The following is a 72089-nucleotide window of genomic DNA, read 5'->3' on the forward strand; positions in this document are numbered from 1 at the left end:
TCTATGGAGTAGCCATTCTTTTATTCCTTTACATTCTTAATAAACTTGCGCTTTCACCTCATGGACTTCCTTGAATTTTTTCTTGCACGAGATCCAAGAACTCTCTCTTGGGGTCAGGGTTGGGATCCCTTTCTGGTAACAGTTTTACATCAGAGAAAGAAATAGAATCTGTAAGATAGATGATTCATGGATGATAGGTAGATAGATAGATTTATATATTGCAAAGAACTAACTTATACAATTACGAGGACTAGGAAAATCAAAATCTGTAGAGAGACTATTAGGAAGGGCAGGTTGGCAACTCTTGGGCAGGAGCTGTCCACAGGCACAGGCAGAAATCCTTCTTCAGGGTAACCTGAGTTTTGATCTTAAGACCTTTCAACTGATTAAGCCCACTCTGATTCTCCAGGGTAACCTTCTTCTGTACTTCAAATCCACTAGTTGTGGATGTTCATCACAGGTACAATATACCTTAGCAGCAACAGCAAGGTTAACATTTGAATGACAGGGACCATATATGGACTAAATGTGTTTGCCCCCAAATTCATATGTTGAAATCCTGATGCCAATGTGATAGTTGTTGGAGGTGGTGGCTTTGGGAGGTAATTAGGTCACGAAGATAGAGCCTTCATTCATGAGATTAGATCCCTTGCAAGAAGAGGCCAGAGATCTAGCTAGCTTTCTTTTCACCATGTTACAATTCCAGGAGAAGTCAGCAGCACTGTTTAGAAAAGGGTGCTTATTAGAACCTGGCCATTTTGGCACCCTGTTCTTGGACTTCCAGCCTCCAGAACTGTGTGAAATAAGCTTGTATTATTTAGAAACCACACAGTCTATGGTAATTTTTATAGCAGCCAAACTAAGACAATAGCTTAGCCAATTAGACACATAAAACTGGCCAACTGGAACAGGAGTTGGAGTGACAGTTGGAATTCAGGAGGACCACTAAGAGCAAGAACTTCTCACGTCGTGTCATCATAATTTAAAAGTTGATAGATTTGGTATCCAGATTTCTGATGACTCTTTCAAATGAGAATGTCTGCTTTCATTTTAATCTTCATCCCAAAGTGGTGACAACTGACTCAGCTTAAGAACCAACCCTGCACTGAGGCCAACTGTCTGATGCCGGAATAGGTTTGATTTGGCACCTGGGTAACACTTTTCGGCATGGAGAGGGTGTGTGTGTATGGACAACAGCAGAAAGTAAAATTAGAAAGCAGGCCGAGTCACCTAGTTGAAGGAGAACAATGTCTTGCTCAAGAGCTTCCTGAACTTCTCAGCAGGGCTTTTAACTAAATTAGGGGTGAGGCAATTGCTAAGAATACCTGTAATCAACTTGTTTAGGTTCAGGGTCTGAGACTGATCTGCATGACTTATTTCAGCCCTGGAGTTTGTGTCGGGATTATTCCAAAGTAGCATCATGCACCAAGTTCTCACATGATCTTGTTCCTAATAACAGTAATCACTTATCCTTGACAGCATATGATGGGAAACTTTTTACCTAACCAAGTGTGAAAGAGAAAATCATTACATGTCTACTGATTGTTGTCATATACTATTTTATTTAACAGAAACGTATTTTCCATGAATGATTTAATACAAGGAGACATAAAATATGCATGTGTTTAGAAACCCAATTACTCAGCTGAAAAACTCTGTCTTATTATGGCTTCATTTCCTTGCCTACTCCACACTTGCCATTTGAACGTCCTGAAAGGTGATTTTTGTACCTGACAAGCAGCGGATACCCTTTACAAAATTCATGTGTGTCAAATGCCTTGTCACATTGAGAAGAAGTGGACTATTTATTCAGGGTCTCATGGGAAATTTAACTCAGGCTTATCATAAAATCAGGCTTAAATTTGTGTTCAAAGGCATGGTTAAATTCTGTTCAGAAGGCCAGGTGCAGTGGCTCACGCCTGTAATCCCAGCATTTTGGGAGGCTGAGGTGGGTGGATCACAAGGTCAGGAGATCAAGACTATCCTGGTTAACATGGTGAAACCCCATCTCTACTAAAAATTTAAAAAAAAAAATTAGCTGGGCATGGTGGCAGGTGCTTGTAGTCCCAGCTACTAGGGAGGCTGAGGCAGGAGAATGGCATGAACCTGGGAGGCAGAGCTTGCAGTGAGCTGAGATTGCACCACTGCATTCCAGCCTGGGCAACAGAGTGAGACTCCATCTCAAAAAAAAAAAAAAATATATGTTCAGAATACATACTATTTATTGAATATGTGCCATGTATTAGGCACTGTGGAACTCAGTGGTTAAAAACATAGGCAGAACCCCAGTGTTCACACACCTCACATCTGGGTGGGAATACAATTCAACAATGGAGTGGTGAATATTTTCATAAGATGTACAAGCAATCCTGACATATTGTATCAGGGCTGTAAGTCAAGATGTCTGAGGTTAGAGAAGCCTTCTTTAGAAATTTATGTCTAAGCTGAAGTCTAAAGTCCATAGGAAGTAGATCCAGTAAAGGAAATAAAGAGAAGTCTTCAGACAGAGAGAACGGTAGATGTAGCAGACACGGCTGGTACGACAACTGTTCACCACTTACATTGCTTCTGCCAACTTCCAGCTAGGAGAACCTGCACCTCAGTGTTTGAAGATGCCCCTCCCTCTTTATTTGCTGAAAGCTGCAAGGCAGCCCTAAGAACAGGACAGTGGAAGTCACACTCCTGCCTTCAGGTAGCACTCAACACATGAATATTTTCCAACCCCTTCAGTCTTGAATCAAGTGTGGCCTTATGACCAGCCAAGGCAGTAGTCATGCCACTGTGCCATTTGTGAGTCCAGCTTTCAAAGGCTTTGTGTGCTTCTGTTTTCTGTCTTGAACATCTGCCTCAGCATGAGAATATGCCTTAACTGGCCTGCTTAGGATGAGAGACCACATGAAGAAGAGCTCATCTTTCCAACTGAATTCATCCTAAATTAGCCCACAGCGAGCCAGGCAGGTGAGAAAGCCACAGACAAAATTAGAAAAAAAGAAAAAAACACAAAATACATTAAGGTGAGAAACACTTCGCCAACTCCAGTAAGAAAAACTTCCCAGTTAACCCATATTCTTGTGATTACAAGTAATAATAAATTAAACAATAATATTTAATTATGATGAATAATAATAAATAATCATTGTTCACAGTTTATTGAATGCTGGGGTTGTTTTACAGCATTATTATGGCAATAGCTAACTGATACAAACCATGCCATGGTTTTCACTGGTCTGACTGAAGACTTGATGACTAGAAGTCATTTTATTGCATTTTGTGTAGTTTTTCACTATTTTTCTGGTATTTTTCATCGTTCATAGTTCACCCCCTCCTCTTTTTCCTCTCTCTATAAATAATATTCTATTCATTCTTTAGTCAATAGGAGAAAGTACTTGGAAAATTACAATATGATTGATTATCTCTTTAATTATTAACCACATATGTGTCTTCTGAATCTATTTAGCAAAAGCGAAACTTCACTTCTTTGGGGAGAAAATATTCACTCCCAATATTACAGGAAGTATGTTAATGCAGGCAGAAGAATGCACTGCAACTTCTTATAACATGTAATACCCCAGTCTTAAATATTCCTATCTGTTTATCAAAGCCAACTATATGTAGGCATCATTCTTTGTCATAATAACACATATATCCATAACTCTTAAATTTTTTTCTAAACAAGTGTTCAACATTTCAGACTTTGCTTCATTGGCCACAATTAAACTCTCCATTGTTGAACCTCCCTAACATTTAAATAACTATTATTTTTCCCCATAGCTCAGTTGATAGCCCAGAGCCCTAACCCTGGGGATGTTTATCACCCACTGGAACAAATTAAGTGGCTAGAATTTATCAGTAAACGATATTGATTTATATTTGCCTTCATCCAGAGAAAATCTGAACCCAGACTGCAAAATCTCACTCCTGTTTTACACTTCACTACACCTTTTAAGCTAGTGCCATGGATGAAATTCAGGTTTCTTCCTGAACTACTGTTTGGGTCTTATTTTTTTCCTTTTGGTTTCATTCTGTATCAAAGAAGAAACTGAGTTTCTGTGGATTATAAACAATGGAAGAGCTAACTCTCATTAAATACCCAGTTCATTTTAATCAGTTGTTGCAAGCGTATCCTGCTTGATGATCCCATCTGAGTAACCGAGGAATACTTTTTAAGAGGAAGGAAGAAGCTCGAGATGGTTTCAATATGCACTTTTCAGTGAGTCCAGAAATGAGACCAGGTGAGGTCCTCATGCTCACCAATGTCCGATGCCAAGGGACTCAAGTGGGTGGGCCGTAAACACCATCTGGTTTGACTTTGATTTCTCTCTATTTGATTGTCTACAGAGGTCCCAGAGGTGGACAAACTGGCAGCTGATTCTATACGAGGTTCACAGAGAGAAAATAAATCTCTGCCTTGTTCCATAATTGCTCTTGTACAAAATAAAACCATCAACTTGGATCATTCATCCCAGAATAAAGAAATGTTTCATTTGAAATTTATATGTGCAGAATCTCTTCCATTAGGATGAATCTGAGTTTGTCATTAACATTTTCATTAACATCAATGTTTTCTTTCTTTTAAAAGAGCTTTATTTTTCTATTTCATGCAAAACCCTCCACTGGGCAATGGAATCACAAAAGAGAAATGGGTAGTAGTCTCTTCTCAAAGGAGCTATAAGGCTTGTGTGTGTTCTGTTGATGATGTTGAGTTTCATGGAATTTTCTTATCATGCATGAGAACATCCATATTTCATCAGGAAAGTAGATCATTCCTATGTCAATAATTATACAGCTTTCATGTATATTTTATACTCCTCCTTGTGCTGCCATTACCTGTGAAAAGATCACAAACCCTTGCCCTTCTGAATTCAGCAATGACTGAACATATGACTTGCCTTGGGCAATGTAACATGAGCCTAAATATCGTGTGCCACTCGCATGAAGAAGTTTTAGAGGCCAGCTTGTGTTTGCCAAGTTCTCTTTCCCACTGCTAGGATGACCAACAAAGTTCTAGACAGGTGACACTTCATTAGCTGTGTCCCAATGAGAAGATGTAGAGCAAGCCACAGCCAACTTACAATGAATGGACATGCAGAATGAAACAGAATTCAACATTTTGACGGCAGCCATTGGTATCTTAAGGTATTGGTTTCTACAGCATAACCTGGCATATCCTGACTGACACAATAGTTGAATTAAAAAAGAAGATAACCAAAACCCTGCCATCCATAAGAGAACACAGTTTGCCTTGTGTCTTTTATATTCCTAAAGCCCTTTTAACTCCCTAAACCTTCTGATTTTCCTCTTTCTAATACTTTATTAATAACTGTATACATTTATGATTTTTTTCTGAAAATAAAATTATATCAAAATAAAAGTATGATTATAGGTGAAGATGGGCCACATGTAGAGGGGTAGATACATAAAAAGATGTGCACATAGAATGATGCTATGCTCATTTCTGTATTCCCGGGCCCCACTCACACATCTCACACCTGTTGGCCCTCAGTAAATTCTTATGAATTTAAATAAGCAGGAAGGGCTGCTTATGCATTCATGAGTGTGGACTTGCTCCAGGGGAAGGAAAACATCCATGTACTTCCTTTCTGGCACATGGCCTGCTGACCCTAAACATTTATTTCTGATTGATGAATATTTATGAAAACTGCCACTTCAATTAAAATATAAATGCCTCCAGCTACATTAATTGGAATGAAGGAAAAAAGACTCATTTGCATTCTAGAAGATAACAAATGAGGGGCAGAGGTTGTCTTTGTTCAGAGTACAGAAAATAATTCAAGAGTTACCACTAGAGAGAGGGAACACAACTTGAATGCATTTCTGAATCAACAATCCTTGAAAAGAGGGTTGCCATCTTGACTTTCTGGCCCAAATCACCAGGGGATAAGAGTATGTTTCAATTTAACATCCCTTACATAGATTGCTAAGCTGCCACATGCCAAACACATGCCAAAGTGAAATGGGAGAAGTTCCCTTATCCCCCTTGCAGGACGTGTCAAAGGATATGAATACAATGAATAGAGTGAAGAAAAAAAAAACTATGGCATGGGACAAAGGGCCCAAATAACACATTTTCACAGAAGACGTACAAATGGACAACAGGTATATGCAAAGGTAGTCAACATCAACATCGCTAATCAGGGAAATGCAAATCCAAACCACAGTGAGATACCTCCTCACACTGGCTAGAATGGCTATTATCAAAAAGACAAGAGGTAACAAATATTGGTTAAATAAAATAACCAAAATATTGGTTAAATAAAATTTAACCAACAGGAATGAGGGTGAGGGAACCCTGTGCACTGTTGTTGAGAACATAAATTGTTATGACCATTGTGGAAAATGGCTTGGAAACTTCTCAAAAAATAAAAATATACAATTACCATATTATCCAACAACCCCACGTCTGAAATCTACTCCATGTGCTGTGCTATTTTTTAACACCTTGCTTTGTCATTTTTCCAGCTGTGTTACTCTGGAAGATCACTTTATTTTTTCAAGTATGTTTTATTATTTGTATAGTAGGAGTAATAGTGCAACACACAAATTATTATTGTGCAGATAAGAAGAAATAACTTATGAAATATGTGTGCTTAACTTATTTAATTCTCACAGTAACCCTACGAAGTACTTTCCTAGTCTTATTCCAATGTTATAAATGAGAAGACTAAAGGACAGAATAAATTTTATAAGGTTCTAGCACAACTGAATTAAGGTATCATAATGTTAACTCACAGGAGTCTGTCTCCAAACTGCATGTTCTAAACCACTAAGCTTTACATATTTGTTTTCAACTTTCTTATTTTATTTTATTTTTAGCTAGTCTCTGTGGCTTGTTTACACAAAAGCTATTCAGCACTCCCAATTTTCTTTCACCTTGTAAGAACTCTTCATACTAGAGTCTAAAGATTCCTACATTAAACACATCCCTTTTTCCTGTAGCAAAACTATGTTATAAATTCTTAGCCAATGTGATCTAAGAAAACCATTTCAGAGAGTCTCAGAGAATTTCTTTTTCTTCTGTGTAAAGATGCAGAGGTAGAGGACAAATATCTGTAGTCATTCATTGTTTTTGTGATTTTTGACACTGTTGAGTGAAAATTTGATGATCAAACTGTTGAAGGCATCCTTTTGTCAGAATAAGCTATGTAATGCTGCAGTAACAAATAACACCTAATCTAACATTAAGCAGCATACAAGGTTGTTGTTTTTTTCTGTTACATTTGTTGTGGGACAACTAGAATTTGTGCTTATTTTAGGCAAACAGAAATATGGGCCAACAGAGTAGTGTTATTTTGAACACTGTTTGTTGCTGTGCCAATGGGAAGGAAACTCTGAGGGTCTCGACCTTACATTTAACTGGTCTTGGCCATACACGGCATTTGTCCTTTCTGTTCTGTATTCTCTAGAACAAATTACTCATGTGGAACCACCTGACCATAAAGGCACTAGAAAGTTCAATTCTGCCATGTGCTAGAAAATGATTTGGTAAAACTAAGCGATTATTAATAGGGAAGATACAGTGGACAAACTTAGCATGCCAGAAGAGAAAAATGAGATCACACCATTGAAGCATTGAATCAACTCCAGATAGACTGATTCCATATATTCTATTAGGATAAAAGCTTATTGTTGAAGTAGATCTAGTTGAATATCCTGAAACTTGCATCTAAAAGCCATCTCACAAACACAGCTTCACGTCAATGGAGTTGGCTGCCTTCCTGTTTTGATACGCCACTCTCTCTGAATTTAAATGATCTTTCACTTCAGTTATGATTTCTTGTTTATTTATGTAAGCCAATTTGTATGAAGGCATCTGTTCTCCTTCAAAGAATACACACACTTGACTCCAAAAACCTGAATGAGTAATACTAAGGATCTAAACCCATGTGGCCCAGCCCATAGTCTAATATGAGAAGCAAATAAGAGATTCTAAAATTCCTCAAGCAATTTATTGGATAGAGGAGAAAAGTAACTTGAGTTTTTCTGGTAAGCATGCCTTTGAATTCCATTAAATGAAAGATATTAAGAGAAAAATGCATCATATCTAAATGTAGACATTACTTTGCTACTCTCTTTTGCCTGTTGTAGTATTAGTAGCTGAATTTCTATATGAGGATTAAGATACTCCTAAGTATTACTACAACATAAATTGAATAGGGTATGTAGCTAATTTTTAAGATGGAGCCAAGTATGTAGGTGTTTAGGGTCCTTAAGGGGAGATAGATGACAGATAGATAGATAGATAGATAGATAGATAGATAGATAGATAGATAGATAATTTAATTATTATCTTATTAACTTACCTCTTATTTGTCTTCAGATTTCCTTCCTTCCTTCCTTCCTTCCTTTCTTTCTTTTTCTTTCTTATCCAGTTTTCTCACCACTACTTATCAAAGAGAATATTTTCCCTAGTGTGTATTCATGTTACCCTTGTCAATAATTAGTTCATATATTTATATCAATATATTATAATGCATATGTACAAAGTAATATATTTATGCTTTATTATAATACATATATACTTTTTCTTTTTCTTTTTGTCCTTACAGAGTCACGTATCTGCCCTCAGCCATTCTTTATTCTCTTTTGAATCTCAGCAGGCTACTCTGTGGAAATGCATCATAATCAACTTACCTCTTATTTGTCTTCAGATTAGAAAGGAATCACTTGCAGGAAACCAGGAGTAGATAGGAGAGCAAGATCCATGCATTTGTCCTTCCTTCGGACATCTCATTGCTGGATTACTACAACTGATGGAACCTCACAGCAGCAATGAGCCTCTCTATGCACACTTCTTGGCTGCCTCTGGCTTTGATGCATGGGTATAGTAAGAACTCCCACCACAATTGGATTTAAGGAACTGTAATATCCTGTGCGGTTTGCTTTATAATCTGTCCACATATTTGTAGATGGTCCCTTTATTAATCTATCTTTCACTTATCTTCATTTGCATGTGCCATATGTTTCCTGCTGAGCCCCTGAATTATAGGATTAATAAGAGAATTTCCTTGCCTTTATATGTGCAAGTGATTTGCTATTATTCAGACAATAACAAAGATTTTGAAAATTGTCTGAGGAACATGGACATTGTATATTTGGTTCAATTTTCTGAAAAGACAATATTGTAGCTTTAGTTTTCATGCTCACTTGTGTTTATTAAAGGAGCTCTATAAAAGTTCCATTGAGAACCACAAAGGCATTTCTCTTCACTCTTGATATAACCTTGACAAAGCCCAGTGCAATTTCTTATTTCCACCTTGTCCTAGAAACTCTAAATCTTCCTGCCCCTGTCAACAAATCAGTTTTATAAAGATGAGAAATGTGCATTCAAGTTCTTTTAAAGGTTCTGTGTCAAAGAGTTCCACATTTTGCAATCATTTTAGACATCTTTGCAGTTGCAAAAGTCACCATTTGTAAGAGGTTAAAGAATATTTTCAAGCGATAAAAAGCTTTCATCTAAATTATTGAGTCAAAGGTTATTACCTCCATAGATTAAAGTCAAAGCATACAAGATATGGAGGATGTTGGGGTAATTCTACAGCAAGGCCTGTGGTACATCACCAAACAGTTTCTAAAGACAATATTTAAACCCCCAACTTTCTAACAAGACCTGTTCCAGACTAACATTCAGAATCTTTCCAGACCATTAAATCAGAACTGGATTCAAGTGAGAAGTATTTCTCTAATTGTTCCATGATTTGCAGTAGATTCATTTATTTTTTAATGTGAACAAGTTGCTGACTCTTCTCTGACCAATTTACATCTGCTGCAAAACTCACTTCTCACCAACTGTTTTTTTCTGCAACGATGTTTCTCCATCCCAATGCCCTGATCATGCATCAGAATTTAAAGAAATGAAGGTATCCCAAAGCATCAGAGATGTAGGACAAACGGGACCTTATATTTGAAATTAAGTTCATTTGTAGAAAATTGCATGAGCTACATGCTTTGTACATTGAATTCATGGTCTGAAAACTTTTACAAATTTTCTCTATAGTATATTCTTAAGGGTTTGGTGCATAAATTTATGTCTATCTCTTTATAAACACACATATGCATACATATATAAAAATAAAAACATGCGTATAAATAAAATAGGAGGAGAGGAAACAAAAGCTATGAAAGGCTGTGAGCATAGACATTTAAAGATAAACTGAGGAGGCTAGTACCCAATCTCGTTTCCCTGCATGGACTACATTATAATTGCCCAAACTAAGAGCAGCCCCCGATAAATGCAGAGCCTGCTCAAACACAACCAGTTACTCAATGCTGGAACAAACAATGGGCAAACCAAAAAGACAATTGATCATATATATTATTTGCATCACATCTATAAATCCTTTAGAGATGTTATAAATATTTCATTGCAAGTCCTGTATCAAATGTAACAGATAAAGAAGAAAGAACATGGTCACTTTTTCCCCCTGAAGCTGGAGGTCCTGATTTTATGTTCAAAGGAAGTAATTGTTTGCAGTTTTCTTCATCGAGATCTTAGCATATCCCATGTTGCTCTTGCAGGCCTGGTGGCAGAGGGCATATTTAATGAAGGTGTCAGTTTTCCAGGGGAAAGAAACAATGAAAAGCCAGCACTGCTCCCAATAGTAGTGCAGTTGAACACGTCTGCTCAGGGAATTCCCACTGTATAAAGAAAGGAAATAAAAGGGGAATGCTTCCTGAGTGTTCAGGAATGTCAGTTGAAGGAGCTGCATGAAAAACTCACTGCTGCTGAATGTTGTATTGAAAACATTTAAATTCTAATGTCTGGAAAAGAAAACGCCATGTTGAGCAATTGCCAAGAGACAGGAGAATCGCTTGAACCAGGGAGGAGAAGGTGGCAGTGAGCTGAGATCACAGCACTACCCTCTGCACTCCAGCCTGGGTGACAGAGTGAGACTCTGTCTCAAAAAAAAAAAAAAAAAAGAATGAACATATTACGTTTTATACATTACTTATGATTATTACTGAAATCAACTTTATCTTGGGGAATTCACAATGACTCTTGTAAATATTAATAACTAATTAATAGGTTGAAATATGAGCAACAAGTAAAACAGCCTGCACATTGTCACAGGGAGGTGAGTAGATGGGAGAACCAGGCTGTGAACCAACTTACTTAGCAAATGTTACCTATTATGACCTATGAGTGTTACATAACATGACCTACAAATGTTACATGCTATGACCTACAAATATTACATACCATGACATGAAAATGTCACATGTTATGATCTACAAATATTATATGCTATGACCTACAAATGTTATATACAATAACATACAAGTGTTACACACTATGACCTACAATGTTACATATTATGACATGCAAATGTTACCTACTATGACCTTGGAAAATCTACACACTCATCAACCCCTCTAGTTTGCTCAGTAGTTTGTAAACAGTGAAGAAGAGAATCTGTGAAAATCTCTCCTCAAATGTCTCCAAAGCCATGGGATTTTAGGCAGAAGATATCAATGATTTATTCTCCGAAAATTATTATCTCCCAATAATCGTTATAGTCAGTGAGCCTGTCTCTTTGTGAGTCGGGGCTGTGGGCTGTCTACCCTCAGCCCATTCGGCACAGAAGAAAGACAGCAGTCACAATCAGAGAAATGACTCCCTGCCGTTCATTGATGCACCTATCTATCCATTCATTCTAAGCAGCATTGCTGAGCACTGAATACATTTAGGTTTTGTTTCAAGTAGTGAAGAGAGATGATTGATACACTGGCCCATCCTCAGCAACCTCACAGTTTGTTGGCAAGACAGCTTAAAGCAAAGAAAGTTATGGTACTACACTACATGCATGATGCAATTACTTGCACTATGCTCAGTGTGAAAACAGAGGGGCAGTGGATCCAGGGGAAAGAGCAATGGACCTTGAGAAACACCAGCTGGTTGGGTGATACAAGCCCAAGCTCTGCAGCCAAGTCCCAGCTCCAGCATGGAGCAGCTCTGGGACCTGGGGCAAGTCACCACCCTCTCTGTGCATCAATTTCCTTACTTGTAAAACAGGTATGTAAGCAGTAGTTTACCTCTTTGGGTTAAATGAGGGAATTTGTGTAAAGCAGAGTCTAGTGCATGTTTAGTGGGGGTCAATAGGTGTTATTATGTTGAGTCCTACCTGGGGATTCAGGCAGTAAAAATGGATCGGTGATCCTTAAGGGGGTACAGCAGGGGGTATACTGTGGAGGAGCACATATTTTTATTTTGGTAAAGCAATTCACTACTAAAAATAATTGAATACTGGTATAAAATTAGACCTTATTTTTCATATGCAAACTAAATAAAGCAGACTCTAAACAAGGGTTAGTAAATTTTGCTGTAGAGTTGAATAGCAAATAATTTAAGTTTCTTGGGTTATACAGCTTCTTCTTCTTCTTTGTCATCGTCATCGTCGTCGTCGTCATCTTCTTCTTTCCTTCTTCTTCTTCCTCTTCTTCTCCTTCTCCTCCTCCTTCTCATCTTCCTCCTCTGCCTCCTTCCTCCTCCTCTTTCTCCCCTTCTTTTTCTCCTCCTCCTCTTTCTTTTCCTCCTCTTCCTCTCCTCCTCCCCTTCTTTCTCCTCCCGTTTCTTCTCCTATACAAGTTTATAAAAATGTAAAACTGATTATTAGTTCAAAGGCCGAACAAAAACAGGCTATCAGCTGGATTTGACCTCCAAACTGAATTCGCTTGTGGGCAGAGTTTGCTGATCCCTTTTCCATATAGTATTAAAGTCTGGTGGCTATCTGAAGATAGAGTAACAATTCTCAGTGAAGAGAGCTTGGAAATAGGGGAAATCACTACCCTAGGGTATCTAGGGGAGGCAGAGCAGAATCTCAAGGTATGAGAATGGTCATTTTGTTTATTCACTAAAGAATGAAAGATACTGTTTTTTGAAAATGAGAAATGCCATCCTTAAAACCATTGGGATCAAGAAAGTTCTTAATGCAAAGGATGAAGATTTCAGGCATCGCTGCTCAACAAAGGTCCCAAGTTTGGGACCAGAGGAATCTATACATGAGGATGAGGTTGATCTACAAGCCAGGGCTTTCAGTCCTGAGGGGAAATGGACACATGGCCACTTCATTCTGCCTCAAGCAAAGATGTCCAGGTAATATGAGGTTAAGCTTTGCTAAAACTCCAGGATGCATCTTTGGTTTCCTGTGTGACAGGACGAAGAATCTTCGGACTGCACATGAATGGAGAGAAGCTGTTTGTAAGTAATGAGGGCACCCCTCCCACCACCATGTTGAATTCAAATAAATCACTGTCTGTGCTTGTCTTTGTTAAGTGGTGGCGCTTGAGAAACAACAGTGCAGAATCAGAAGACCATGCCTACTCAACGATGGCATCACAGAAAACATGCCAGAAAGGAGGAGAGACTGGGCATGCCTGCATCTGGCTGCCTTTGGCTTTCTTCATAACTCTTGGAGGTGGCATAGACCAAAGGGGCCCTTGGATGTTGCCTGTGAAATGCAATAACTGTTATTCATAAAATGACATCAGTGATTGGCACCAATGTTAAAATAAAAAACATAAATTTGACATATGCACAATACCCACTAACATAATCTGCCCGAGCCCAGAAAGATTCTCTTTGCTTTCTTTTTTGTGGTCGAACTAATTGTTCTCAACATCAGTTGTACAATTAAATCAACTCAGGACATTTAAAATAGTACTGTTTCCTAGAGTCCACCCTGAGAGACACTAATTCAATGTTCTAGACATCAGTACCTTTTCAAAAGCCTCTATAAAACCAGATGCTGAGAAGGGTATGAAAAAGGGAAATTGGAGAGAGGTTGATGAAAGGGTAGAATACATAGAAGAAGCAAGGCCCAGTGTTTGATAGGTCAGTAGCATAACCATAGCTAATAATAATTTATTCTATATCTCAAAATAGCTAAAAGAGAAGAATTGGAATGTTTCTGACACAAAGAAAATATACATATTTGAAGTTACGGATATCCCAGTTACCCTGATTTCACTATTACACATAGTATCCATGTATAAAAATATTACATGTATCTCAAAAATATGTACAATAGCTGAGTACAATGGCTCACTATAATTTCTATAATCCCAGCACTTTGGGAGGCCAAGATGAGAGAACTGCCTAAGCCCAGGAGTTTGAGGCTGCAGTGAGTTGGGACTGTGCCAATGCATTCCAACATGGAAGACAGAACAAGACTCTCTGTGAAAGAAATAAAGAAATTAAAAGAGAAAGAAAGAAAGTAACAGAGAAAGAAGGAAAGAAAGAAAGAAAGAAAGAAAGAAAGAAAGAAAGAAAGAAAGAAAGAAAGAAAAGAAAGAAAGAAAGAAAGAAAGAAAGAAAGAAAGAAAGAAAAGAAAGAAAGAAAGAAAGAAAGAAAGAAAGAAAGAAAGAAAGAAAGAAAGAAAGAAAGAAAGAAAGAAAGAAAGAAAGAAAGAAAGAAAGAAAGAAAGAAAGAAAGGAAAGAAGGAAGGAAGGAAGGAAGGAAGGAAGGAAGGAAGGAAGGAAGGAAGGAAGGGAAAGAAAGAAAGGAGGGAGGGAAGGAGGGAGGGAGGGAAAGAAGGAAGGAAAGAAAGAAGGAAGGAGAAAGGGAAGGGAAAGAAGAAAAAAATGTACAAATGTATATCATAAGAAAGACCTTATTTTAAAAACTCTACTGAAAATTCATTGACCAGAAATAGTCACATGACCTCACCCAGCTGGCACCAGCAATCCTCAGCCCATGAGGTGAAGAGTCCATGTGTTCGGTGAACAGCACCCATGAGAGCAATGCTATCCTGTGCACAAGCAGAAGAAAGAGGAATCTATGAAAGAGAGAGTTCAGGGAAGGGGGAGTTAGGAAGCAAACAGGCTGCTATCATGCAGTGCAAGTATGGTATAAACTCTATTACTCGCTGAGTGGGAACCACACAACATCCGCTTGCATAGACGTAGGACCAGCAGGCATCTGAGTCGTTTCTATTGCTTCTTTGGAAATGCCTTTGCTTCTAACGCAGAAACAGGCCTACACCTCCTTAATTACACATGTGGAAATATGTTCCACAGAGAAGAGGTAGATTGTTTTACTGCTTCTTCCTAACTAGTTGACCCAGCCAATGCCTGCAGAGGCTTCGGTAGTTTTCACGTGTTGACGGCATCCACAAAGCTGGGGGCTCACTCATCAGGTTCTCTGGAAGGGATCCCTTCAAGTGGACCTGCTAATCTGCATAAACGTTCATCTTAAGGCATGCATACTAAGCTCACCCCATCTAATATGTCTCCTTGCATTTGGACTAACGTGTATTGGAGTTAAAACATCAGAAAACACTTAGACTTATTTCCAAAGATGTGTGAGTCTCTGAGGTGCAGGACAGAAATTTGTTTTTTGTTTTGTTTTGTTTATAACCACTTTATCCAGACAGAAGGCTAGGATGGTTTGTAGCCTCCAGTGTTATTCTCTTTTCATTTAGTAAATGGCGGCTATAGGTACTTTTAAATTGTGTGCATATATTTCTCGGAATGGCTGCATTTCATTCATTGCCCCCAGAGATGCTAAAGCCTCATGCTGGAATAGAGATCCAAGATTCATCAAAACTGGCCACCAGGCACAGGCTAAGATGAAATAAAGTAAAAAATCCTGAAGCACCTTGGGAGTCATTTTCAAAAATATAAATGAAGTAACCAGTATCAGTTAGAATAGCTGTGAGAAACAGTTTATTCAAATGAGTGACTAAAGAGATTTTAGTGAAGGGACAATTAACAATGATCCTGTTAGTGTAACCGGAATAAAAACAAGATTGGGAAGCACCAAGGAGAAGCCCCTACTATTCTTTGTGCCGAGGTGGGAAATGGAAGACAGCTGGTTCTAGAACCTGGAGAAATCCAGGAGACAGCCTCCTTCATGGACAAGGTTGTGTCCTCATGTTGAGGAGCATAAACAGCAATGCTGGGCAGCAACACCACTGGGACAGAGTCAGGAGGATCACACTCAGAGCTCTCTCCTGCCACCCTCTGACCTTCTGGGAGTTTCTCCCATGGTCTGATCACAACTGGCAGCAAACTGCAGCCCTCCATCTCCCAGGGTGCAGAGCAGGATGTAGGATTAACAAAAATACATCTTTGAGGGGCCAGCAGAAAATATCCAGGCATAAATCAAAGACCAACATACTTGTTTTAGAAAACAGAAGCCTCTGATGATGAGTGTTATTGAACTTTTGTTCATAATTGTGGAAAGCACTATGGTGATTTCTCAAAGAACTAAAAACAGAACTACCATTCGACCCAGCAATCCAATTATTGGGTAGTAAGGAATATAAATTGTTCTACCATAAAGAAACATACACACGTAGGTTCACTGAAGTATAATTCACAATAGCAAAGACATGGAATCAACCTCAATGCCCATCAACAATAGACTAGATAAAGAAAACATGGTACATATATACCATGGAATATTATGCAGCAGTAAAAAAAAAAATGAGATCATCTCCTTTGCAGGAACATGGACGGAGCTGGAGGCCATTATCCTCAGCAAAAGAACGCAGAAACAGAAAAACAAATACTGCATGTTCTCACTTACACATGGGAGCTAAATAACGAGAACCAATAGACACAAAGCAGGGAACAGCCAACACTGGGACCTACTTAAAGGAGGAAGATGGAAGGAGAGAGAGGATCAAGAAAAATAACTATTGGCTACCATGCTTATTACCTGAGAGATGAAATGGTCTGTACCCCAAACCCCTATGACATGAGTTTGCCTGTATTAACAAACCTGCATGTGTACCCGTGAACCTAAAATCAAAGTTTAAAACAAACAAACAAAAAGAAAACAAATGCATTTCTATGACAAGCTGCAAATTTCTGATCTCTTCTTTTACTCATACTGAATCTTTTCAGCTTCTACTGGGCAGTGAGCCTGCAAATATAACAAGAGAAAATGAGTGGGAATGAGTCAGCCAGGAAAAAGGAGGTAAGCAGGGTCTGCTAGAAACATCACTAAATGCATGCTAATGCGTGGTATGAGGGTCTTAACTTGTGGATCCAGGGAATTTGTTCCACAGGCAGATTAGCATGAGAGGCCATTGAATCTGGTGTTTTTGCAAGTTTAGTAGTTTAGAGATAGAATTACACTGTTTTACTACATTGATTATTTCATAGTTAACTTCTTAATAAGGGGAAATGCCAACCTACGGAGTGTCAGTGACGACACACTCGTTGTAATGCCTCACTGCTGAGAATTTGAAAAAGGAGGTGAAGGAAGAAAAGAACACGATCCATTCCTGTTAAGAGCTCCAGTTGGTGTGAAGGCAGTGAGTGTGGTGCTAGTGAGGGGAGCCAGGTAGGTCACCACAGGGTGACCTGTGGACAGACCTCAGGTCAGGGCTGAAGACATATGTGCTTTCAGAAGTCAGATGGGTGGATGAACTGGAAAGGATTAAGGCAATAGGGAATGGTGGGAGTTTTCTTCAACTGGAGAATTTTACCCTGTCTAAAAATCGTATAAACCCATATATTTTCTTCAAATCTTGCACAGCCTAATAAATATTTTCAGAGAAAATTTAGCAGCCAGTATTGATTTTTATGTTGCTGTGATTGTCACTGTTGTTGTTTCTTCATCTTAGAGACATCAAGGGCATAGACAAAATCATAGAGAAGCAATGACCTTCTAATCCTCAATGGAGTTAAATTCCCCCAAATCCTCAGGGACTGGAACTCAGCTGAAGCTTCAGGAGCTCATAACCTCCTAAGATGTAAATGATACAGATGGCATCACTAACGTGAGGGAGAGCTCAGCTCAGCGGAACCCAGCGTATGAGACAACAGGAAACTACATCACAGAGCACGAGGGCACCGTGTCCCCCCACAACAGTGGGTCGGCGATGGACAACGCGGTGCAGACTGAGGGGTCAGTGCGTGCTTCATGGAAGAGGTGGGACATGAGATAGAAAAGGATGTTGGAGCTGAGAGGAGGCTGCTCCTCGGGCTCTAGATCTAGGTTTTCAACGTCCTAAAGGACATTTCAAAAGTAACAGACCTCAGGGGGGCCTGATTTCTCTCACGAAGCTCTTCTTACTTTAGGAAATCTAGTTGTGGTTATCAGTAACCGCCTTCCCAGGATCAAGGACCAAAAGCATTCTAGTCGTTTGACATATTTTCCTCCCTTTCTTGTTCCACAGGCAATGGATCTTTAAAACTTGTTAATTCAGGTTATTATCAAAAAGCCAAAAACTAGGAAGCACCAGGCAGCAAGGATGTGGAGGAAAAAAACACTTGTGTGCTGTGGGTGAAAATGCAAATTAGCAGAGTTATTAAGGATAATGGTATGGCGGTTTTCTGAAAAACTAGAAATAGAATTATCATGTAGTCCAACAATACTACATCTGGGTATTTACCCAAATGATTCGACATGAGTTTATCAATGAGATCTCTGTACTTCCACAATCATTGTAGCACTATCCCAATATCATAGTTTTGGGATGGAACCCAAAACTACTGCAAGGTGCCCCGTCCTCACCAACGTCTCTTAGAGATAGAATTATACTGTTTCACTACATTGATTATTTCATAGTTAACTTCTTAGTTAGGGGGAGTGCCGACCTGTGGCTTCCACTTTCTTGTGTCAATCCATCCCATTGTTTAAAGAAATTCAATAGGTTTTTGGGGAACATTTAGCAGACTCGCTTTGAGGCAGACTCGCTTTGCTTGAGCTTGAGGCAGACTCACTTTGCTTGAGTGTGTCCTTGTGAAATGGCCTGAGGGTCCCTGGACACCCTGTGCAGTGGCATGGTCCTCCTTCATGCCCTTCTTTCCATAGGTCGCTCTCGAGCCAGACAGCGGATTTAAAGCTGAGCTGAACCTCATGCTGGCTGGGTTTCCTTTGGTGAGTTTACTTAACCAGTTTTAGTCTCAAGTTCTTCATCTGATAAGTGGGGATAATATTAATACTGATATCACAGGGTCGCTATGGAGCTAATAAGACAATGCAAAATTCCAAGCACATAAGGTGTAAGCACACATGTCAGTGAGTGGCATTTTGTTTCTGTTATTTATTATTATCATTATTATTATTAATTTAAGACAGTCTCCCTCTGTCTCCGAGGCTTGAGTGCAATGGCACGATCTCGGCTCACTGCAACCTCCGCCTCCTGGGTTCAAGCAATTCTTTGCCTTAGCCTCCTGAGTAGCTGGGATTACAGGAGCCTGCCACCATGCTTGGCTAATTTTTGTGTTTTTAGTAGAGATGGGGTTTCACCATCTTGGCTAGGCTGGTCTTGAACTCCTGACCTTGTGATCCACCCACCTCGGCCTCCCAAAGTGTTGGGATTACAGGCATCTCTAGACCAGGGAAGAAATATGTTCTAGTTCCCCTGTTAGAGCCACTGCCTTTCTCAATATCACAAGGGTAGGAGACAGAAAGAAGGGATGGGCAGGGTGGGGAAAAGAGCAACTTGGAGACCTGGTTTTGGGTCTCAGATAGGTCTGGATTTGAGCTCAATTTCTGTTACTTATTAGTTTTGAATATTGGGCCTGTGAGCTTAACATTCCTCTTCTGTAAAGTGGGGATAGTCATAGCATCTACCTCAGTGCAATGCCATGAGGGTTCAATAATATGACACATACATCAGAATATTGAATAATGCTGTGTGAATAATATATGTTCCAGGGCCTGACTCTAGAACTTCCAATCAGAATCTTTGGGGTAGTCCAGAAGTGCACGTTTTTAATGAGTTCTCCTCCACGTAAAGTTCACATCAGTCCTGAAGAGATTCTGCAGCCATAAAGGTGGATGTTTCCATGAGTGTTCGGGACACCAACTCATCCTCATTAGACATTAGATCCATGCTGGGAATCCTCAGGCCAGCAATTTGAACAAGCTCCAGATCCACCGAAGCTGCAGTCAGAAGAACAAGACACAGATAAGGGGTGAAGAAGAACAAGAAAGCTTCTGAGAGTGCAGGTTTTTTTTCATCCAATTCAATGCTCTGGAGAAAATTAATCAGGCTAATCAATCACAGGTGGACTCTTTCTTCACTAATTGCATCCTGACTCAAAGTCCTTTCCCCTGAAATGTCTTTCCGTTTTCTACTTGCCTTCAAGTTTTCATCTTTAGCATTGATTTTCAGAATTCAAATATAATTTGTTTAGCTTAAAAACAAAAAATGAAAACCCGTTGTTCTTCTCTGAGGTTTCTGGATTAATAGTTTGATTCTTTTTGGAAAATTCTCAGTTATTCCTTCTTTGAATAATTTTTCCCCTCCATGTTTTTTCCTTCTTCTTTTGGGTTTCCAATTATATGCATATCAGACTGAAATCACCCCACAGGATATGAAAAGTAGGTTCTATGTCTTCATTCTCTTTTCTCTCTGTGGTTCAGTTTTGGTAAATTTTACTTCGACTAGACAAACTACTTTAAATTCCTTTTAATCATTATTTTAAACATTTAGTATTTATATTTTATTTAGACAAACCATATTCAAACTACTGAAAATCAAAGATAAAGATAAAAACTTGAAGTCAGGTGATGGTGATGCAAATTTAATATCTCACTTGGATGTGGCTACTAATATCAAAAGAACCACCTTTAGCCTCTTCACTCTTGTTACTTGATCAGCAGGATTTCTAGCTCTCTCTAGTAATAATATATATTGTAACTGAGCTATAGTATACATATTACATATACTGTGTATATATATATTATAGCTGAGCTATAGTATACATATTACATACACATATGTAATAGTATACATATTACATATACATATGTGTAATACGTATTACCTATATTACACATATGTAATATGCAAGTGTACATGTATATGTAATATGTGTATGTAATATGTATACATATACATAACATGTGCAATGGTATATGTATTACATATATTGTAATGCAATATAATTGTAATACTATTGCATACATATTACATACATTATGTATCTTTCTATCTATATGTTTACCTATATCTATCTCTCTATTAAGAAAGTCGGTTTTAGGTTCCTGTGATTTATCCTCATTATTTCACTTAAATTCCACAATACAAATTTCCAGTTTTACTGATGAAACTAAAATATAGACCAATTCTGACTTGCCTAAGGTCATTACACTATTAGATAACAAAAATAAAATAAGAACCCATACAAAATAACCCCAAAGTCCACATAATTTTGAATTTTCAGGATTGCACTTTCTATCAAATAAAGTACACTCATTCTTCAGAATCACAGATTGCTGCAAATGGATACTCTGACTTCCAGAGACTTGATGACATTGTTTCCTCTCTTCTCCCATAATTTTATGTGTGATACGTGGATGCTGGCAGCTTCTCCAAATAAGGCATGAATCAAGAATGTACTCTCAACATGAAATAGCAAACCAAAGACTAATTATATCTACTTAAGTCTATCATAAAAATGGACACCAGCTTGCCTAATTATTTCAGCTGCCAAGAACACCAACCACCAAAGTAGCATGACAGATGGATCTCACCAAAACCTTGATATGATCTGAGGACAAGAAACTCAGGGAAAATGTGTTGATCCGTCATTTAAGAGGCAAAGGTATCCTCCTGTACTGGTGTTTGTTGGTAAATGTTGACACCCATTATATGTTAATAATCATGTTTTAGTTTCTCTTTTTTGTTTCATTTTCTATGTACCACATTGAATAATACTCAGATGAAGTTAGATTATAATTTCTTTTCAGCTCAATAAAGGTAAACAAATATATAGCCAGGGCTATTTTAACTGGAAAAAAAAAAGAAACCTACTACTAACAGTGTCTTACAAGAAAGGTGTTTAATTTTTTATGTTATAAAAAACATGGAGGCACATTTTATGTATGTCAGCAGTCAAATGGTGACAGGACCTTGGATAAACATCTGGGTTCTCTAGGATCCCACCTAATGTTTCAAGAAGATTGTAACTATATTCTCCTATAGCAGCATCTAAAGAAGAGAAGATGAAGCTAATTCTCATATCTATATTTTCTTAAATGAATAATCTTAACCCAAAACACTGCTAGATAAATTCCTTTTGCTCCTCATTGGCTGGATTGGGTCATATGGTAACCTATAGCTACAGAGAGGATGAGAGAGTGAGTATCTGACACAGTGATTGGAATAAACCTAACCATGATCTAGTGCTGGAGAGGTGGCACTTAGACAGAGTGATGATGCCTAAACTTCAGAAGTACAGTTATCTGGCTCCTCTAAGACCTGGACTAACTGTACATCATTGACAAGCCAAACATCTGATCGAGAATCACATTGGAAGACTTCTCATCAGTGTTGTCCTTGTAAACAAACGACCCCTATCTACCTTTACATTCCTTTTCTTCCTTGAACTTAAAAGCCTATAAAAACAAACAAACAAAAAAACAAGCAAAAGTATAGTATTAGTGTGTTTCCACACTGCTTATAAAGATATACCTGAGAATGGGTAATTTATGCAGGAAAGAAGTTTAATGGACTCACAGTTCTACATGGCTGGGGAGGCCTCACAATCATGGTGGAAGGCAAGGAGGAGCAAGTCACGTCTTACATGGATGGCAGCAGGCAAAGAGAGAGCTTGTGCAGGGAAACTCCTCCTTATAAAACTGTTAGATCTCATGAGACTTATTCACTATCACAGGAAAATTGCAGGAAAGCCCCACCCCCATGATTCAGTTACCTCCCACCAGGTCTCCCCCACAGCATATAAGAATTGTGGGAGCTACAATTTAAGATGAGATGTGGGTGGGCACACAGCCAGACCATATCATTCCTTCCCTGGCCCTCCAAATTTCATGCCTTCACATTTCAAAACCAACCATGCCTTCCCAACTGTCCCCCAAAGTCTTAACTCATTTCAGCATTAACTCAAAAGTCCACAGTCAGTGTCTCATCTGAGGCAAGGTAAGTACCTTCTGCATATGATCCTATAAAATCAAAAGCAAGTTAGTTACTTACTAGATACAGTGGGGGTACAGGCAATGGGTACATACAGCCATTCTGAATGGGAAAAATTGGCCAAAACAAAGGGGCTACAGGCCCCACGCAAGTCTGAAATACAGCGGGGAAGGAAAACTTTAAAGCTCCAAAATGTTCTCCTTTGACTTCATGTCTCACAATCAGGTCACACTGATACAAAATGTGGGTTCCCATGGACTTGGGCAACTCCACCCCTGTGGCTTTGCAGGGTAAAGCCTCCCTCCCAACTTCTTTCACAGGCTGGTGTTGAGTGTCTGTGGATTTTCAAGATACATTGTGCAAGATGTTGGTGAATCTAACATTCTGGGGTCTGAAGGACAGTGGCCCTCTTATCACAGCCCACTAGGCAGTGCCCCAGTAGGGACTCTGTGTGGGAGCTCCGACTCCATGTTTTCCTTCTTCACTGCCCTAGCAGAGGTTCTCCATGAAGGGCCCACCCCTGCAGCAAACTTCTCCCTGGGTGGGCATCCAGACATTTCCATACATCCTCTGAAATCTAGGCGGAGGTTCCCAAACCCCAGTTCTTGACTTCTGTGCACTTGCAGGCTCAACACCATATGGAAGCTACCAAGGCTTGGGTCTTGCATCATCTGAAGCCATGGTCTTAGCTCTATACTGGCCCCTTTCAGCCATGGCTAGAGTGACTGGGATGCAGTCCACCAAGTCCCTAGGCTGCACACAGCAAGGGGACTTTGGGCCCCGCCCATGAAACCATTTTTAGCTCATAGGCCTCCAGGCCTGTGATGGGAGGGGCTGCCTAGAAGACCTCTGACATGCCCTGAAAACATTGTCCCCATTGTCTTGGGGATTAACATTTGGCTCCTCATTACTTATGCAAATTTCTGGAGCCAGCTTGAATTTATTCTCAGAAAATAGGTTTTTCTTTTCTAGCAGATCATCAGGCTGCAAATTTTTTCAAACTTTTATGCTCTGCTTCCCTTATAAAACTGAATCCCTTTAACAGCACTCAAGTCGCAGCTTGAATGCTTTGCTGCTTTGAAATTTCTTCTGCCAGATACCCTAAATCATCTGTCTCAAGTTCAAAGTTCACAAATCTCTAGGGCAGGGGCAAAATGCTGCCAGTCTCTGCTAAAATATAACAAGAGTGACTTTTACTCCAGTTCCCAACAAGATCCTCATTTCCATCTGAGACCACCTCAGACTGGACTTTATTGTCCATATCATTATCAGTATTTTGGGAAAAGACATTCAACAAGTCTCTAGGAAGTCCAAACTTTCCAATATTTTCCTGTATTCTTCTGAGCCCTCCAAACTGTTTTAACTCCTGCCTGTTACCCATTTCCAAAGTCACTTCCACATTTTCAGGTATCTTTACAGCAGCACCCCACTCTACCAGTACCAATTTACTGTATTAGTCCATTTTCACATTGTTAATAAAGACATACCCATGACTGAGTAATTTATACAGGAAAGAGGAGTAATGGACTCACAGTTCCACATGGCTGCATGGCTGGAGAGGCCTCATAATCATGGTGGAAGGCAAGGAGGAGCAAGTCATGTCCTCCATGGATTGCAGCAGGCAAAAAGAGAGCTTGTGCAGGGAAACTCCCCCTTATAAAACCATCAGATCTCATGAGATGTCTTCACTATCACAAGAATAGCATGGGAAAGACCCACCCCCATGATTCAATTACCTCCCACTGGATCTCTCCCACAACACATGGGAATTGTGGGAGCTACAATTCAACATGAGATGTGGGTGGGGACACAGCCAAACCATATCAAGTATCCAGCCTAGTGTTCCTCCCTCCTTTACCCTACCATATTCTTGAGCATGCAAACAAGCTATATTTATTTGGGCTACAGAGAAACGTTTCTGATTGGAACAATGGAGTGGTACAGAAAAAACAAGCTGTATGCTTCACACATTTGCCAGTTAGGTTTACTTAAATATCCAAAAATGTGTTAAATTTTAACATTAGTGTTTTTTCAGTGTAGTTCCCTGATTAACAGCATAGCCATTACCTGGGACCATACTAGAAATGTGAATCGTTGGGCTCTACCCCAGATCTACAGAATCAAAAGTGCCGTGGAACACACCAATTAGCATTTCACCAAGCTCTCCAGGTGATTCTGATACATGCTGAAGTTTAACAGCCAATGCTTTAGAGTATGAGTTTGCACATTTTCTTTGAAAAACCAGGTAGATTGTGGAAAGCAGTATGATGATCCCTCAAAGAGCTGAAAGCAGAACTACCATTTGACCTAGCAATCCCATTACTGGATGTATATCTAGAGGAATATAAATCATTCTGTTATAAAGACACATGCATGCATATGTTCATTACAGCACTATTCACAATAGCAAAGACACAGAATCAACTTAAATGTCCATCAATGATTGCATAAAGAAAATGTGGTACATATACATGGAATACTATGCCACCATAACAAAAAATGAAATTTTTTTTTGCAGGAACATGGATGGAGCTGGAGGCTATTATCCTTAGCAAACTAACACAGGAACAGAAAACCATATGTTTTCACTTACAAGTGGGAGCCAAGTGATAAGAACTTATGAACACAGAGAAGGAAACAACACACACTGGGGTTGATTTGAGGGTGGAGGTTGGGAGGAGGGAGGGGGGCAGAAAAGATAACTATTGGGTACTGTGCTTAATACCTGGGTGATGAAGTAATCTGTACAACACCTCCTGACACAAGTTCACCTGTGTAAAAAACTTTCACATGTATCCCTGAACCTAAAATAAAAGTTAAAAAAAAAGAAGCACCAGTAAATATTTCTGGCTTCAGGAGCAATGTATCTCTGTTGCAACAACTTAATTCTGCCTTCTCAGTAAAGAGTGGACATAGGCAGTGTATACAGAACATGGCTGCGTCTCAATAAAACATTTACAAAGAGCAGGTATTTACAAGAGCAGGTAGCCAGTCTTGATTGGGCCCACAGCCTCCTGTTTTCTGACCTCTGCTTTAGAGGTAAGCTTCCATCAGAGAGGTTGCATCATCATTGAATGGTTACTTGATTGTCTTTCCAATAGACTATGGGTTCCTTGAGGGAAAGGATTATATTTACTTTTGTTTATTTGTTTCTACAGCATCAGTAATAAGCATGGTTCAGAGCTGACACATAATAAACTCTTATTTCACAAGATGCTGAGGAGAGGAGATAAACCTCAAATATTATAAAGGCAAAATGAGGTACCAGAAGTAGCCTGTAGCTTCTTTAAAATTTTGCCTGAAGTAAGCCCTCAATTGAAAAGAGGATTGCGATGTTTTCTGCATTGTCCTTAACATTTCTACTCTTCGACCTGAAATAGCAAGAATTGAGTGAAATATGAAGAGATAATGTGCGAAACGAATTTGAATATTCTGCTTCAGATTTTTCAGGGGAGATCATGGTGCTGCTCCGTTTACAGCTCTGTCTCTGAGGGTTTTGCAGACCATGAAATTGGAGTTCTGCTCCTTTTACAATGGAGACATTCAAAGGAAAGACACAACCTTTAGTCTCTAGCCATAGTGTAAAATTAGGATTAAGAAACCATGGAGTTCATTTGGTTGAAAAATTGAGGAAGACACAGTCTGCAGTCTTCAAATCAATAGTTATTTGGGAAATAAAAGCACAATATTGTTGCTGAGAAACCATCTCTTCACCGTGGACCACATTTAACTGAGATGCCAGATGGGGCCATAATTGGGAGAGAGAATCTTATGAGGCTACATTAATTTAATATGATTGACACCCAAGTCATAACTCGACCTTTACACCATTATTGGATAGGAATGTTTTCCACTCTATACCACATTTAGTATATTTAAAGAGGAAGGATACCTCTCACCATCTCCTAGTCATTGTAGAAGAAAAAGTTTTGTGAAATATTTCATGTTGCACTTCCCTCCAGGTCTGTTTTCAGACATAGTGAGGAGCCTGGAGTTTTCCAGAAGTTTTCCAAGCTGTTGAGAAATGGCACCAAGCAGCAAACCCACAGAGGGAAGAGGGAGAGTCAATTAGAGTTCCCAGGAAGGTATGAGAATATGCCACAGGGATATGGAAGCAAACATAGTTATACAATTGGAAGCAAAATTCAATTTTAAAGTGAAGAAAGTTATATAGTTTGGCTTTGCATCCCCACCCATTTCTCATGGAGGTGATTGGATCATGTGGGCAGGTTTCCCATGCTGTTCTTGTAATAGTGAGTTCTCACGAGAGCCCGCTGTTTGTTAAGTGTCTGGCATTACTCCTGCTCTCTCTCTCTCTCTCTCTCTCTCTCTCTCTCTCCTGATGCATGTAAGACATGCCTTGCTTCCCCTTCACCTTCCGTCATGATTGTAAGTTTCCTGAGGCCTCCCAAGCCATGCAGAATTGTAAGTCAATTAAACCTCCTTTCTTTATAAATTCCCCAGTCTTAGGTAGTTCTTCACAGCAGTGTGAAAAAGAACTAATACAGAAGGTAAGATTAATATCATTACTATCAGGTTGAACTAACTAAGAAGAAACCTGAAGAGATCCTCCACTTTAATACCTTTTAGTAACTGACTTTTCTAGGAAGTAATCAATTCTTGACAGCAATATAAACTTACAACTAAACAAAGTGCATTAAAAACAAAAGTAACAACATTTTATGACTGATTTTTAATAAAAATTCAAGACTTTTTACTAACTTTTGTTAATGTCTGTGATATCGAGGTTGTTTCTGCTTGGTCTGCGTCTATTGTATATGAAGGGTGGTGATCTTATACAATGCTGGGTTCCTGTGCATCTCCTCCCAGCTCTATGCTCAGCACTGTCATTGCAGTTGTCTGAAATTGGCCAGCGTGAAAGTATTTACACCAAAGAAAATGGCAAACTGTACACCAGAGGTTTTTCTCACTGGAGAGCCAATTATTAAACACTTGTCAGCATACCCCACCTGAAGTGTCATTCAGACCTATAGTCCAGGCAAACAATTTCGATGTTGAGGCTCTCATTTAAAAGCAGACATGAATATAAGGTTTCTCTTTGATTAGAAATGTATTTTCTGCCTTTTAAGCAAAATGTCCACTTGAGAGGCAAGCTAAAACAGAATTTCTGGCAGTGCATACTGAGAAAATTCCCCTAGCTGATTTGCCCTAGAAGCCGCACGTGGATTTTTAGAATGCAAAATCCTTTTATTTTACATTTTTTGTCTTTTGAATCAACACTTCACTGCTCTCTTTTTTCCACCCTCTGTATCGTTCATCCTGCCTCCCATTTGTAATAGATGCATCAGTCAGGAGGCATGAAGCTGGTCTGTCTAGGGAAATAAATGCATGGGCAGGCTTTCAAGTAGCTATACAATTTCTCTCTATTCTGTCACCTCTGCAATTCTATTCATCATGTTAAGAATGTACACATCAAGCAAAACCATGCTCCCAAATCACACAAATGGTTGTGGAATCAAGCAGTATCACATTGCTCCTACGGGCAGTTTATGGTTGAAACATCTCTCCAATGAGGGTTAAAGAAAGACATTCACTTTGATGGATTTTGAAAAGTGTATTAAGCCTTGGAAACTTGTGAAGGAAGATCCAATCAACTCTGCCAGCAACCAGAGGAAGCCACTGCCGCCTCTCAGTTGGAGAAACAGAGGGAAGATGCATTGTTATTAGAACCAGGAGCAGGGCCGGCCTTCAGAAGCTGGAAGGGAAGTCAGCCTCTTTCGGGGAGCTGGAGCCAGCTAGGAGATGCTGGGAGCATTTCGACAAAGATGTCTCAAAAGGCAGAGAGGGTGGAAGATGAACGTCCTGGCTTTTCCCTGTCTCCTCCCTGATAATTTCTGAAGTACCTGGGAAATTCAGTCTGGAATTGGGCACCACCCCATACAATGCAAAGTAATGCCAGAAAAAAAGAAGCAAAGGATATGAGGGTCACCCAACCGAAACAGCATCCTCTAAACATGTTGGCAGGTCCCAAAGGTGATGACCTAGGAGAAGTTCCTCTGAGCTGCATTCCACACCAAAGGCAGCAAGTCACTGGTGTTATCCTGCAAACTCCTTCCTAACTGCCTCCTAGGAGAGTGGAACCTGGTGTAAGTGGCTTAGAAGCACCCCCAAAGAAGATACCTGTTGCGTCCAGTTGCAACTTGTTCCTTCCCGGAATATGCCTTTATCACCCACAAAACATCGTTCTACATTCTTCCTTATTCCAAAGTGCTGACGTTTTGCAAGGTGGTGACAATACTATGAAATTCCTCCATCTCCCTTATAGCCAGGAGAGGCTGTAGAACATAGCCACTGTAAGTGGAAACCAGTGATATGCCTCTCTGGAAACATTCCAGTGTCTCTGAGGATAAAGAGGAACAGATTCAGTTTCCATGAATGTTTTACCTTCCCTTCCTTTTCCTTCTGTCTTTCTTTGTCCCCATCAGAAACAAGGCCTTAATGCCTACAGGTAGAGCAGCTGTTTGTAACCCAGGGTTCATGAGCTAAAATAGATGGTGAAGCACAAAACCAGAAGGAGCTTTCTCTTATCACTTGTATAACACAAGTAAGGCAAACCAAATACTTACTTGAACCATTTTGGTTGTATTTCTATCTTTTGCAACCAAATATGATTTTAAATATTAAACCACCTAAAAGCAAAACATGATAACTGATGCCATAATGACATAGGGGTAGAAAAATAAAAGATTTGAACTCAAAACATCCGAATTCAAACTCTGGCTCTGTTACTTACAAACCATATGATCTTAGACATGTGGCTGAATGTCTCTGGGCCTTGGTTTTCCCATTTATAAAATCACGGTGATGATAATTCCTGTTGGGCCTGGTTCCTTTTCAATATTCTACAGCCTCAGAGCCTACGCACATGCTGTTCCCTCTGCCTGGAATGCTGTTCTTCTTTTGCTCCATTGACTCCTACTTACCCGTGAGATCTTAGATCAAACATACTTTTCTTTCAGTAAGTTGCATTTGTTGTCCTCTCAGACTCAATCAGATTTCAACCTCTTAGACTTTCTCTACCCTGTAGCTTTTCCTTCTTTTTAAAAACACTTATTGGTTGGGCACTGTGGCTTGTCCCAGCACTTTGGGAGGCCGAGACGGGCGGATCACTTGAAGTCAGGAGTTCAAGACCAGTCTGGCCAACATAGTGAAACCCCATCTCTACTAAAAATACAAAAATTAGCTGGGCATGGTGGTGTGTGCTTGTAATGCCAGCTACTTGGGAGGCTGAGGCAGGAGAATCTCTTGAACCCGGGAAGCAGAGGTTGCTGTGAGCCGAGATCACACTACTGCACTCCAGCCTGGGTGACAGAGTGAGACTCCATCTCAAAAAACAAAAACAAACAAACAAAAAACCTTTTATTTTAAGTTTGGGAGGTACATGTGCACGTTTATTACGTAGGTAAACTTGCGTCATGGGGGTTTGTTCTGCAGATTATCTCCTCACCCAGGTATTAATCGTAGTACCCATTAGTTAGCTTTTTCTGATTTTCTCCCTCCTGCCACTATCCACCCTCTGACAGGCCCCAGTGTCTGTTGTTCCCCTCTATGTGTCCATGTGGTCTGATCATTTAGCTCCCACTTGTAAGTGAGAACATACGGTGCTTGGTTTTCTGCTTCTGTGTTAGTTTGCCAAAGATAATGGCCTCCAGCTCCATCCACATCCCTGCAAATGACATGATCTCATTCATTTTAATGGCTGCATAGTATTCCATGGTGTGTATGTACCACATTTTCTTTCATCAGTCTATCATTGATAAGCATTTAGGTTGATACCACGTCTTTGCTGTTGTGAATAGTGCTGCAACAAACATATGCATGTATGTGTCTTTATAATGAAATATTTATATTCCTTTGGGTATACACCCAGTAATGGGATTGCTGGGTTGAATGGTATTTCTGTCTTGAGGTCTTTGACAAATCACCACACTGTCTTCCACAATGGTTGAACTAATTTACACCCCACCAACAGGGTAAGAGTGTTCTCTTTTCTTCACAACCTCATCAGAGTCTGTAATTTTTTGACTTTTTAATAGTAGCCTTTCTGACTGGTGTGAGATGGTATTTCATCGTGGTTTTGATGTCCTTTTCTCTAATAATCAGTGATGTTGAGCTTCAGTGGCGTATTTGTTTATATGATTATGCCATGAATTCCTGTCTCCTCCATGATACTGAAGACTCTATGAGAAGAAGAACCCTGGATAAGTCACTTAGCTATACACCCTCAGCATCTCCTAATGCTTGACCATGCAGCAGATACTCACTGTCTAACAAATGGATGGATGAGTAAGTTCTGAATTTCAAATACATATGTGTCTATGTAAGTGGGGAAAATAAGAACATTTATATTGTTGAATTGCTTAGACTAATGTGTTTTTCCAGAAGTTCCTGGCACAGTATTTATCAAACTCTACACATTTATTACTGTGCAGTTGTGTAGTATATTATTATCTAGCCATGCAAATAAAAACGAACTCTTTGTCATTCAACACTAATGTGCTTCCAATTGTAATGACTGCTGTTCTCACAGATTCTTGTTTCTGTGGTCAAAGAAATGGAGCGAGATGATGTGGCGATTGTCCCTGACCCAATGACTCCTGGTCTCCGTAATCACGGCATAGAGAAAAAGAGGAGCAGGGATTTATCACAGAGATGTATTTTATGTAGTAAGTTATTTTTCACATATATATTTTTCTCTCTTCTTGTGATAAAAGGGTGGTTATTTTTTACACTTACTCACATGAGGTGTCAATTTGATTGAATTGAAGGATGCAAAGTTCATCCTTTCTGGGTGTGTCTGTGAGGGTGTTGCCAGAGATGAACATTTGAGTCAGTGGACTGGGAGAGGCAGACCCACCCTCAATCTGGGTGGGCTCCATCCAACTGACTGCCAGCACGACTAGAAAAAGCAGGTGGCAGAAGGTGGGAGGAGCTGACTTGCTGAGCCTTCCAGCCTTCATCTTTCTCCTATGCTGGATGCTTCCTGCCCTGAACATCCGACTCCACATTATTCAGCTTTTGGACTCTTGGACTTACCACGGGGACTTGCCAGGGGCCCCTGGTCCTTCGGCCACAGGCTGAAGGCTGCACTGTCGGCTTCCTTTTTTAAATTAATTAATTCATTATTATTATTGTTATTTTGAGACGGAGTTTCATTCTTTCGCCCAGGCTGGAGTAACACTACATAATGACATCTATTTGTGGCATTTATATCTTTTGTTACAAGGCAGCTTATTACTTTAAATTATGACTAAATAAAGCCTTTCAAGTCTGGTTTCAAACCATGTTACACACGGAGACATAGGAATGGATGATGGGAATTTTATTTATTCTTTTGCTTCTTCAAAATTCAAAAAGTCTCCCTTAATTATGCTGGAAGCCTTTTAGCATGGATTCTTAAAGATGGAAGCAGAGATTGGATCCTTGTTCACCAAACCCACTCACTCTCCTTCCTGGTTACGTTTTATTTCCAGCCTCCTTGTAGCTTGCTGTGGTCATGAGACTGGTTCCCAGCCAGTAGCAGGAGCGCAGACTTGGTGGCACTGCCTTCCTAACCTGGCCTGGGTGACGCTCCCATAGGTGATCCCACAGGTTCTGTCCTCTTCCATCAGCTCCATGCCCAACAGCACCGCAACCTTAGAAGCCACATGTTAGAGAAGGAGGAGCCAAAGTTGGGAGAGCCTGGCCCCCCAAACGTTCCCTGGAGGAGAGCCACTCTGGGTGGGTGTATAAGTCAGGGCTCTCCAGAGGGACAGAACTAACAGAATCTATGCATACAGGAAAGGGAGTTTATGAAGGAGGATTGACTCACACAGCCACAAGGTGAAGTCCCACGATAGGCTGTCTGCAAGCTAAGGAGCTACAGCCAGCAGTAGCTCAGCTGCAATCCCAACACCTTAAAAACAGGGAAGCCGGCTGGGTGCGGCAGCTCATGCCTATAATCCTAGCACTCTGGGAGGCTGAGGTGGGCGGATCACCTGAGGTCAGGAGTTCAAGACCAGCCTAGCCAACATGCCGAAACTCCGTCTCTACTAAAAATACAAAAATTAGCCGGGTCTAGTGGTGAGTGCCTATAATTCCAGCTACTTGGGAGGCTGAGGCAGGAGAATTGCTTGAACCCAGGGCTCGGAGGTTGCAGTGAGGTAAGACTACACCACTTTACTCCTGCCTAGGCGAAAGAGCAAAACTCCGTCTCAGATAAATAAATATAGAGAAGCTGACAGCTGACAGTGCAGCCTTCAGTCTGTGGCCGAAGGACCAGGGGCCCCTGGCAAGTCACCGTTGTAAGTCCGAGAGTCCAAAAGCTGAAGAACCTGGAGTCTGATGTTCAGGGCAGGAAGTATCCAGCATAGGAGAAAGATGAAGGCTGGAAGGCTCAGCAAGTCAGCTTCTGCCACCTTCTGCCACCTGCTTTTTCTAGCCACGCTGGCAGTTAATTGGACGGTGCCCACCCAGATTGAGGGTGGGTCTGCCTCTCCCAGTCCACTGACTCAAATGTTCATCTCCTCTGGCAACACCCTCACAGACACACCCAGAAAGGATGAACTTTGCATCCTTCAATTCAATCAAATTGACAATATTAACCATCAATACCGGCGCATTTCCTTTGAAAATTATGAGTGGGAAATGAACTTTTATTCTGTATAAATGATTACACACTTTGGGTTTTCTTTGTATGGCACTTAACTTTATCTTAACTACCATAAAGATAGAAGATGGAAGCAATGGGATCCAACCCTGATTTCTAATCACTAAGCAGTGTTTTTGTTTAGTTACTGATTTGAAATTTTGTGGCTAGCATATTAATTGTTTATTAAATCTTCATATCACCAATTCTAAGAAGTAAATAACCATTGAAAGCGTTGACCACTCTATGTCTAAGTAGATGCCTTGGTTAATGAAAAAAATTCCTATAGTCATTACTTACTAATGTTGCCAATAGAGAAAATAGGCAGTCCAGTGTGGCTGATCAGATTTTATTTTATGATGGACAATTTTATTTGTGCTCAGTTCAATGTACCTAAAACCAGCCTGAAGGCATAGTATATACTTACAGATTAATCCAATAAAAGTGATTTTGCACAAGCAATTTTCCATGACTTTCCAGAAAATAATCTAATTACTTATAAGTTTGTATCCCTGAAAGTAAGGGTGACTTTTCCTCCCTGACTCTTCAGGGTCCTTTCTGAACTCTTCCAGTTGACTTGATTTAATTCTTAAAAAGTCAAGCAATCAATATTATCAGAGAAGATGAAAATCAGTAAAAAAACAGAAAGCTAGGATTGGAATTATGTTAGGAGAAAATACCCAATTTCTGCTAAATAACTGGGGAGACCTGGTCCCTAGCTCCTAACTCTTTGTTGTGAACCAAGGACGATTCCTCTCCTCCCATCTCTCAATATGTCCAGAGATGATCACTCTACAAAAACTTTAGACTGTTTTCCATGACATTGCTGAAGGAATGTTCATGTCTTTTAAAATCTGCTTTGCACTGAGGGGAAAAAATAACCTTTCACTTCTTGGGAGAAAAATAAGCTCTTTGGGAAAATTATTTTTGTGCATTCTGCTAACTTAAAAATCACACAATTTATACATTGAGAAAGGAGAGCTTTATGTCTTACAAGGGGGATTACAACCTGTAGGTGGGAAGCATAGCCTCTGGCCAAAAACCAAAAGCAAGCACTTTGAAGGAGAAGTGGTCGAAGGGAAGTTGAAGCTGAATGCATTGGCCAAGGATACATATGTAACAGGTTAAGGAAGAACTGTGGATATTTGTAAAGGCGATCCTGATACATGCATATTGAACAAACGTGCATGTGACCTGTAAGCCATGTTCACTTTGGGATGGAGACTTAACATTTAAATGTATTACAATTAGACTTTGTATGTCAAAAGATGAAGCAAGAACATGAAGGCACTCAGTGTGCAGCCTCTGTAAACCAGCCAGAACCAGTCCATGGTCAATGGTCTTCTTATCAGGAGAGAGTTACTGAAATCAGCCTCTTGTTCAGTGAAAGCTGTAGTTACAGCATATGGAAGAGGAGGGCCAGTTAGTCAATGTCTGGTCATAGATGAGCTGAAAATTGGTTTAACATTGCTTATCTCAAAGCCAGCACTTGTTTAGCTGCTAAAAAAAAAAAAAAGAAAATTCTTGTGACAGTTAGAATATAGTTTACTCTTTACGTAGACTCATTCCTTGCCTGGCATGGCCTTAGGTCTTATTTATAATTTGGTATCTTATTGCTACAAAGAGTTTGTTCTGCCAGTCTTATGACCTTTATTTTAACAGTAATACTGGTCCATTGTTGTGTCTAACTTGCAAAAGCAAGGGGATGAGACAAGATGTGTCCAATCTTCTGCTCCATCGTGGCTGGGAACTCAGATTTTTAAAGATTCTCTGGAGTTCTCTTAACCAAGACAGAGTCCATTCAGTCGGCTGTGAGGCTTAAGATTTTGTCTGTAGTTTAAAATTCAAAGGTCTATTTTCTGCATGGTGTGTTTGAGAGGAAAACAAAACAGCACCAAAAGTGTTCCCCTAAAAGCTGAAGATCCCCTCCGTGTACCCCCAATCAATGAGAAAGTCTATTGTTTACTCTTTTTTTAACATATAACTAAAAGCAGATCACATGAGTCACCTTCATGTTCAGTCGCGTTTTGAGGGTGATAACGTTTTTGAGGGTGATAACAGTGAAATGCCCTCAGACTGTTTTCCCAGACATGACTAAAATAATGTTTTGGGATATTAACGCATTTCTTTTCCCTTCTTTTCTTTTCTTTTCTTTTTTTTTCCTTTTCTTTTCTCTCCCCTATAACTGATAGACTTCAGTTGCTGTTCTTTTTCCAGGAGTTTATGGGGAAGGAAACAGAAGCACTTACAAATCTTTCTGGTTATGGAAAAGAGGCCTGCGATTCAGGAGCTGGTAATCAGCACAGCCAGTGCTGGAAGGTACGGGGTCCTGGGGTGAGCCCTCACAGAGGAAGTTCACCAGTCCAGTCTGCAACCATGCTTTGACATAAATGCCATTATCATCCCCACTCTAAAAGGCAAAGTTAAACATTCACATTTGCACAGCCAGGGAGTAGCGAAGCTAGAAGCTGAATACAGGCAAGATGGTTCCTGTGATGGTGAATATTGAGTATTAACTTGATTGGATCAAAGGAGGCAAGATACTGTTCCTGGTGTGTCCGTGAGGGTGTTGCCAAAGGAGATTAACGTTTGAGTAGGTGGACTGGGAGAGGCAAACCCACCCTCAATCAGGATGGGCACCATCTAACCAGCTGCCAGCTCGGCTGGAATAAAGCAGGCAGGAGAAGATGGAAGAGCAGACTTGCTGAGTCTTCTGGCCTTCATCTATCTCCCGTGCTGGATGCTTCCTGCCCTTGAACATCAGATTCCAAGTTCTTCAGCTTTGGACTTACATCAGTGGTTTGCCAGGGGCTCTCGGGCCTTTGCCCACAGACTGAGGGCTGCATTGGCAACTTCCCTGTTTTGGGGATTTGGGGACTGAGACTGATCCATCACTGGCTTCATTGCTCCTTAACTTCGCAGACAGCCTATCATGGTACTTTACCTTGTGACAGTGTGAGACAATTCTCCTTAATAAACTCCCTTTCATATATACATCTATCCTATTAGTTCTGTACCTCTAGAGAACCTTGGAAAACACAGTCCTAAATCTAAATTTTTAGCCCCTGTTCTGCATAACTTCAGGATAGCCTGGGCTCTCCTGTCTAATACTGTGCTCAAATTCAACCAGATGAAGTAAGCAAAATCCACCATTGCAGGTGCCCAGATTCAAGCAATTTCTCTGCAATTAGCTAGAGTATAATATTGCCTGTTACCCAATAATTAGGGTGCACAAGAACAAGGATCCTGATAAAAGCTGTTTTGCTTCCAATAAAGTCGAGAGCTAATTGCAGACCTCGCAAGATCCACTTGATTTAAGCAGGTGATGTGTTCCTATTAACTTTACCTGCCCCTTCTCCAATTTAATCTGGTGTCCAAGCAGTTACCACTAAAAACAAAAATGTGTTCTGGCCAAATGTGACTCTTTCTATTCTAACTGCTTTAATCCCTCAATGGTTCAGTTAAATAAGCCACCTCCATCCTTACTAGGCTCAGAATGAAATAACATAAACATTCAACAATGTTCATACATAACTGTAAAAATGCACAAAATAATAGGTTAAGATTTTGTGAAGCTCAGTCACACCTTTATAATGGTGTCTTCAAGAAACAATTGAGTTCTCATTTTATTAGCATGTTTTTAATTTCATTGACATCAAAGTCATTTTAAAGGAGATTCTTAATAGTCTTTTTTTCTCCTATTTATTTATTTTATCAAACGCATCTTTCCACTGCATCAGCAACATCGAAGCCTTCTGACAAGGCCACTTGATTATCAGCTGCACTGACTGGAAATACTCCTCTATCAGCGCCTGCTTTGTATGGCCAGGGAGGTCCCTGAAAAGTCTGCTGCGCCTGCCTTCGTTACTATTCAGACACAATTCTTGAGACACATGGGGTTTACATCCTTTTGAAGGTTTGCTTGTCATTGTGGCTGGATTATCATGGCCCTAAAGGGGTCTTGCTCAGCCCACCAATCCTCCATAGAGATGGTGCTTGAGACTCTAAAGATAATCAAATAAGGCACTTTCTGTGAGCGCATATGAGTCATCCTCATCAATGCTCCTGAGAAACACAAACTCTGAGAGGTGCTGCTTACTCATTCTGTGAACAATTACCTAGCCTACTCCTTACCTATAACTTCCAGAACAATAGCACCGAGCAGGAAGGCCAGCCATGTCCCATGTAGAAATTAAACTCCTGAGCTTAGAATGGATGGCTTTGGGTTTTCTGTTTTTTGGGGGTTTTTCTTGCCTATGTTTTTTTAACTTGGTAATTAGAAGAGAACAGAGTAGAAAAAATTAAAGACTATGTATATTCTTTTTGTTTTTTTCCTTTTTCTGTGCCGAAGTAGAGAATTACTGAGAGGTGAAATTTACATTACCAAGAGTGATTAAAACAAACAAACAAAAAAGCTTAACATGGGATTTCATGGGATGGCTTATTTTTCTCTCCTTCTTGGCTTTTCCAGTGTTTCCAGTACCAAGCACTCATAGTTTCCATGGCTTAAAAAAATGAAATAATATCTTGTTTGTACCATCTCTCTCTACTATCTCTTCGTGTCATCTACTGCATGTTGGGTTTCAGATTCATGATTATAATGTCATTGTCACAAGATGCTACAGAAGCGCTAAGAATCACATCCCAAAAGCTGTGTTCTTATGAGAACACATGTGATGAGCCATAAAGGGGGAAAAAAAAGGTTTTTATTTGATTCAGACAGGCTGTCATTCCTGGAAACCCCTGTACTCTGTTGAGTCACATGGACATCAGGAACCACAAGGAAAGCTGGTAAATGTGGAAGTTGTGAATATCCATGATCAGTCGGAACCCTAGGGCTGGGCACATGGATTCCCCAAATGAAACCAGGCACGATTCTGCAAGGAAGGAACAGTTAAGGAACAGGAGGAAAATCTGCAGTGTTGGTCATGACCCTAGTGTTTACCTTATCCAGAGTTCTGACTCTACTCTGGGGCTCTGGCCCCAACATTCTGCCCCAACCATTAAGGGACCCTGAAATTAAACCATAAGGACTTTAAAATACTGATTCCATGGGGTCACTTTTGAGATTCAACACAAATGCCACAAAATTAAAGTTCCACTTACTTGGGCAGGTAGACAATTGAATGTCAACCACAAAGCCGTATTATGCTGAGCATTTTGTCTGATACTTCCAGAAAAACAAAAGACTCTTCAGTGAATATACATGCTTAGACAAACCTTCTTCCTCCCCCAAGACATTCTTTCTGGGATAAGAACAAGACTCCCCTTGTAAGATTTGAGAACATTCTCAATAATAAGTGAGAATAAATTTATTTCTCTGTCCCAGGCATTCTTGCCAAAAAAATGTGTTGCTTTACAGAGGCTGCAGGAGGAAAAAAGAAAAAAAGGAAATATTAGCTCAAAATAGCCACTGTGGGTTATGTCTGGGTGTCGGGACTGGCCGTTTCAACGCAGGCAGCCTCAGCCTCATGCTTAGGTCCTGGGCCTATTGTAAACAAAGAGGTCACTTCTTAAGATTCCTAAAATGACACAACTAACAATCTCTTTAGGCTAGGCATCACTCTTTCTGGTCTTCCTTTTTAGAAGTAACTGTAGCTCTTCTGCAGGACAGATCATTAAAAGAACCCTAATATAATACTGAGAAATCTGTTTAAGGATGTTTATTCCTCATGGAAGAAATGTACCAAATGAGACCCGGACACAGCAGAAGAATCAGAAAAGTCACATATTTTTCTGGGTTTGGATTGAAAAGTTCACAAAAGAACCATACTCAGAATTGCTCAGTAAACCATCTGAGCACAGGACTGTTGATTGCTTTCATTTCAATTGATGCCATTGATGTGAGCCACCTTACTCTTGCAAGAATGGCCATAATAATAAAAAATAAAACAATAGTAGATGTTGACACGGATGTGGTGAAAGGGAACACTTCTATGCTGCTAGTGGGAATGCAAACTAGTACAGCCACTGTGGAAAACAGTGTGGAGATTCCTTAAAGAACTAAAAGTAGAACTACCATTTGATCCAGCAATCCCACTACTGGGTATCTACCCAGAGGAAAAGAAGTCATTATATGAAAAAGATACATGTAAAGCACAATTCACAATTGCAAAAATGTAAAACCAACCCAAATGCCCAACAATCAAGAGGGGATAAATAAACTGTCTCATATATATATATATATATATATATACACACACACACACACACACACATATACACACACACACACATACATACATACTATGGAATACTACTCAGCCATAAAAAGCAATGAATTAATGGCATTCACAGCAACCTGGATGGGATTGGAGACTGTTATTCTAAATGACGTAACTCAGGAATGGAAAATCAAACATTGTATGTTCTCACTCATAAGTGGGAGCTAAGCTATGAGGATGCAAAGGCATAAAAATGGCACAATGAACTTTGAGGACTTAGGGCGAAGGGGTTGGAAGTGGGTGAGGGATAAAAGACCACAAACTGGGTTCAGTGCATACTGCTTGGGTGATGGGTGCACCAACATTTCACAAATTACCACTAAAGAACTTATTCATGTAACCGAACACCGCCTGTTCACTAAAAACCTATGAAAATTAAAAATTAAAATTAAAATAGAAAGTTCACAAAAGAACAAAATTCAAAATTGCTCAGTAAACCAGCTGAGCAGGGATAGAAGCAGACAACTGTTGGTTACTTCCATTTCAGTTGATGTTGTTGATGTGTCTAGACAACATGCTCTTTCCAAGGTGGGAGATGCGTATCTTCAAACATTGGAACTACAGGAAGTGTAGAGAGATGCTCCCACCAGGAGAGATTTGGGGAACTGAAAGCAATGGAGGAAACTACCTGTTGACTTCTCCCATCTCATGCCTTAGCTTCCCACAGGGACAAATTCAAGTGGACAAGAATATAAACAGAATCCTAGGCTCCAGTAATGTTGTGATGTTATTCTCTCTCTCTCTCTCTAGCTAGCCATGCATGTAGTTGAGATAGTGTTAACTAAAGAGATGTGTGGTGTGATTCTACTGCTCTGAGAAAAAAAATTAGTGAAGAAACAGGCAAGTGCAATTTCAAAAGCCAAGAACTCTGACCAGAATGTTACAATACTGTTTTTTATTCTGGGAAATAAAAACAAAAGTCAGGAATGAATGCTTTTCTGGGTCAAATAAAAACCTTGTTTTTTGTTTTTCTGTTTTTTGATGGAGTTTTGCTCTTGTTGCTGAGGCTGGAGTGCAGTGGCATGATCTAGACTAACTACAACCCCTACCTCCTGGGTTCAAGCAATTCTTCTGCCTCAGCTCCCCAAGTAGCTGGGATTACAGGCATGCACCACCACACACGGTTAATTTATTTATTTTATTATTATTATTATTTTTAGTAGAGATGGGGTTTCACCATGTTGGTCAGGCTGGTCTCAAACTCCTGACCTCAAGTGATCCACCCGCCTCGGCCTCCCAAATTGCTGGGATTATAGGCGTGACCCACTGCACCTGACCAAAACCTTGTATTTTTATATTTTGGTTAATCACGTATCTTCTGAAAAGGATACGGCTATTGGGATGTGATTTTGTTTTTTTCTTCCCAGGAAAACGTATTCTTCTCAGCTAGAAGAAGACACAGAATAAAGGGTGCGTTGTGTGTTCAGGGGTACAGAGAGGGTGAATTTAGCCAAGCAGCTTGCTTGGAGAAGGCAGTCTTAATAAGTGGAAGAAAGGGTCTAAGAGGACTTCAGAGGTCTTGTTTTTCTGTCAATGTTGGGTTTGGATTTCTTGCGAATTTAAGCTTATGACCGCAAATGAACTTGACTTTATCAAAGTGAGGACCACGCCCATTTTGTCCATGCCTCTCATCACAGAGGGCCTCACACTTACAATTCTGTTTATAAGGGGTTTTTTTTTTTTAATGAAATTATACACACAATTTTTTTTTTTCACTAGAAAACGTCAAACTAATATCTTATGACTAGACTCAAGGAGTTGACAGTATTTGTATACCTATAATCATGTTGCAGAAAGTAAACCATATTGCATTATATTTCAATGTGTGTGTTGAAATTTAACTAATCTCATTCTTACCCTTGAGTAGCCATGGAAAATTAGAAAGAATGTAAAACAAAGCAACAACAATTACACCGGGACCCTTACCACAGGAAAACAATGTCTTACAGAATCTATAGAAATATTCATACCTGCTTGGCTTAGCCCCTCTTCATCCCTGAGTTTCTGTTTGACTATATCATATTATTGCCCTGAATTTGTTGTCATCGTATCTAGGAGCAAAAGATTCCAATTCCCCAGTAGAGACATACTTCACTATGGCACTAGCTTAATTTTCATCAATGCCCTTTATCACTCCTTCTGGGTCAATTGTAACGTTCTTTAAACTATACCCCAAAATCCACTGAGCTCAATGTTTAGTGTTGCTGATGGACATCAGTATGCAGAGAGTCTCACATATTGTCATACTGATAACTAGATAATCCTTCCATAATATTGTGTTTGCCCTGCATAGCATTAAACTCCTTTTCCATTGAGTGATTTAATAATACAATGTGGATTTTGCTTATTGTTGATAATTAGAATTCTGACAATATTAGCTTTGCATTGCAGCATATCAGCAACTGGCTAAGTCTGATCATTTTGGGCACATGAGTTTGCAATTATTGCTGGCAACATAAAGATATAATGTAATGTAAATTGTATAATCAAAATTGGATATCACACTTCTTAAAGGGCTTGTGGCTCATTGGTATCCCACAGTAATATGATTGAAAAGAGTTAGTCTTGTTCAAGATGCTGAAAGAATATTTTCTCTCTACTGATTCTAAACATATGCTGCAGTATTTTTTTCTTACGCAGAATGACACCTATTCACAGAGTGAGCATCTGTTGATTGGTGCCTGTTGCTTTCGCATTCAAGGTATTCTCAAATCATTCCCTGACTCTTGAGTGTTATCAGTATTGTTATTATATATTGAATTCTATTTTTGCAGAAACTCTCCTGAGGGTTTTATATAGATTATCTCATTTGATCCTCAGAATTGCCTCATAAGATAGATACTTTTCTAATCCCCATTTTTATATCTGAAGAGACTGAATCTTAGAGAGATGATAGGACTTGCTTAAGGCCTCTTAGACAGTAAGAATATGAATCAGGCTTTATTCTAGGTAGGAAATGAAACCACCTGTATCAATATGATGTAACCACTTTTTTTTAGAAATTTACCGTCCCAGAAAATAAGACCCGTATAAGCAATAAATGACTATTGAATGTGTCAGAATATTTTGTAAATCGGTTTACCCAGGACTTTAGTTTGCTCACGTGAGTAAACAGTTCTTTTATCAGCCAATAGTTTACTAGTGAGTACTCTCACCTGGCTGTGTCCACCAGTCCTAAATCATTACGTCAAAAATGATTCAAAATTCAACCAGTTCTGACTTCGAAAGCCCCATCTTAGATAAATGGAACCCAGGCACCCACATGATACAAATATTCCATTTTGCCTGCCCCCTTTTGAAACATTGCTAAGATTCTCTCAAGGCCTCCTTGATTCAGGAAGTTTAAGTTTAATCCATTCATCTTTGGTTGATCAATATATTAGGAATATATTAGGTTTGTGGGAAAAACCACAATTGCTTTCGCACCGACCTAATAATATTTTCTGGCGGTCTTACTGGGCGAGTAGACTCTGAATACCAGGCAGTCAGCTATCATTGCGACACAGAACTCATCATTGCAGTATATGGTATCCTGGTGCCATGAACAGACTGTAACTCCGAGAACAGGACTTCGACTTTTAGTTGCTGAGCTTGCCTTTTCTCTACCATTTGCCATTTGCCTACTTCTGTCACAAATGTCCTTTCAGATAAATTTGTGTTGTTTGTAGCCACTACATTCATGTCAATCTCCTGCAGGAGTAATAGGGATCTAATACACTGTGCCACACCTGGCAGGCTTCCTCTGGTTTAGCAATCCCTGAGCCCCGGTGAGATGGTTAGCCAGATTCTGCAGTTCAGAATGAGAAAGTCCACTTGGCTAACACACCCACAGCTATGATATGCAATTTGTTCTCTATCAGTAATAAAGCTGATAATTTGACCTTTAATTGTCATCTATCATGTCTATGTTTGTTTAGGACCCGATGGAGAAGATGAGTGAGATTTAGGAGGGACCTTCTGAGAAACCCCAACAGTGGTGGCAGCCAGAATATGGTGGCCTGAATTCTCCATTAGGGCCTCTGTGCTTCATTCCTCTGTGTGTCCCCTGTAGACCTCACAAGTTGTAGGAACTTAATCAGGATTTGTTATTGTTAATGAGAGTGGTAAAGTCCTACAGAGAGAGTCCCCGAAGAGAGACCTGCTAAATGTACATAGAAAAAAAAAATGAGAAATCAGGCTGAGCTGAGACTCTCTTGTGTCCATAAGGGGATTCTGTGTATGGCTTGACTTGAGGATCTTGTGGGCAATGATGACAGAACACTGCCTAAATAAATATGTCAGCTAAATTAGTTCCTGGTTCAAATACAAACAGCGGGACCTAAAGGAGCATTGCAGCAGAGGCAGCCCAGCACCTCCCCAGTGCCTTCAGAATCCATCCCAACAGGATCTGAGGTAGAAGCACCCTGCTGCGCTCCATGACCATTCTTTTCAGCATGAATCCACCTCTTTCCTTCTCAAAAGCTAACTTCTGAACAGGAAAGAATATCCAACTTAGAAAAGCTTTGTCATATCCTGCATGTTTCTATGTTTTTCATGTTTCCTTGTCCTGCCTCAATTCTGCGTGAGTGATGTGCTAATGGATAAGCGTCTGTCTTTCTTCTATCTTCTCGCTGAGGAAATGCTCTGGCTTGAGGAAAGTTTGCTGGCTTGCCCTGCTCTCTCTCTCTCTCTCTCTCTCCTCTGCTTTCTTTCATCTCATGATCAAAGAACTGCCACACTCCACTGATTGATGGGGTAAAGTGCTATGGTGGTTAAATAGCTCAAATGCTTTTGGTTCTGAAACACCAAAATGCCCAGTATGGCAGGGGAGGAACAGCTTCTTTTGATTCTTCAAACCGGAAAGATAAACGTGCATTCACACAAACACACTCACACACACGTACACTCACACCCATGCAAACACACAGGCATATATGTACCTATGCAAATACACATACACATATTAACACATATGTACACACACACACACATATACACAGGCACACACACATATGCACACACCTACAAACATACACAGACACAGAAACACACACAGACACAGAAACACACACAGAAACACACACACACACAGACACAGAAACACACGCACATATACACGCCTACAAACACCTACACACACATACACACACTTACAAACATATTCACACAGACACAGAAACACATACACATAGATACACGCATCCATGCATTGAAACACACACACATACGCACATGCACACATTTATGCAGACACATACACGGCAAGTGCTGGCAACAAAGGTGGAGGAGTTGGGCCATGAGGTAAAGAGAAAAAACACACAAGGTTTTCATTTCTTCATCACAGGCGTGACTGTTCGGGTTATACTGTGAAGGCTTCACAACACCTTTGTCCTAATCAAAATCATCAGTGATCTCCAGCTCCTGTTGCTCAACATGTGAGGAGAGAAAAAGTCCAGGTTTATCTTCCTTTGCTTCTTAGGCCTGCAGCTTCCATGAGCATTTGCCCCTCACTTAGCATGCTGCTCCCAGAAAAGAAACATTAGGTAAGTAATTTGAATTCCCAGAAATGTGCTTGCAACCGCGATGCAGGCCCAGCGGCTTCCAGGGAGCTCCCTGCCTTGGCCTTGACTTTGCCCTGGCTCTCGCGTGGAATTCAGACTCTTAGCTGTCCCTTGGCTCTGTTAACATACATGAAACACTTTGATTCAGCATTAAGATATTTGTAATACGCTGCATTATTTCCAAGTTGTATGAGGAGTTCATCTGCAAGGAAAGTGTTATTTAACTAAATAAACCATGAAAAGAGGCATTTATGTTCAAATCATTAAGACATGCAGTTTGGGGGATGAAAGAAAATAAACAATATCACTGGAGACTCTTTTGGTTTCAAGCAATGATGAAAATGTAACTGAAACACAGCAAGAAAGGTATTGGTTTATATACTCGTTTCTCTCTTTTGAGACGGAGGTCTTGCAGGGGCTCTGCTCACTGCAAGGCTGGACGCCATTCTCCTGTGCAGTGGGACTACAGGCGCAGACCTCTCGGGGCTCACTCGATCTCCTGACCTTGTGATCCGCCCGTCTCGGCCTCCCAAAGTGCTGGGATTACAGGCGTGAGCCACCGGGCCTGGCCTTTTTTTTTTTTTTTTTTTTTTTTCTTGAGACGGAGTTTGTAACCCAGGCCAGAGTGCAGTGACCACATTGCAACCTCTACCTCCTGGGCTCAAGCGATTCTCCTGCCTCAGCCTCCTGAGTAGCTGGGATTACAGGTGTGTGCCACCGTGCCCAGCCTAAATTTCTTATCTGCTCTTTTACTGTGGGTTCCCTTCTAAGCCCAGGAATGACCTTCGAGCTTACCCATGAAATCCTCACACTGACACTCATCAGTGGCACCAGCAGGAAGGTGTTTTCTCTTTCTTTTTCCAGCAGTTCCACAAAAGCTCTCGAATCTAGATTCATTTGTGCTGAGGAAGAATATATCCAGCCCAGAAGCAATCACAGGGCTGAAAATAAAGTGAGGCTCTCACTGGCCGGCTGTGATTTCTAGGCCCGCTTCTGTAGGCAGAGGGAGGGTGGGTGGAGGCAGGTAGTGAGCCACCGCGCAGCATTGAACAATTTCAAGTCTGACTCCAGGACTTACGGCTTTGAAATAACTGATAAAATTGCATGGAAAATGGGATTGTCAAAAAAAAAAAGAAAAGAAGAAGGAAGGAAGGAAGGAAGGAAGGAAGGAAAGAAGAAAGAAAGAAAGAAAGAAAGAAAGAAAGAAAGAAAGAAAGAAAGAAAGAGAGAGAGAGAAAGAGAGGAAGGAAGGAAGGAAGGAAGGAAGGAAGGAAGGAAGGAAGGAAGGAAGGAAGGAAGGAAGGAAGGAAGAAAGGAAGGAAGGAAGGAAGGAAGGAAGGAAGGAAAAGAAAAAGAAAAAAGAGAAAGAAAGAAAGAGAGAGAGAAGGAAAGAAAGAAAGAGCGAGAGAAAGAAAGGAAAGAACACGAGAAACGCCCGGCTAGTTTTTTGTATGGAAGGGATTTTTTTTAGTAGGAATGGGGTTTCACCGTGTTAGCCAGGATGGTGGGTCCCAGACCTCGATCTCCTTTGTTTTGTTTCACGTGGCTGTTTGCACGCCCTCGTGATCCCAGGAGGAAGCGGAGGCCGCCCGTCTCGGCCTCCCAGAGTGCTGGGATTACAGGCTTGAGCCACCGCGCCCGGCCCAATCATCCTTTTTTGATGAAAAAATTGTCATTCATATTTATTCAGATATCAACCCCAATCTTACTTTAAAGAAGCTGAAGGCATAGAAATAGCTATGATGACACCAGTTATAAAGAAGAAAGTTTGATCCATGAATACAGTTTTCAGGTATATGTGAGTTTTCATTTGAAAAAGGTTGATTCAGTTCTCTCCATATGCCATAGACTTGGCAAAGTTTTTTTTTTTTTCGTATATAGTATCTGATTTTTTTCCGTATCAACCTTAGAAAATAGTTATTATCATCACCATTTTAAAAAATGATTTAAAAAGTTATAACCTCTAGGACAGTTGCCCAAGGCCACATGGCTAATAAGGACTGGATATGGGTTTTGTCACACAAGGTGCTATGCTATGCTAAAAATGCCTAAAATGTTGGTTTATCTGTTCTCACTTTCCAACTGTGTTAAAGCAGGGTCTTGATAAATTTCTAATAGCATTTCCTACTTTCCTTCTTTCTTTCAGTATTTATTCATTTGTTTCCTTAAGTATCTACAATATAGGAAACTCCTCAAAGTCAGGCTAAAATCATAACTTTATAAGATTATTTTCTTATTTTATTTCTCTTTTGGTGAGACCTAGAAAAAAAAGTTTTCTTTCAAGTTATTATTTTGCCTACTTTGAGGCAAAACCTGATTCTTTCTTTAAAAAAATTTCATCACAAAATTCTGGGTAGCTGGGATTTAAATACTACTTGGCATAATGACTGATGACTTTTTAAAAGAGCCTCATCTGCTTTGTGAAATTAGTTCTGAATTCTGAAAGCCTGCTGTCATTATGCACATAGAATCATTTTTGTAAAATGTACAATTGTTTGTTGCTTTTGTTCTCCTGATTTATTTATTGACTTAGTTTACCAATTATTTATAGTTAATATTTTATGAGAGATTTTATTCTGAACCAGAGCTTTGTTCTCTGGTCCTATTTCTAATGAATATTAATGATATCGTATGTGTGCCATTTTAAGCCTGTTTTCTCATCTGGTAAGATGATGTATTGACTTACATGGTTTCATCTAAGAGCCCAGGAAAATCATAAGAGTTAAAGAGTGTGTATTTTGCATCTTACATTACCATAGATAAGGGATGGAGACACAGACATGCATAAGACACAATCCAGTATTTACTTCTTAATTGTAAATATGCTAAAATTTTAGAGAGACAAATATACATCTAGATACATCATTATGAAGCTATGTGGAAAGATCAATATCAGCCACAAAATTCAGTCAGGATAGAGATAAGGAAGGATCCTGGGTACACATCGGGAGGGAGATGATTGGTAAGTGAAAGGAAGGAAGCTGTGATGATTGAATATTAGGTGTCAACTTGATTGGATTGAAGAATGCCTGGATGGCTGGGAAAGTGCTGTTTCCCGTGTGTGTCTGGGAGGGTGTTGCCAGAGGAGACTGACATTTGAGTCAGTGGACTGGGAGAGGAAGACCCTCCCTCAACGTGAGTGGGCACCATCCATGCTGCACGGCTGAAACAAAGCAAGAGGAAGAAGGTGGGAGGACCTTGCTTGCTGGGTTTTCTGGCTTTCATCTTTCTTCCATGCTGGATGCTTCCTTCCACTCCTCCTGCTCTTGGACATCAGACTCCAGGTTCTTCAGCCTTTGTATTCTTGGACTTACACCAATGTTTGCCGGGGGCTCTCAGGCCTTCTGCCACAGACTGAAAGCTGCACTGTTGGCTTCCTTGCTTTTGAGAGTTTGCACTGGGACTGAGCCACTACAGACTTCCTTCTTTCTGAGCCTACAGGCAACCTGTCATGGGACTTGGCCTTGGGATGGTGTTAGCCAATTCTCCCTAATAAGCTCCCTTTTTTATTACGTATATCCTATTAGTTCTGCCCCTCTGGAGAACGCTGACTAATACAGAAATCCAGAGTTTCTAATCCCAGGCACAATTAATAGAACGAGCAAGAAATAACAGTCTGTGTGAAACTACAAGTTTCCGGCACATAAAATATAACACAGTAACTGCAAATAAAGTTGTATAAATAATATCAGTGGTTTTCACTTAATTAGCACTTACTAGGTTTCAGGGCTTTGGATTCATTCTATTTGCAAAGAAATTATACAATGGAGGTACAGTTATTACGTGCCCATTCAACAGAAGAAACAGGGATATAGGTAATTTCACACAGCTGTGAAATGTGCTAAATATTAGAATATATTCAGCTAAATATTATCGTCATATCCAAGCAGCCTGACACTTGATTAATTTTCTCAACCTGACTGTTCATTATCACCATGTAAAAGAGTATATATGTGCTTCAGCCCCTCCCAGACCAACTAAGTTGGAAATCCCGGAAGTAGGACCTCGGCAACTGAAGGTTGCATTCTTAAGCCTTACATTGCCCTAAGTCTCTGTATGGAGACCCTTGGCTAACATATTTAGACTCTGGGATGTTTTGTCAGAATAGCGGGTTACTCAACTAAGAGAGTGAAATGCACTGATTGATGGTTTGTAAGAGCATTGTGGCTGCACTATGGAGAATGAATGGTAATGAGACAATATTTGAGGCAAGCCAAAGTGTTGTATGTTTATTCCTCTAGTTGAGGCAGAGTTGATTAAGGAGAAAAATGGGATAGTTTTGCTGACGGAGGAATAAATAGGATCAATTGGAGAAATGTTTGGAGACTGGTAGGCATGCCTTGATTGACTGGTTTCAGAGTTGGAAAGACAAAAGAATGATTTCAGAACTCTCACTGGGGTGGAAGGTGAATGGTGGTTACACTTCTCTCCAAGACAAAGACACATAAATAGAAGCAAATTCAGGAGGAAAATGATAAGACCTTTGGTGTTTTTGTAAATTTCGAGTCACCTACATATATTCAAATGGGTGAGTCTCGGATGTATCTGGTGACATACATTTGCACAGAGGGATAAGTTAAGCCTGAGAGTAATTCTTTGACACTCATCATTACAAAGATAAAGGATTGTTTGGGATCACCAAAGGAGAGCACATGGATTCAGAAGAACAGGGAGGAAGTCAAGCATCTGTATCTGTGCCCTTGTGCCTCTTGCTCCATCAAGAGCCAGATTCCTATGGTACAAATTTAATAACAAGAAGTTATGAGAAGTGTTTGGTACTCAATCTATTGTTTAATATCTATTAATACATAGACATCCTTGGCTATTCTAGTTTTTTAAGGTCATTCACTTTGTTAAATGAAATTTTATGGAATTATATAGAATGTTTAAAATTTTTAAATGGTTTTAAAATTTTGTCCTTTAGATATCTAAATATACTAAATTAAGTCAGGTAGAAATTATTGTGACCTTCCTCTTTATGCCCTAAAATACCCATTTGAACTTTTTTTTAAAACCCATACAAGCTTTGCACAGTGGCAGTACCATAGCCAATAAGGGTTATCTGAGGTGTAATTATTGCATGAAAATGTTTCCCAATACTCGGTCGTGATGACTTGAAATAGAGTCAACATTGGCAATCTTTGACAGTCTCTACGGAGACTGAACTTTAAAGAAAAAATAATAATGAAGTAATAAAACCCCACACAGGTACAATAAACACCACACATGTGCAAGGTGCATATTCAGAAAAGAACGAAGGAAAACCAGGAGAGTGCACTGCAATAGATCCTACTTTCAAGTAGAGATGATCAACAACAGAGTCAATGCCAGACTAAACAGTGTCCATTTCATTTTCGACAAGGAGGATGTTTCTGTTCTTAGGGAGGGCAGCTGCAGGTGGCTAACGGGTGAGCATCGAAGTCCTGGATGCTGCTGTCACCACAGTGACTCACACCAAGAACACAGCGACAACAGAAACATGGGGATCACAAAGACCTCAATCCGGGCTGGGCGTGGTGGCTCACGCCTGTAATCCCAGCACTTAGAGAGGCTGAGGCGGGCGGATCACGAGGTCAGGAGATCAAGACCATCCTGGCTAACACGGTGAAACCCTGTCTCTACTAAAAATACAAAAAATTAACCGGGCTTGGTGGTGGGCGCCTGTAGTCCCAGCTACTCGGGAGGCTGAGGCAGGAGAATGGCATGAACCCGGGAGGCGGAGCTTGCAGTGAGCCGAGTTCGCACCACTGCTCCATCCTGGGCGATAGAGCGAGACTCCTCCTAAAAAAAAAAAAAAACAACCTCAAGCATATGCTGTTCAGATACCTGCAAGAGAAGCAGCACAGCCAGGCAGGCAGGGAAGATAGAAAAATCAGCCCATGATAGGAGAGACTTGAGTACTTGAGTAGTAAAAACCGTCTGAATATTATCAGTTTGGAAGCAATGTAACTGGTTGCTAAAATTAGCTAATATGTGGCTTGTATGTGAGGAGCATGGGTAGGAAGTTTACTTCATAGGAAAAGAATGGACTTAGTATCCCCCTAATACAGAAACTGTAGAAAAAGGCCAAATAAGCATATTTGGTGAAAACAGCCACGTTTCTTATACCTCCAAATCTACTGCCAGCCAAAAATCTCTGTTCAATAAACTGATTTGCCTAGAATTGTAACTGCAATTTGTTGAACATGATATCATTTTCTTAATGGGTCTTGAAATCCTACAATGATTTTATTAATCCTACATTTATCAGTGTTAATTTATAAATCATTTACTTTTTATTTTTAAGAATACTTTTGTGTTATGTTTAGGAATAATTTGATAATAGTTGGATTGTGAAATGCAGTAATTAAGGTAATTTCACATATTATATGACAGGTTTGTCTTTCAATGCCAGATAAACTGGGAATTAAAAAATAAATTTTAGAATGTGTGCCTTTTAATTTGAAAATATATGTTTAAAAATCATTGAATTCATTATGAGAAATTGAGGTTTCCATATTTAGGAGTTTAATATGCTCTATTAGCTGGGATTATTAAATTACTTGGGATAGTTTTCTAATAAGGCATGTGAACTGCTTAAGATGAGAGTTACGTATATGAAATTTTAAAAATGGTTAAAATATTTAAAGATGTGGACAGGCACAGTGGCTTACGCCTGTAATCCCAGCACTTTGGGAGGTCAAGGTGGGTGGATCACTTGAGGTCAGGGGTTCAAGATCAGCCTGGCCAACATGGAGAAATCCTGTCTCTACTAAAAATACAAAAATTAGCCAGGCATGGTGGCAGGCACCTGTAATCCCAGCTACTCAGGAAGCTGAGGCAGGAGAATCTGAACCCAGGAGGCAGAGGTTGCAGTGAGCGAAGATCACACCATTGTACTCTAGCCTAGCGACAGAGCAAGACTCTGTTTTGAAAAAAAAAGAAAAATAAGATATGCAATTGAGTTATTTAAACCCTTCTTAACATTTTTATATAGAGTGTGTATGTTTATCAAGAACTTTGTAAACAGAATAATAAGGCTTTTAAGTCAAAATCAAATGTTTAAAAAATAACTTAAATCCTGATTGCTTTACTTTAATGAAGTAATTTTAATGACCACACAGCCTCAAATATTTTTTTTCTGTGCACTAAAATTACCCTTAAAATAACCTGAACTCAACGTTAACTGTAAAATCTATGAAGGGAAATTGACACAAACAAATCCTAATCCTGAGGCTGTCAGATGGGACTAGGTCAGTGAGGCAGACCTCTTCCCAGTTGAAATGTCAGAAGTAATCAATGAAGGAGCTGAGACCATCAGGAGTGCTCTTAAAAGCACTGTTCCTGGTGCGGAAAAATAGAGAAGCACAAGATCTCTACTGCAAAAACATCAGTGGTGTGCTAATGCCACCAGTGTTTGCTCCAAGCAACAGATTGTTAAATTTCTGAGTAAATTGTAAAGCATTAGCAGCATGAAATGATCCATTGTGGGAGAATTTACACCAAAGAAATTGATAAACACCACAGATCAAGGCTGTTCTCCCACCCCTCTCAGACAGCTGGTGGATAAACAAGCATCAGTACATGGCAGAATAGAGTTTTGCAAATTTTGAACACGTACATCTACAATATATCACTTCATACTCTTTATTTTTTTATTTTTTATTTTTTTTTACTTTTATTTATTTATTTATCTATTTTTATTATTATACTTTAAGTTCTAGGGTACATGTGCACAACGTGCAGGTTTGTTACATATTTATACATGTGCCATGTTGGTGTGCTGCACCCATTAACTTGTCACTTACATTAGGTATATCTCCTAATGCTATCCCTCCTCCCTCGCCCCTCCCTCCTACCCACAATAGGCTCCAGTGTGTGATGTTCCCCTTCCTGTATCCATGTGATCTCATTGTTCAATTCCCACCTATGAGTGAGAACATATGGTGTTTGGTTTTCTGTTCTTGTGATAGTGTGCTGAGAGTGATGGTTTCCAGCTGCATCCATGTCCCTACAAAGGACACGAACTCATCCTTTCTTATGGCTGCATAGTATTCCATGGTGTATATGTGCCACATTTTCTTAATCCAGTCTGTCACTGATGGACATTTGGGTTGATTCCAAGTCTTTGCTATTGTGAATAGTACTGCAATAAACATACGTGTGCATGTGTCTTTATAGCAGCATGATTTATAATCCTTTGGGTATATACCCAGTAATGGGATGGCTGGATCAAATGATATTTCTAGTTCTAGATCCTTGAGGAATCGCCACACTGTTTTCCACAATAGTTGAACTAGTTTACAGTCCCACCAACAGTGTAAAAGTGTTCCTATTTCTCCACATCCTCTCCAGCACCTGTTGTTTCCTGATTTTTTAATGATTGTCATTCTAACTGGTATGAGATGGTATCTCACTGTGGTTTTGATTTGCATTTCTCTGATGGCGAGTGGTGATGAGCATTTTTTCATAGGCATGGGCAAGGACTTCACATCTCAAACACCAAAAGCAATGGCAACAAAAGCCAACATTGACAAATGGGATCTCATTAAACTAAAGAGCTTCTGCACAGCAAAAGAAACTACCATCAGAGTGAACAGGCAACCTGCAGAATGGGAGAACATTTTTGCAATCTACTCATCTGACAAAGGGCTAATATCCAGAACCTACAAAGAACTCACACAAATGTACAAGAAAAAAACAAACAATCCCATCAAAAAGTGGGCCAAGGATATGAACAGACACTTCTCCAAAGAAGACATTCATACAGCCAACAGACACATACTCTTTATTGATGTGATTCAAGAGTATATACCAAATGCACTGGGAACAGACCTGCGCAGGGAGGAGGGCAGTGGTGGTAAGGGTTGCAACACCGGGTGATGGGAAGTGTTTGGGTTATGAGGGCAGATCCCTCCTGAATGTCTTGGTGCTGTCCTCCCAGCTCTTTTGAGTCTGGATTAGTTCTCATGGAAGTGGACTGGTTCCCAGGGGAAAGAGTTGTTAGAAAGCCAGGTGGCCTGCTTCGCCTTTGACCCTCTTCTGTACCAAGGTGTGAGGCCGCAAGAAAGCCCTCACCAGAGCCAGGGCCATGCCCTTGAATGACGCAGCCTGCAGAACCATGAGCTAAGTAAACGTACTTTTAAAATAAATTACAGAATCTCAGGTATTCTTTTGTAGCAACACAAAACAGACTAAGACCGTGATACAACTGAGATTTGCACTCAGGGAACTGAACTCCAGAGTTCCATCCTAATCGCTGAGCTCTGCACACAATCAGACACACATGTGTATGAATGCATACATATAATAGCACAGCAATATATACACTTCTCCACTCTGCATTTGTGGTTTATGACATACAGTAAATAAAAAAATGCCTCTGAGCATAGAAGCTTCCATATCTCCCACCCTCTTACCCCATCTGTGAATCCCAAGTTCAGGGATATTAAATTGCTTTTGGAGCTGCATCGGTCACCCAAATATAAGAAAAGCCTGCATTTTCAAGAGTAATAGTCAGTTGTCACTGAGATTTGTGGAGCGTGGATTTGTCATTTCTTTCCTATTAAAATGAAGCTGCTCCTGACAAGAAAGAGGCCCAGAAAGTGGAGAATGGTAACATGAGCATCTGAGAGTGAAATCTTTTCACAGAAGCAGACGTGAGCTGCTGCTTACTTCTTCAGCTCCAAATCTGGGATCCGTGAAGCAAATATAAAACCCATGCGACTGAAAACCAAGTTGTTTCTTGGGTCCTGTGGTTTTTGGTCAGTCTGCCTTCTCTCCACTTTTCACAGCCTTCTCATGTTGTCTATTTGTTTGTTTGTTTTTTTTATATAGATATGTCTAGGGTTTTTAGTTGTACTTGTAGAGAAGAATAAAGTAAGTCCATTCCATCTTTCCAAAAGTGGAAACTCAGTGTTATTTATTAATTAATTTATTTATATTTACAATTGTATCTAAACCATCTCCAGAATGAGTTTGCCCAGAGAGCAAGTATAGGTAGAGAGAGAAGAGGCTAGTGAATGAACCATTGAGCAACTTCCTTGTTTAGAACAGGTACCATTGGCTGGGCACAGTGGCTCACGCCTATAATCCCAGCACTTTGGGAGGTTGAGACAGGAGGATTGCTTGAGCTCAGGAGCTCCAAACCAGCCTGAGCAAAAGAGTGAGAACCTGTCTCTACTAAAAATATAAAAATTAGCTTGATATGGTGGCAGGCAACTGTGGCCCCAGCTACTCAGGAGGCTGAGGAGGGAGGATTGCTGAGCTGGGGAGGCTGCACTGAGCCATGATCATGCCACTGCACTCCAGCCTGGGTGACAGAGTCAGACCCTGTCTCAAAAAAAAAAAAAAAAAAAAAAAAAAAGAATTGGAGGGCAATTTTCACATTTTCCCTTACCAAAGTTAACCTTGTCTTCTTCTCAGCTATGAATTATTTCATGTAATATAATTAAATAGTCACACACCAGGATGCACTTAGAAAACATGCTTCCAGAATATGTTGTGTGATCATTAAAGTAATCAAAGCTTATGGCTCAGAAGTAACCTACAAACATTTTTTTTTGTAATGAAATGACAAAGAAAAAATACCGTAACACCAGAAGTGAATTCTGAGAATAGCAACAGGATTGAACCCTGAGTCCTCAAAGTGGTTTTGCCTTACAATGGAGGAAAACTATTTCATCTGTGAACAAGAATGCAAAAGTGGGACAAGCTACTGAAGACCAGTGTTAATTCTACAAGATAGATATTTTTCCAAGGCTTTTAAACGCATGTGTGCCTGTTTCTGTGATTGCCTCTTAACAAAGAGAGGCAGAGAGCCACATGGGGCTTATTACCCTTTCTCTGAAGTAACTCATGATGCAAGTGTTAACATTTAACACAGTTATGAGCAATGTAAGCTACTTCTTTTAAGAAGATAGAATTAAGTTACGATTCTTTAATGGATATAATGCTTTTATTAATTAGGATCAGCTTTCAAATGTGTTTTATTTATTAGCTTGCACTATTGGAGGAGAATCATCCTTTGTTGGTCTCATTTTGGATAAACACACATTACAAGCATTAATTTTTAGGCATAAAATGGAATTGTTTCTTAGGGAAAGGTGGAGGTTAGGATCGCCACTGCAGGTGATCGATTCAGTCCTCATACCACACCTGTGAGTTCGTGAGATCCTCCCCGTTTTACAGATAAGGAACCTAACACAGGGTAGGTCTGGCCAAGGATCCCTAGAAGACTAAAGCAACCTGGAAATGTAGTTGCTCTTCATGAAATAAAAGCAATTTGGATTTTATTTAAAAAAGGAAAGCACACACAAAAAAGGCATCTTCGGCGTTCATTCTAACCTTGAGGTCATCGTCAGGAGCCAGAATCCCTCCTATGTGAATCCAGGCTCAGGTGCAGCCCAGGCCACTGCCTTCTTTTTGTTCTGAGCCCTGGAATGAGGTCTCAGGTTTTCTCATCTGAAACAAAAGTAGTGGACAAGATAATCATTCTTTTGTGACTTAAAGAAAAAGTATACACACCAACAGCCTGATGTTCCCAATTTTGTCCTGTAGGCATGGGACTCTTTTATTTTACTCACACACTGCTTTAGATATTTTTGAGTCACTATTTTAAAATTGGGAGATTTGACACAAATACATGTATTCCTATCATTTTATCAAAAACAGGAAGCTCAGGCAACACCAGCCCTGCCTTCCCACCTGAGGCAGCCAGCTGCTCTCTTTCAACAGGGTGTGTGCTGATACCCACACTAGGTTACTGCAATCCCCACCACTCCCTTTTGCCTCCCTGAAGCTAGCTTCAGTGTTAGTTTCTATACATTGCTGTGGTTGGACCCCTGATGTTTTTATAGACAAAAAAGAAAAGAAATGGCCGGGCTCGGTGGCTCAAGCCTGTAATCCCAGCACTTTGGGAGGCTGAGACGGGCGGATCACGAGGTCAGGAGATCGAGACCATCCTGGCTAACACGGTAAAACCCCGTCTCTACTAAAAAATACAAAAACCTAGCCGGGCGTGCTGGCAGCGCCTGTAGTGCCAGCTACTCGGGAGGCTGAGGCAGGAGAATGGTGTGAACCCGGGAGGCGGAGCTTGCAGTGAGCTGAGATCACGCCACTACACTCCAGCCTGGGTGACAGAGCGAGACACCATCTCAAAAAAAAAAAAAAAAAAAAAGAAAAGAAAAGAAAAAAAAAAGAAATAGTTTCTACACCTATGTCATAATAAAAATGAGAAGATAAAAGATGGATCAAAAAGTGGCTAATTTTGAAGAATCTGGCTCCTGTAGGTTCCTTAATTTGTCACCCATATCACAGTCAACGCTTCTTGTCTCTAAACTTAAAACCCATGACAGCACTTCCTAGAGTCTCTCTGTCTTTTAAAAACTCTTCTTTATGGTTCTCATCTAAATCTGTTCTCCTTACTCAATTACAATTAATCATGCATAAGTGTTTATTGAGAGGTGGGGAGTAAAGAGAGGCAGACAAAAACTTAAACATCCTTGATTTACTCATAACATTTAGATTGTAGTTTGGAAGACACATTAGAAATCTAGATAATAATATCATATCCCATTCTGTAACAATAATAGTAAACCATTTATCATACATGCGTTGATCTGTCAGGTCTTGTATCAAGACAGTTTCATACATTATCTCATTTAACTCTCACAGAAATCCTGGGGGGTGAGCGTTCTTATTCCCCTTTTACAGATATGGAAACTGAGGCTCAGAAACTTGTCCCAGGTTGTCTGGAGAGTGTGTGGCAGAACTAGGGAAGCTCAAATGAACCTATTCCAAAGTTTGTGAACACGATGGCAGTGCTTCTCCGACCAGCAGTGCTGACGGGCCACAAATGTATTCCGGTATCTCCTCATATTCCTCATTGGATAGAAATGCTGTGTTTCTTTCAAGGACTTGTTTCTTTATTTTGTCTTCTTTTCTTGTCTGGCTATGAGTGCAGGGATTTGATGTAATTGTACTCCTCATCTCATGGCACAGAAACATCAAGGGTTTGTATGTGTCCCTGTTATGGTTGTATTTCATTCCCCCCCAATACAAATATCTTCTTCATCTCTTTCTCTCCTGTACAAACACCACTCGGATAGATTTGTGACATGTGCTTGACCCTGACACATCTTATTGCAAAATATGTTGTAATATTGTGTGCATTTTCTTAATTCACATAAACAGTATTGGACAGTAAATGTGATAATAATGCTTCGAGTTTTCTTATTGCATTGATTTAGTGGCCACATTAGAGTGTGTTTTTGATTCGGTCAGTGCAAAGTAAAGGAATTAAGGAAGATAGCATTTAAGTTTTACCGCAGCTTTCTTTAAACTAGTCATCTTCAGCTAGAGTGAAAATGCATATTTTCTGGCAGATATGTTTTGGAAGGTGGAAACATGATGACCTCAATCGAGGATTGTCAGGCTGCGCAAATAAAAGTGCATGGTGTTAAATTTGAATTGCAGATAAATAATGCATATTTTTTAGCGGAAGTATGTTCCATAGAATATTTGAGACACACTATACTTTCAAATTATTCACTATTTATCTTATACTCAAATTTAAGTGGGGTTTCCTGTACGGCATCTGGTCACTCTAACTATGCTCTATGCCATAAATGAAGCTATGTGAACTGCCTGGGAGTATCCACCGTGAGATGGACTGGGAGGGTCGGAGTCTGCAGGACAGCGCCTTGGCAGAGACGTAAGGATGAGGAAGATGTATATGGTTTCAGACTGGAAGCTCCATTCATACTAAACTTATTTGGGAACAAACTGTGAAGCAGGATTATCTGTTAGGAGGACTGATGAATTTGGTTGAGCACAAGGAAATTGTTTGCAGCCTGGGGAAACGAATTAGGGCACAAATGCTTATAAACACAACACCATTAACTTGGATAATAAAAAGGTACATCATTTGAAGGAGCCAAACATGAATGCCCTCCCTCAGCTTCCCATTCGCCACGTTTCCTCCCTATCGGTTTATCATTTTTATTTTGATTGCCATAGTTTATGGAAAGTGAAAACAATAGGTATTTATAATGTGAAATTATTTGCATATATTATGTTTGCTATTCATCATATTATTCCCCGTTTAGCCAAAGCTGATTCTAACAGCTATTGCATGATTTTCTTAAGATAATCTGATATGTCTAAGTTCCTTCTCCTGCCAGACAAATATTTATTCTAAAGCCTGTCTGTTTTTGTGTAAACATCATCCTTTTCTCTCTGAAAGGAAAGCTATCATTTTTTAACAAGAATTGAGAAGCTCTGCTAGTTTTGTTCCAGGGTAATGGAACATATATGTCAATTCACAATGAATGACAGCAGTCAGGAGGCACAGGTGTGGAGACCCCGTCTCTTTTGCTAGTTGTGTCACCTTGAGTTAATATTAAAAATGAAGTGTGTTAATAGAAAAAAAGAGATGAAACACTGTAGCCTTTTAAGAGATGTGCTACGGCTGGGCACGGTGACTCACGCCTGTAATCCCAGCACTTTGGGAGACTGAGGCAGGTGGATCACGAGGTCACGAGTTCGAGACCAGCCTAGCCAACATGGTGAAACACCGTCTCTACTAAAAATACAAAAAAAAAAAAAAAAAAAAAATATTAGCCGGGCATGGTAGCAGGTGCCTGTAATCCCAGCTACTCCGGAGGCTGAGGCAGGAGAATCAGTTGAGCCCAGGAGGCAGAGGTTGCAGTGAGCCGAGACCATACCATTGCACTCCAGCCTGGACGACAGAGTGAGACTCCATCTCAATAAATAAATAAATAAATAAATAAATAAATAAATAAATAAATAAAAAGAGATGCGCTAATATAAACTTCTGGTACCAACACAGGGTGGTGTATATGCTTTTTCTCCTGCTCTTCACGCATAAATACAACTAACAATCCTAGCTATAACTCAACAGAGAGCAATGGAAGGACTCTGTGGCAGAAAGAAGGCAGACTAGTGGGGAGCTCAAGACTTGAACAACAAAGTGGAGAAGTCTCTTGGTTTTACTTTTACTTCTCACACATCTCGCAGGCTGGCACCAGAAAGGATTACCATCTGGACACCCCCAATAGGCATCAGCAAAATACTCCAAGAAAAGCGGCTTTCTCTGGCTGTAGAACTGGGGTAAAGGGCAGCCAGCAGACAGCTGCTGCACACCTGGGGCATTTGCTGGCTAATCTGCCTGCAGCATATCGGAGCACCAGGGAACCCCCTCAACCATTGCTACACACCATAGCACCAGCCAGCTGACCCACCCACTGGGGCAACAATGAAGGCCACGGAGGCTGATCCACAACTGGTGCTGCATTCAATGGCATCAGGAGACCAAGGACCAGCATCATCTGCCACCCCATGGAAGGTGGTCCAGGAAAGCACTTTTCTGTAGCTGCAGGCGGCACCAGCCAGGATCGGGTGGGAGCCCGGCAGCACCAGAAGAATAAAGCAGAACAGAGAAGCACTAAAAGGGCTCTGAAAACTAAACTGTCACTCAAACCACATACCGAAAATATATGCTAGACATATGCCAAACCTAAACAAGCCTAATGCCTGCTAAAAAAAAAAAAAAAAAAGACTTAAATAGGACTCAGTGTCTTTTAAAGAACAATAACCATTTTCAGGATACAGTTGAAAAATCAGTCAACATACCAAGAACCAGGGAATCTGCAGTTGGAGGAAAAACTAAGCACAGATACAAATACTGAGATGAATCAAATGTTAGAATTATTTGACAAGAATTTGAAAGCAGTCATCATAAAACATACTTTAACAAGAAATTACAACGCTATTGAGACAAATGAAAAAATTACAAAATCTCAGTAAAGTGGAAGTTATTTTAAAAGACCAAATGGGAATTATAGAACTGAAAAATACAGAAAAAAAAAAAAAAAACCTAGCTGGATAGGCTCAATAGTAGAGTGGAGATAGGAGAGATTAAGTGGAACAGGAGGAAGATGTATCAAATTTACTTGATTCGAATGAAAGAGAAGAAGTTGATGAAAAAAAAATGAACAGAGCATTCAGGATCTCCAAGCCAATTAAAAAAAGGCTTAAGTTTTATATCATTAGGGTCACAGAAAGAGAGAAAAAAAGTGTAAGACTGAAATACTTTTCAAAGAAATAACGTCTAGAAATTTCCCAAATTTGGCACAAAGACATCAACCTACAGATTCAAGAAGCTGAGACTATTTCAAATGAGATAAACCCAAAGAAAGCCACACCAAGACATGCCATAATTAAACTTCCAGAAACTGAAAGCAACAAGAAAAGATTAAAAACAGAGAAAAAAATACATGATTTATTAAGAAATACCAATTCGAAGGACAATGAATTTCTCATCTGAAGTGACAGAAATGAGAAGAAAGTGGGGCAGCATTGTTCAAACACTTAAAGATAAAAACACATAAAACCACAATCCTATATCTGGTGAAATAATCCTTCAGAAATGAAGAGACAAAAAAAGCATTTTCTGTTCAAATGTAACTATGAGAATATGTTACTACAAGATATACCCTGAAAGAATAGTAACGGGGACCTCTCCAAACAAACTAAAATGGTAGCGGAAGAAAATGTTGACCCTCAGAAAGAAAGAAAACAGAATTACATATAAAAATAGAAGCAAATAAAATAGACCATCTTTCACCTCCTGAGTGTCTTTAATCATATTTTAGGATTGAAGCAAAACTTATTATCTATTGTGGTGATCAATGTATGCAGAGGAAATTATGTAAGAAAATTATATTTGAAAAGTGAGGAGAGCAAAGGGACAGAAATGGAAGTAAGGTATGTATGCTTCATTCAAAGGGGTACCATGTCTATATCTGCATCCTCTGATACCATGTGTGTGTGTGTGTGTGTGTGTGTGTGACCATATGGTAACATGGTACCTTGAAAAGAGAACCCACAAAGCGCAGTGCCAATGCATGTGACCAGGACTGAACTTTCATGAGTTACAAACATCGAGGAAACTAGACTTTCTATTTTTATACACACACACACACACCCACGCACACACACAATAACTACAGCATCTACCAAGAAAACCATGCAATGCAATGTGCTCAATAAGATAATGAAAGACGGAATTCTAAAAACTTTTCATGCATCCCACATGAGGACAAGAAAAGACACAGAGGAACAAGAAGCAGAGAGAAAAAACAAATTTAAAAAAGCAGAATGAAACCCTGACATATCAGTAATTACTTTAAATGTAAATGGTGTAAGTATGAGAAGTAAAAAAGAAAGAGTGGCAGGATGTATAATTTCTCACTTAAGGTCAGCAATAGGCTCTTGGAAACTGTGACTTTAAGAGAAAGACATACGACAGAGCCCATTTTTTTCTCATCAACATTATAACCAGATAATGTCGAAGGAAAGGACGTTGTTTGAGGACCTGAGGACCTATCAGACATCTTTTCACTGAAAGTTGTAGTTTCTAAGAATCTATTAACATATTAATGATTTTAAGTGAAGATGTACTGTATATACCTATACGTGTGCATGTATATATATGTCTATATGTGTGTGTAAATAAATACATATGTGTGTGTGTGTGTGTGTGTACATATGTTGGGCAGGAGAGTGCAGGGAAGAGGAGAGGGCCAGGGCCAGTAGCTATCTACATCTATGTCTATATCTACAAAATATTTCCATCCTGCTGTTCTTTCTCTTTATATTTATCCTGCCACACAAATGTGTGTATATCTATATCTATCTCTTTCTATATATGTGAAATATAGGTGTATATACAATATATAGTTATATAAATATAGATATATATGTGAAATATAAGTATTTACAATATAAGTATTTACAAAATTGTGTATATGTGTGTATGTATGTATGTACGTATGTTATGTATCCATCCTGACTTATTTTAAATGAAAGTTTGGCCCAAAAGCATGTTGTACAGGATTCTTATTCTATTTTAGTTCAGGAAAAATTTAATTTAGCCAAGAAAACTGAGACCTACTGGGTTCCCACACCATCAGAATGACCAGGGGGCCAGTGTGTCAAGGGCAAAGCCGGCCCCACCCTTCCTTCCACCCCACTCCCTCCTCCCCAGGCTGCAATCCTGGGGGGCCCTTGGAAACAGTCACCACAAAACACACTGTGACAGTACATGTGACCAGGACAAAAGGTAGCTTTTCCATGAGCTACAAACGTGGAAAGAACTTGACTTTCTGCTTTTATTCATTCTTTACACTTCTGTGAACACATTTCAAAGTTTGGCTTATTTCTTTTTTCAGACCCTGAATTTGCAGACTGTGTTTACCACTATATATTAAAAATAAAAGTCATTCTGTTTACGGAACACGGCAATCAGTGACTGAAAAGAAGAAATTTCTAACGGTTTTCACTGCAGTCGGATACAGTCTTGTGAAACTATGTCATTCAAATCTACTCATTAGTGAAAGATGATTTTACATGTCTTTGAAGGAAAAATACCTTTTATCTATGGAGTTTAATTGAAAGCCTACCAGAATAAAAACTGTCAAACGTGGAGCTGGTAGATCCTGCTAAAAGGAACACTAATGAAGATGAATCCGAGGTGTGTTATCAACTGCATGAAACAAGTCACTTTCATCATGAGGACAGGGGATCAAACACGGAAAAAAGGCTTTGTCCTTTTCCACCTGTGAGATCTACGTCGTCAATTATCTCTTGCAGATAATTATTCATGCTTATGCACTTCTCTGTCTCTGCTCTGTGAATGTCTCTAAACGAGTTCCTGCTACCAATAAATGTCTCATGGAATGAGTTGCTAAAATAGTTAGAAACATGAATTGCTTCTGAAGGTCCCTGGGCATCCCATGTGCTCACCAGGAGCCTCACAGAGCGTGACTTATAGTCCCCAGGCAGGTAGGCGCTGCCTGAAACCAGCAGGCAAGCAGACCATTTCCTGTGTTTAACTCCTAGAAGAAACTGGAGCACAGTCTTATCTTTTTTTTTTTTTTTTTTTTTTTTTTTTTTTGAGACGGAGTTTCACTCTTATTGCCCAAGCTGGAATGCAATGGCGCAATCTTGGCTCACTGTAACCTCCGCCTTCCAGGTTCAAGGAATTCTCCTGCCTCAGCCTCCCGAGAAGCTGGGATTACAGGGGTGCACCACCACGCCTGGCTGTGTGTGTGTGTGTGTGTGTGTGTGTGTGTGTGTGTGTGTGTGTGTGCATTTTTAGTAGAAACAGGTTTTCACCATATTAGCCAGGCTGCTCGAACTCCTGACCTCAGGTGATCCGCCCGCCTCAGCCTCCCTTGTCCCTTTTATACACGATGTGCTGCAGAGGTCTGGACATTTCTGTCAAGTATCCATGAGCATCCATTTGTGCAGCACAAAACCATTTATAAAGGAGAAAGCACTTCAAAGTCTACAGAGATGCTTCAGGATGCAGCATTATTCAGCGTTCTACGTTGCCAATTGCCTAATAGATTTCAAACTTAGCTTCTTTGTTTCAAATTCATGGAGCTAAATTGGGACCAAGAAATTATTTGACTTAGGACACATGTGTTATTTTAGTTATCAAAAGTATTTATTTAAACTACCAAAACAATATATGTTTGCAACAAAGCACAGAATGTACAGGTTAAATAACAAATGGAAATCCCCTCTCCATATCATATCTGCCTAACTGTCCTGAATCTCAACCTTGCAGATATTAAAAATGTTAGTGGTTTTAAATATATTTCCCCATTACATTTCTTGGTATTTACACATACACAGAGTGAGTGAGCAAGAGATAGAGGAAGATTTCGATAATGTTAGTGTGATAAAAAGCTACGGCCATATGTTCAGAAAGACATTAATTTTATAAGGATGGTGTGTGTGTGTGTGTGTGTGTGTGTGTGTGTGTATCTAAGTATTTGTCTACATGTGTGTGGAAAAAATACAGAAATGAGGGAGAAGTGGGCAATTCTCGAAGAATAATGTTGGGCCAGTAAATTAAGATACGCAATGGGGGAGTGATATGGTTTGGCTGTGTCCCCACCCAAATCTCATCTTGAATTGTTGCTCCCATAATTCCCACCTGTTGTGGGAGAGACCTGGTGGGAGAGAACTGAATCATGGGGGCAGTTGCCCCCATACTGTTCTTGTGGTAGTGAATACGTCTCACAAGATCTGATGGTTTTACAAGGGGTTTCCCCGTTCATTTGGTTCTCTGTCTCTCTTGCCTGCCACTATGTAAGGTGTGTCTTTCGCCTTCCACCATGATTGTGAGGTTTCCCCAGCTGTGTGGAACTGTGAGTCCATTAAACCTCTTTCCTTTATACATTACCCAGTTTCAGGTACATCTTTATCAGCAGCGTGAAAACAGACTAATACAGGGAGAGAATAGAGCTTCTCATCTGAAATAAGACCTTGCTGTCAGTATGGCCCTGGGGCTATATGCTGCAATCATCCCCATACATAGCTTAAGATAGACACCAATCTCTCTTTCTAATGCTGGCTTACCAATTTTGAGTCAAAAAAATTACAAAACATCTAGTTCTGTGTGATGGGCTGATATGTGTATGGGTCAATTTCTATGAACTATTGTTATTAACAATATGTTCTCCTATCATGAACTTAGTTGGAAAGACACAGCCTCAGGTGAGATAAACCTCTGGTACAACAAAGCCTGCTTGATAATCTCATTACCGATAGGACTTTTCTAACTTCTTGCCACTCTCTCATGGTTCATGTTTTTGATGATCACCTTTTCTTCAGCTGGTCAGGAGCCTTGAAGTTCCAAACTAATAGGACAATATTAGCAAATAATTAACTTATAGATTGTTGCCACAGTAATTTAAGAATGTTTAGCCAAGGAAACATCTGGAATGATATCAAATACGCTCTAAAATATATAATCTGACAGATTAACTTCATGGAGTTAAAATTGTCCTATGATGGTTCTCAGAAAATCGCTTGAGTTTGCTTTACTGCTTGGGATCAGATTATAGCAGTAAAGTAAAGGAAAATTGATACCCTCCTTGGACTCTGACCCAGACTGGAGTCAGTTCTCATCATCTGCTGCTAATCTTTGCACCTCTTCATAGAGATTTTCTTAAATTCCAAAAGAGCAATTTTCTGATAAGCGTAGTAGCAATGTCAGCTAATGTTAACTTCCTAAAACCACATAGTGAAACTTAAGCTGGACAAATGCCATCTCCTTTGCCTTTGGGGGAGCCAGAACTATGGAATAAAAATGACTATGTATTTATCATGTTTCCTGATGGGAAAGCACACTTCACTGACTGGTATTAGCCTCATGAACTCTTAATTACTTCCAGAATTATCCTCACTGCTTGGAAGTGATTACACCAGGGTCACGGAGACCATTTTATTTCCCTTTATGTATTTGTACGTTAGACAAGGAATATCTATGCTGATTATTAGCTATAATAAACAATCCTACCTTTTGGTGATTTACACCATTCATTTATCTCTTGCAAACCTCTTAGCAAATGTATAACTAGGCACAATTATCTGACAGAAAGTAATAATGGTACCAATCACTTGCAGTGTGGCAAACGCTGTTCTGACTAATTTACATGTTTGAATCTACTTATTCTTCACGACTTCCCTAAGAAGTGGGTGCTATTACTATCCTCACTGCGAGGAGACCCACAGTCAGGTGGACGCAATGTGATATGCCAGGATGAATCTTGATCGCCTGGGTTTTAACTGCTGTGTTACGGAGATACGCACGTGTCTCTGCATCTTTAAAACCAACCTTTTTAAGAACTTACAAATGGTATTTTAAGAATTCTACAATAAAAGGTTTGTGAATTTCTTGGAGAGTAATTTTCTTGAACAGTGAGAGTGATAGATGTTATCTGGAATGAGGATGTTGTGCTGGCCCTTAGAGAGCTACATCATTTGTCATAATTATAAATGCACAGGCACAGGCTGGCAGAGAACTCTGTAGTAAATGGAATTCTATTCTGAAATGAATACTTAAACTGGTAGAGATTTGCACATAAATATTAGGCAGAGTTAATGCTTTGGGGATTATAGATATGTATGATTTTTAAAATACCCAGGCCATCAGCCAACATATCCTTTACAATAGTGGAAACAAAATGAAACTAAGGTGGGACTCAGTGACTCACGCCTGTAATCCTAGCACTTTGGGAGGCCGAGGTGGGTGGATCACCTGAGGTCAGGAGTTCTAGACCAGCCTGGACAACATGGTGAAACCCCATTCATACTAAAAATACAAAACTTAGCTGGCTGTGGTAGCAGGTGCCTGTAATCCCAGATACTTGGGGGCGGAGAGTGGGGGTGCTGAGGAGGGAGAATCACTTGAACCCGGGAGGCAGAGGTTGCAGTGAGCTGAGATGATTGTGCCTGGGGGACAAGAGCGAGACTTCGACTCCAAAAAAAAAAAAGGAAGAAAAGAAAACAAAGCCAAAAGCCTAAAAAAAGATGAATAGGGCAACAGGGGAAAAAAAGAAGAAAGAAAAGATAAAGTAGTTTGAGAAAAAGACACAGAAAATAAAGCCCATCTTTGCTAAAATCTGTAACAACAATTTATGCAAAAATCCTAGATGAGAATTAATAAAATCCAAGATTTATAAAATAAAATTAATAAAATCCAAGATCTAACTAAAACAAAATCAAAATATGTTCCAATATATTATTTATATGGTATACTTCAGAGGCAAAAAGCAATTCTATTCATGGATATAAACTCAAGGTCATAAAAATAAATTAGCACAGACCCTAAGAAAATTCACCCACTGACATACATTGTAGCCACAAGATTTACCATTCAACCAGATAATGTAGTGACACTTCTGGCATGCATTAAATCAGATAATATGGAAACACTTCTAGGGTGCATTAAATCAGACAGTATGGTAACACTTTGAGGATGCATTAAACCAGGTAATACGGTAACACTTCTAGAGTGCATTAAACCAGATAATATGGTAATGCTTCAAGGATGCATTAAACCAGATAATATGGTAATGCTTCAAGGATGCATTAAACCAGATAATATGGTAATGCTTCAAGGATGCATTAAACCAGATAATACAGTGACATTTCTAGGATGCACCTTGCCTTCCCACCAGCCTGATCATTGCGCACAAGAGACTCAGAGAGTTCTTACCTTTAATGTAGATTCCAAACCTTATATTAGGGGGACCTTGTACATGCTCTTTAACTCTCTCAGCCTCGGTTTCCTCATATGCAAAAGGGGATGAAGGAAAAATATCTTTCCAACAGAATTCTAATGTTGATTACATGAGCCAATATGGTTTATTAAATCCCATACATTAAATCTTATACATTAAATTATATGGTCTAAATTATAATGTTTAGACCATAGTAAGGACCTTATAATTTAATGTGTGGGAGTTACTATAAGATTAAGTATATACTATAACACAAAATATGATATGCATTTATATAACCTATTTTATACTGTATGTTTTATAACTAGTAGGTTGGTGCAAAAGTAATTGTGGTTTTTGCCATTGAAAGTAATGACTTATTACTGGGCAAAACATGTAATATTTAATTTATAAGTAGGATTTTATACAGTAATTAAATAGTATTAAAATATTAAATGCAAATAGTATTAAAATATTAAATGAAATTATCAAAATGTTCCTTGTCCTGAAGTCACATAAAGAAAAACCTCATGGAAATGGAATGTCTTGGATTACAGACAAGTCATCTTCTCCAGAAATGGCAGTTGCCATGTGTGTTTGGCAGCACTTGGCAAGGCGGGGATGGTCAGGGAAGACCTGTTGGAGAAGGATCCACCTACTGTAGTGGACAGGAGGGGGGATTTCCAGGAGGAGGGAACCAACCATACATTATAGTCATGGATGCAAGTGTGAAACCATAGTAGACAGTTCTGGAAGGTAGGTGGCCAGAGGTTGCATGCTCAGTCTCTGAAGGAAGACGTTCCACAGTCCAATCCCGGCTCTACTGATGGTATGAGGAGGCAGCTCCTTCCAGCATATGACTGTCAATTGTTAAATTTTCAGGAAATCTGTGAGCTAGTCATTAAAGCCAGCAATTATTAGAAATTAATGGTTATCAACTTATGATTATATAAATCACGTTTAAAAAGTAAGAAACACTCAAAACTCCTCCCATTCTAATTATTTTTAGCACATCAATTTACTGCCCAGGGTCTAGAGATTGTTTGTGACTAATGTATCTGTACACTGGGAATCCTATAAGACCATGTGCTAATGTGAAGCACATTATCTTCCCAGCCCCATATTCTGTGATGTCAGGTTAGTAGTTTAAAGTCAGCCATAGTCGTAGCATTTGCATAGTATTGATACTAAAAGAAGTTTCAATTTAACAAATATAATTTGTATGACGCTAAGAAAGACTCCTACAGGAGAGCACGTGGATGTATCTTGAAAACACTGTGCTGAGAAAACAAGCCAGATAAAAAGGTCACACATTGTATAATGCTATATATATACAATGTCCAGAATAGGCAAATCCATACAGACAAAAAGCAGATTAGCGATGCCAGGGGTGAGAAAAGGAAGAATGGGGAATGAGATGCTCACAGGTACAGAGTTCCCTTTGGGGTAATGAAATCATCTGGAATTAGATAGATGTGATGGTTGCACAACTCTTTGAACATAAAAAAAACACAGAACTATACACTTTTTTATTATACTTTAAGTTCTAGGGTACATGGGCACATGCGCAGGTTTGTTACATATGTATACATGTGCCTTGTTGGTGGGCTGCATCCATTAACTCCTCATTTACATTAGGTATATCTCCTAATGCTATCCCTCCCCCCTTCCCCCACCCCATGACAGGCCCCGGTGCGTGATGTTCCCTATCCTGTGTCCAAGTGTTCTTATTGTTCAATTCCCACCTATGAGTGAGAACATGCGGTATTTGGTTTTCTGTCCTTGTGATAGTTTGCTCAGAATGATGGTTTCCAGCTTCATCCATGTCCCTATAAAGGACATGAACTCATCCTTTTTTATGGATGCATAGTATTCCATGGTGTATATGTGCCACATTTTCTTAATCCAGTGTATCATTGATGGATATTTGGGTTGGTTCCAAGTCTTTGCTATTGTGAATAGTGCTACAATAAACATATGTGTGCATGTGTCTTTATAGCAGCATGATTTATAATCCTTTGGGTATATACCCAGCAATGGGATGGCTGGGTCAAATGGCGTTTCTAGTTCTAGATCCTTGAGGTATCACCACACTGCCTTCCACAATGGTTGAACTAGTTTACAGTCCCACCAACAGTGTAAAAGTGTTCCTTTTTCTCCACATCCTCTCCAGCACCTGTTGTTTCCTGACTTTTTAATGATTGCCATTCTAACTGGTGTGAGATGGTATCTCATTGTGGTTTTGATTTGCATTTCTCTGATGGCCAGTGATGATAAGCATTTTTTTCGTGTGTCTGTTGGCTGCATAAATGTCTTCTTGCTCATGGATAGGAAGAATCAATGTCGTGAAAATGGCCATACTGCCCAAGGTAATTTATAGATTCAATGCCATCCCCATCAAGCTAACAATGACTTTCTTCACAGAATTGGAAATAACTACTTTAAAGTTCATATGGAACCAAAAAAGAGCCTGCATTGCCAAGACAATCCTAAGCCAAAAGAACAAAGCTGGAGGCATCACACTACCTGACTTCAAAGTATACTACAAGGCTACAGTAACCAAAACAGCATGATACTGGTACTAAAACAGAGATATAGACCAATGGAACAGAACAGAGGCCTCAGAAATAATACCACACATCTATAACCATCTGATCTTTGACAAACCTGACGAAAAACAGAAATGGGGAAAGGATTCCCTATTTAATAAATCGTGCTGGGAAAACTGGCTAGCCATATGTAGAAAGCTCAAACTGGATCCCTTTCTTACACCTTATACAAAAATTAATTCAAGATGGATTAAAGACTTAAATATTAGACCTAAAACCATAAAAACCCTAGAAGAAAACCTAGGCAATACCATTCAGGACATAGGCATGGGCAAGGACTTCATGTCTCAAACACCAAAAGCAATGGCAACAAAAGCCAAAATTGACAAATGGGATCTAATTAAACTAAAGAGCTTCTGTACAGCAAAAGAAACTACCATCAGAGTGAACAGGCAACCTACATAATGGGAGAAAATTTTTGCAATCTACCCATCTGACAAAGGGCTAATATCCAGAATCTACAAAGAACCTAAACAAATTTACAAGAAAAAAATCAAACAACCCCTTCAAAAAGTGGGTGAAGGATAAGAACTATACACTTTTAAATGATGAATATTATGGTGTGTGAATTATATCTCAATAAAGCTCTTATGAACAAACTATTCCTTCTGAACTTCCTTAACTATCTTGCCTACCTGGAAATGCAGTGAGCATTGGGTAAACTTTAGAGAAACAGGGAGTATGAAAAAGGAACAAAATATAAAGTGGCCATCTTTTCCTAAAAAGAGAAGTTAATAAGTTATTTCATCTAATTTACTTTTATCACAATAAAGATACCATGAATGTGTCTTTGAATTTTTAATGATTAGTTGTGTTAAGATAAAGGCTAAAAATGCTATTTCGAAAGCAATTTAAACAATAAAAACCCCAAAAGCATGATTTTGGAGCAAGTTTAAGCAGCCATGGAGTCAGGGAGAACTTTTACCTTATGTTTGTGTATTCATTGTCTTTGGTTGTATAATTCATTGGCCCCTGAACTTGATAAAAAAGATATTATAGGATGCTATTGTTCTTAACAACACAATTCAAAGGTAGACATTATATATATGCTATATATAATAATATTTATATATTATGTAATATATAATTACTATATACAATATAATATATATTTATATACTATAATATAT

At 39.6% G+C, this 72089-nt stretch overlaps 1 protein-coding gene, 1 long non-coding RNA gene and 1 other non-coding gene across 5 annotated transcripts; 2 read left to right on the top strand and 1 right to left on the bottom strand.

Moving 5' to 3' along the window:
- Positions 1 to 1550: 1550 nt before the first annotated feature.
- Positions 1551 to 22644, bottom strand: LOC126930964 (sperm protamine P1-like). Of its 3 annotated transcripts, none has more exons than XR_007717732.1 (2): positions 22444 to 22644; positions 1551 to 2930 (listed from the first exon to the last, which is right to left on the bottom strand). XR_007717732.1 is itself a non-coding variant. In XM_050748585.1 (2 exons), exons 1-2 carry the CDS (start codon positions 22474 to 22476, stop codon positions 12377 to 12379), a joined length of 252 nt encoding a protein of 83 aa, XP_050604542.1. In that variant the 5' UTR covers positions 22477 to 22644; the 3' UTR covers positions 12031 to 12376. The 3 variants fall into 3 exon arrangements, 1 of the variants encoding a protein (XP_050604542.1); XR_007717733.1 differs by lacking the exon at positions 1551 to 2930 and adding an exon at positions 10032 to 10656; XM_050748585.1 differs by lacking the exon at positions 1551 to 2930 and adding an exon at positions 12031 to 12595.
- Positions 11954 to 25709, top strand: LOC126930969 (uncharacterized). Its single transcript, XR_007717737.1, has 3 exons — positions 11954 to 12031; positions 21412 to 21529; positions 25376 to 25709. It is a non-coding gene; the product is annotated as an uncharacterized LOC126930969 (long non-coding RNA).
- Positions 25710 to 50291: 24582 nt separating this feature from the next.
- On the top strand, positions 50292 to 50429 carry LOC126931956 (U4 spliceosomal RNA). The gene has a single exon (XR_007718052.1). It is a non-coding gene; the product is annotated as a U4 spliceosomal RNA (small nuclear RNA).
- Positions 50430 to 72089: the final 21660 nt, after the last annotated feature.

The sequence above is a fragment of the Macaca thibetana genome, chromosome 11, assembly GCF_024542745.1.
Source record: "Macaca thibetana thibetana isolate TM-01 chromosome 11, ASM2454274v1, whole genome shotgun sequence".
NCBI classification, from domain to species: Eukaryota; Metazoa; Chordata; class Mammalia; order Primates; family Cercopithecidae; genus Macaca; species Macaca thibetana.

What these genes read in the sequence shown, in the direction of transcription:
- LOC126930964 (XM_050748585.1), bottom strand. Translation starts at nt 22,476, where the DNA reads ATGATTGTGAGGCCTCCCCAGCCATGTAGAACT. An exon ending in CTCCCCAGCCATGTAGAACT is followed by an intron (nt 12,596 to 22,443) that starts GTGAGTCCATTA and finishes AAACTTGTATAG; the next exon opens with GAGAAGAAACGGGAGGAGAA.